The 72089-nt window shown below is 46.8% G+C and overlaps 1 protein-coding gene and 1 long non-coding RNA gene across 8 annotated transcripts; one reads left to right on the top strand and one right to left on the bottom strand.

Annotated features, from left to right (window-relative positions):
• Positions 1-18470: 18470 nt before the first annotated feature.
• LOC139245861 (uncharacterized) lies at positions 18471-52367 on the top strand. 6 transcript variants are annotated; one of them, XR_011590136.1, is made up of 6 exons: positions 18471-18554; positions 19235-19367; positions 19730-19816; positions 39907-40070; positions 43378-43501; positions 51957-52367. It is a non-coding gene; the product is annotated as an uncharacterized lncRNA (long non-coding RNA). The 6 variants fall into 6 exon arrangements; XR_011590137.1 differs by lacking the exon at positions 19235-19367; XR_011590139.1 differs by lacking the exon at positions 19730-19816.
• On the bottom strand, positions 51033-68837 carry LOC139245860 (zinc finger protein ZFP2-like). 2 transcript variants are annotated; one of them, XM_070871344.1, is made up of 4 exons: positions 68767-68837; positions 65330-65416; positions 57022-58116; positions 51033-51817 (listed from the first exon to the last, which is right to left on the bottom strand). In XM_070871344.1, exon 3 carries the CDS (start codon positions 58007-58009, stop codon positions 57056-57058), a length of 954 nt encoding a protein of 317 aa, XP_070727445.1. In that variant the 5' UTR covers positions 58010-58116; positions 65330-65416; positions 68767-68837; the 3' UTR covers positions 51033-51817; positions 57022-57055. The 2 variants fall into 2 exon arrangements, with proteins under 2 accessions (XP_070727445.1, XP_070727444.1); XM_070871343.1 differs by lacking the exons at positions 51033-51817; positions 68767-68837 and adding an exon at positions 68607-68719 and having other exon boundaries at positions 53480-58116.
• Positions 68838-72089: the final 3252 nt, after the last annotated feature.

The following is a 72089-nucleotide window of genomic DNA, read 5'->3' as shown; positions in this document are numbered from 1 at the left end:
TTTAAATTCTGCACCACCAACTCTCCAGTTTGCAGCAACGTTAGGCATTCAATTTACTGCTTTTTGCATCCAAACAGAAATATTCTGCAAGAATGTCCACTTCACCACTTGTCCTGACAATGCAACCAGATGTACAATGTTGAAAATGTGCCATCAGCTTTCCATTACTTCAGGTGAGTGGCTGTACACACGTGGAATTAAGTGCACCAGATACAGCAGAAGGAGGAGCTGCGAAAATAGCAGAGTTAGGATATTCATAAAAAGAAGGAATTGGAAGAGGGCTGTAGAAACAGGGAAATTAGAAGCTCCGGAAATAGAGCAATAAGGAGCTCCTGAAACAGAATGAGAAGGAGCTCCAAAAACAGTGGGATAAGGAGCTCCTGAATCAGACTGATAAGGAGCTCCTGAAACAGAGGAATAAGGAGCTCCTGAAACAGAGCGATAAGGAGCTCCTGAAACAGAGCGATAAGGAGCTCCAGAAACAGGGGGTAAGGAGCTGCTGAAACAGAGGGATAAGGAGTTCCTTAAACAGAAGAATTAGGAGCTCCTGAAACAGAGGAATTTGGAGCTCCTGAAACAGAGGGATAAGGAGCTCCAGAAACAGGGGGATAAGGAGCTGCTGAAACAGAGGGATAAGGAGCTCCATAAACAGAGGGATAAGGAGCTCCTGAAACAGAGGGATAATGAGCTCCTGAAACAGAGGGATAAGGAGCTCCAGAAACAGGGGGATAAGGAGCTCCTGAAACAGAGGGATAAGGAGCTCCTGAAACAGATGGATAAATAGCTCATGAATCAGAGGGATAAGGAGCTCTTGAAACAGAGGGATAAGGATCTCCTGAAGAGAAGAATTAGGAGCTCCTGCAAAAAAGGGATAAGGAGCTCCTGAAACAGAGGAATAAGGAGCTCCTGAAACAGAGGAATTAGGAGCTCCTGAAACAGAGGAATAAGGAGCTCCTGAAACAGGGGGTAAGGAGCTCCTGAAACAGAGGAATTAGGAGCTCCTGTAACAGAGGGGTAAGGAGATTCTGAAACAGAGGTGTAAGGAGCTCCTGAAACAGGGGGATAAGGTGCTCCTGAAACAGGGGGATAAGGAGCTCCTGAAACAGAGGGATATGGAGCTCCTGAAACAGAGGAATTACGAGCTCCTGCAAAACAGGGATAAGGAGCTCCTGAAACAGAGGTAGAAGGAGCTCCAGAAACAGGGGGATAAGGAGCTCCTGAAACAGAGGGATATGGAGCTCCTGAAACAGAGGGATAAGGAGCTCATGAAACAGAGGGATAAGGAGCTCCTGAAACATAGGGATATGGAGCTCCTGAAACAGAGGGATATGGAGCTCCTGAAACAGAGGGATAAGGAGCTCCTGAAACAGTGGGATAGGGATCTCCTGCAACAGAGGAATTAGGAGCTCCTGAAACAGATGGATAAGGAGTTCCTGCAACAGAGTCATTAGGAGCTCCTGCAACACAGGGATAAGGAGCTCCTGAAACAGAGGGATAAGGAGGTCCAGAAACAGGAGGATAAGGAGCTCCAGAAACAGGTGAATTTGAAGCTCCTGAAAAAGAGGGATATGGAGCTCCTGAAACAGAGGGATAAGGAGCTCCTGAAACAGAGGGATAGGAAGCTCCTGAAACAGAGGGATAAGGAGCTCCTGAAACAGAGGGAGAAGGAACTCCAGAAACAGAGGGATAAGGAGCTCCAGAAACAGAGGGAAAAGGAGATCCTGAAACATGGGGAATTCAGAGCCCCGGCTACAGGGATTTCCGGAATTTCACAAACAGGGACATTTGGTTTTGAAAAGACATGTGAATTATGACCACCAAAAACAGGGCGATTAGGAGAGATGTCAGTACTTGCACCCCTAAATATCATTGTCAGGTATAGTTTCTAAATACAATTTACTCTGATCCATCTTTCTTAGGTTCAATGTGGAAGAATTTACACTTCGCCAAAGGGATCTATATCTACACAGTTATTTTCGCAAACACTTAATAAACGTCTCTTTGCAACTTCATGTTCTACGACAATATTTGCAGTGCCAGTTACATTGTTATTCATTAAAATTGGATGAGAGAGCGGGACTGGAAAAGAGTCTCCCCGTTTGTTTTTCTTTCTCTGTCTTCTCACGTCTTTTTTCTTTTTGTCTCCCCATCTGTTTCCAACTCTCTCTCGCCCAACGTTTCACTCCATCGTCTTTTTCGCCACTTGTGTAACCGTTGTCTGTCTTTCTCTGTGCCCCTCTCGCCGGTCTCTCCGACTGAATGCCACTGTCTTTTTCTTTCCTCTGCTGTTATTTCAATTTCTGTCTCCCCGTCTGTTCCCATATGTCACTCCGCCTCCATCCCTCTGCCGTCTGTCTATCGAGTCTGTCCCTTGCATTTCTCACTCCGTTTGGCCCGCAGTCTGTCCACCTATCTCTCTCACTGTCTGTCTATGTCGTTACCTCCCTGTCTCCCTCCTGTTTAACTTTCTCGTTTGCACCCTCTCTCTCTCCCCAGTCTGGATTCTCTGTCCCTAACTTTCCTGCTTTCCTGTGTCTGCCTGATCCCTCCGCTCTATTTCTGTCTTCCCCGTTTCCCTCTGCTGTATCTCTCTCCCCTTCTACATCCTCCGTCTGTCTCGCCCACTCTGTCTCCTTCTTTTACATTTCCAGTCGGACTATTTCCACCACACGGTCTGTCGCTCTCTCTCTATCACCTTCTGTGTGTGTCGCTCTCTCTCTGTCCCCCACCACATCTCCTCTCTATCTCCTTCCGAAATCTCGCCTGTCTTTCTCTCACTCTCGCTGTTGGCCCTCTGGCTCACCAGTTTGAATGTTCCCGTCTGGCACCGTCTCTGCCTTTGTCTTTGTAACATATCATCTATCTACCGCAGCCTTTCGCAATCCACCATTCTTCCAGTTAATCTCTATCCCAACACACCAATATATTGCTCTCTCTCTGTCTCTCGCTCCCCCAGCTCTTTTTCTTTGTCTATCATGTCGGTTTCTCCCTGGGTCTGATTTCTGCCGATTTCTCTCCTACGTCTGTCCCATTGTAACCCGCTCACGTGTACTCACTTCTGCATCAAACCCATCTGCCCTGTCTATCCACAGCTGTCTCCCCATCTCGCACTCTCTCTGTCAACCCCAAATGTTTATCTCTCTTTGCCCCGTCGATCTGTCTGTCTGTCTCTCTCTGTGCCTCCGCCTTCTCGTTCTCTCCCTCTTTCTCCCCACGTCTGTCTCCCTATATTTCTCACTCTGTTTGACCCATCCATTACCCCACCTTCTATATATCTCTCTCTTTCCCTGTCTCCAACGTGTTTTTTTTCATTAATTCAGAAATTTGGGCGTCGCTACTACGGCCTTCCTTCCTTTGTTGCCCTTCTGAAACTGCCCCGGAGAAGGTGGTGGTGAGCTGACTGTTTGAACCGCTGCAGTCCGTGTGGTGAAGGTACTCCCACAATGCTTACATTGTCGCAGCGGTTTGATTCAACTGAGTGTCTCGCTGGGCCATTGTAGAGGGCATTGAAGTATCAACCACATTGCTATGCATTTGGAGTCATGTGTAGCCTAGACCAGGAAATGACGGCATAATTCATCCTTTAAAGGCATTAGTGAACCAGATGGATTGTTACGACGATCCAGTAGTATCATGGTCATTTTTGATACTAGCTTTTTAAATCCAGATTGATGTAATTAACTGAACCTAAATTACTCAGCTGTGGTGGCAGGATTTGAACTTACATCTCGGGATCTTTAGTCCAGGCCACTGGATTAGTTCAGCAATATTACCACTCTGCTACATTAAGTTTTCTCTCGTTCTCTCACTCGGTGTATTCCCGGTCAGTCTCCTCCTTCCTTCTCCCCCACCTGCCTCTCTCTGTCTTGCCATCTATCTTTTTCCACCGCCTGTCTCGGTCACTCTCTCTCTCTCCCCACGCTCCTACCCGTATCTGTCTCCAACTCTGATCCCCCGTATGTCTCTCTCATTCTGCCTCCTCTTATGTCTTTCTGGTCCTGTCTTTCCTGTATGCCTCTGTCTCTGTCTCTGTCTCCTCATCTATCTGCCGTTGCTGTCTGCCCCATCTGTATCTCTCGCCGTCTCGCCCTGTTTGACCCGATTGTTTCAACCAATTCTCTAATTTTCTGTCTCTTACAAGTCTGTCTCACCCCCTCTCTCTCACTCACTACGTTACCCCACCGTCTGTCTCTCTCTATCTCAGCCCACTCTGTTATCTTTCTGGCTAACACACTTCTGCCTCCCCTGTCTGCCAATTATTGTCCCCTTCCACCATTCACCCCCATCTGCCCCTGTCTGTCGATCTATGTCTGCGTTCCATCAGTTTTTGCTGTCTGCCTCCCCTGTCTGTCACGCACTGCCCCCTTCCATTATTCTCCCACATCTGACTACTCCCTTCTGCCTTCCACGTCTATCTCTCTCTTTGTCTCCCACCATATCTCCCACCGCCCAGCCACCCCAGTTTGCCTCCATCCGTTTCTCACCCTGTCGGTCTGTCTTGCCACCCCCTCCCCTCAGTATTGTCACTCTCTATATCCTCCACCATAATTAACTCACTCTTTCTCCCCTCCCCCCAGTCTGTCGCTCTCTCTCTTTCAAAATATGTCTGTCTCGCTTTCTGTCTCTCAGGAATGTCTCCTCTCCATCACAACCACCTGTCTGTCTCTCTCTTTCTGTGACATGCACATAACTGTCTCCCCCTGCCTGTCCATCTCTCTGTCACCTTTACCAGGCGTAAGATTTTGAAGGAGATCTTCCAAGCAAGAGTTTGTAAAATTGCGCAAATCTCCGACCACAAAGACCCTTCTCTCAGGGATCCGTTGGATCTGTCAAAAGCCATTTTGACTTTTCCAGTGCCGGTTTTCAGCGCATGCACATCGCGCTCTGAGAAGTGCACTTGAGGGGACTCGACGCGTGCGGCTGACAAGTTGTCAATGACGATTGCAATAATTATTAATCTTTCACAGAGAGTTATGTAATTAATTTAATAAGCTTCATTTTAATTTAATAAATCCCGGAACGGGCATCGAACCTGTGCCGACGAGGATAGAGTGCTGCATCCTAACCACTAAATGGCGGTCAGAGGGATGAGTAAACGTGAGAGGCCAAGAACTCGTGAGCCAGTCAGACGGCCTCTGTGAGAATCTTCAAAGGGAGAATATTCAAAGTAAGCTAGTCGCAACAGCATTGAACTGCAATTTAAAAAAAAAGCTAAAGCTTGTGGTTTGCCCTGGCACACATGGCGGAAATTAAACGGCGCAAGTTAACCGATTTGAAGATTTAATGTCTTTTGGAACTGCTCGTTTTGTTAACTGTAAAACCATGATTTATCTTAAAGATTGGATATTTTATTGCAGTCCTCTGCTGTTGCGACTTTACAAGAACAGCAACATCAATTTAGCTCCCAGACTGATGTGCGGTATCCGGATTGGTTTCAATACCCGCAAACTGGTGCACTGGGATTACCTCAGACATTATCTGGATTGCATTATTGACGCTTCCCGTCAATGACATTTAATCACAATCTCGTCATTATAAATCTTTCCAGAGTTGCTGGCTGAGTATATCCAACATTTTCTGATGTAATTTCAGATTTACAGGCTTCGCAGTACTTTGCTTTTGAAACTAAAAAGTTATGTAATTTGACGTCATTGAGGATTCGAACGTCACGGCGTTTATTCAACGGCAAACATGAGACGTGCGTGCTGTGTATCCTCTCTGCTGCCAGATAAAGAACATCACTGAGTGATGAGGAACATTTTGAGGGGTGAAGGTGATCAGCATAAGCCGTGATCTATGTGCTAACCAAGACATAAGGAGATAAGGGGATGAATTCCTTCAGTCAGAGTTTCAGGTGTAATTGAGGAAATTAATGAGCAGGACCACAAAGGCATTCCATGGATTATTCCCAGTGCCCCGCGCTATTGAGTTTAGAATAAACGGTGCACGAGGTTGGGCTACAGAAACCTGGGACATTGGGATCAGTTCTGGCGCAGGACGGACCTGTTACTGTAGGTCGGGTTGGACATCAACAGAGCTTGGACCAAAGTACTTGCGGGAAGTTTAACTGGTGGGTTGGGTGAGAGGTTGAACTCATTTGGCAGTAGATTTGTTTATCAGGATGAAACATCTGTAGATGTTGTAATTTTGCACTGTATACCCAAGTCCAGATGATTATTATATATCAAATATAGCAGTGAACGTGGACTCAGACAGGGCATTGCAACCCATCCATGGGAAACGATAAACCACGGCCCGAACAAACCTTCCCTGACACCGAGCACAAGCATAGGCAAAACAGGCACAGCAGAATTTGCTGAGGACCGCAGAGAGTAAAATGTTCTTTGATTAGTGATAGTTCTAAATATATGTTAATGTCTCTGTGTTAATTTGCAATTTGTTCTGTGGGATATAAATATATTTTGTATATCTGTATTAATGTTTATATATTTGAATGCAACAAAATTATTTATAATTGAATTATGGATCATCTGTGTGCGATATAAATGTATATTCTGTGTCTATCTTTGTATCTATGTTACTTGTAAACACCTCGCAAATAAACGTAAAGACAATTGCAGCACAGAGATACTTAGAGAAAAATTCAGAAAGAAAACAGAGATAAAAACAAATATATTTATAATAACGCAGAGATGAACACAAATAATTTGATTATCAAGGTTCCACACAATGTTATTTACATGTCACAGATAGATACACAGATATCGTTTAAATTTCCCGCACGGACATCCAAATTCATTAGAAATAACAAAGCATTACACACAAAAATAAAACAAGTGCAGATGGGGGTCGAACCCATGATCTTCAATTTACAATACCAACACCTTTCCACTGGGCCACTGCACAATAATACGCTGCGTGATTTTCGTCACATTGCTACCGAATCCCAATTCATTTAAATTTCATTGTCTGAGCACAGACGCATATACACAAACATAAAGTGGGATAGTGCAACGGGCAAATGATCAGCGTAATTTATATTAAACTAACATAAAACATTTCATAAAACCATACATTTCCGATTGAGAGTACTTGGTCCATCGTACTCTTGAACGAGCTATCCAATTCGTCCCAGCTCTTTCCACAACGGCCTGCAAAATGTGCCTCTTCAAGCATTTATACAATTCCATTTTGAGGTTTACAATTGAATCTGTAGTGCAACGGGGAAATGACAGGGTGGTGAGACTGGCTGAGAGTCAGCACGGGCTCGACGGGCCGAATTGTCTTCTACTGTGCTGTAACAATTCCATGAATCGATGACTCTATGTTTCACCACCCTTTCAGGCAGTGCATTACAGATCACAACAACTCACAGCTTAAAAACAAACAATTCTCCTCCACTTATATCTGTTTCCTTTGTTGTGCACTGGATGTTCCCAAGACTGGATAGATTCGGTTATGGGGAAAGATTGGAATTGTTTTCGTCGGAACAGATGAGGATAATGGGTGACATAATTGAGGTGTTTAACTTTATGCGGGCCCAGATAGTATGCATAAGAAACATCTATACCCCTGAGCATAGAGGTCAATAACCAAGGGGCATAGCTTTAAAGTAATTTATAAAAGGATTACACGAGAGTCGAGATATATTTTTTCACCCAGAGTGAATTTGGGTCTTGAGCTCATTGACTGAAAAGTTGGTGGAGACACAATCATAAGCAGTACTTGTATAGGGATTGAATTGCCCTAATCTGCAACGCTACAGATCAAGAGCTGGGACGTGGGAATCGGCTGAATAGCTCTTTCGATTGGCGGAGAGAGGATCGGCCGAATGCCCTCCTTCTCTGAGGGAAACTTCTACAATTCTATGAGTCTAAGAGGTGTGGAATGCTCTTTTGTGTCCTGCTCGTATCTGTATCCAACCATCGATGGGATCTTGCTGTGTGGTAATTGGCTGCCGTATTGCGCAACAGTACATCCAGTGACTACACTTCAAGAACGACTTCATCTTCTGTAAAGCAAGTTTTAGTAAAATATTAATTCAGTGGATGTGTGCGTAGCTAGCAAGGCTTATATACATTGCCCAACCCTAATTGGGTTTGAGAAGGTAGTGATGAACAAACTTCGTGAACCACTGCAGTACTTGGATATGGACTTGATGGCTATGGTCCAAGAGCTAGAAATTGGATTTGGCAGGAGAGTACTTTGTTCACCAGCAAGAACGCGATAGGCTAAATGGTTTCCTTCTTTGCTGGAAATATCTACAGTTCTATGATTCAGTGAGGTAATGGTAGTACCAATGTGCTGGTGTAGAAGGAGTTCCAAGATTTTCACCCAGTACAATAATGGAAATGCGATATATATCCTGTTTCATTATTTGCGGAGTTGATACTCTTGTTGGAAAAATCAATCTTCAGCGATCATGCCCACTTCTGACCTTATGATGCTGGGCAGGTCTTTAATGAAGCAGGTGATGAGGAACTCCTGCAGCGATATCCTGGGCTGAGATGATTGGCGTCGAAAAACCACAATCATCTTCTTTTAGGCTAAGTATGTCTCCAGCAGTGGAGATTAACCCAGCAATGACTTCAACTTTAGAAACCTCCTTGATGAAACATTCGGTCAACTACTGCTTTGATGTCAAGGGCAATCACTCTCGCCTCATTTTAGAATTAGTCACTTTTGGCCATATTTGGACCAAGGCTGTAATGATGTCTGGAGGCTGGGGGTCCTGTCGGAACTCAAACTGAGCAAGAGCGGGCAATTGTGTCATTCTATGTTCGTGAAAGATGCTACAGGAATGCAAGCACGTGCTGTTACTGTTTGAAAACAGCGCACAGTTGCATGATATATATTTGTAGGATCACATGTGTCATCGACCTCAAATCTTACTCCTACCTTCCTCTTCCGACAGACCCTACCAGGGCTTCAAAGCATGGCATGTTTTAAAGTGTCAGTGTTAAAAAAATTGTTTCATTCTATATTTCTTAAAGATTAAGAAGGCACAACAGGCAGCCATATATCCTAGTTTGCCGATGATGCAAATATTGGTGATATAGTAATTAGTGCAGAAGTTAGCGTATACTTATAAAGATATATTGATAGATTAAATTAACGGACAATTCAGTGCCAGATAGATTCATTATAGATCACAAAGTTTAGATACGAGTACTAATAAAATGGAGCACAGCTCGGAGGGATGGAGTTCCAAAGTGGTTGACCGTCCAAGTGCACATACCGCTAAAATGTAGTAGCAAGTTACAAATATATTCGAAACAACTAATGGCATGTTAGGCTTTATAACTAGTGGTTGGACTATAAAGCAATGCAAGTTTTTCTTCAACTGTACAGAGATGTAGTTAGACTATATCTGGGGTACTCTAAGTTATTGAATATAATAGATTCATACAAGTTTACAGCATGAAAGGAGGCAATTTCGGTCCTTCATGTCTGTGCCACGGTTATCCAGCCTAATCCAACTTTCCAGCTCTCGGTCGATAACCCTGCACGTTACGGCCCTTCAGGTGCACATCCAAATACGTTTTAAAGGTGCTACAGATTTCTGCCTCCACCACTCTTTCAGGCAGTGCGTTTTAGAGTACCACAACTATCTGCTTTTGGAAATTTACCATCACATCTCCTGTAAACCTTCTCCAATTACTATAAATGTATGCCCGCTTGTTGTTGAGCACTCTGCTAAGGGAAATAAGCCGTTTCTATCCATTATATCTAGTCCCCTTATGGGCACGGCCCCTTAGAAATGATAGGCTGGATTGGAATGTGTACTATTCATACTCACCAGAATGTTACCAGGATGCCACGGGTTAAATTATGAGGAGAGATTACATAAACTAGGCCTGTACTCCCTGGAATATAGAAGGTTACGTGTCGATTTGATTGAGGTTTTTAAGATTTTGAAACGAATTGATAAGATAGATAGAGATAAATATTTTTTCACCATTCGTGGGGGAGTTTTGACAAGGAGACATAATGTTAAAATTCGACATTCGACAGAGTAGTTAGGAAAATCTTGTTCACGCAAAGGGTGATGGATATATCTGCTACAAAAGGCAGGATATACTAGCTTAATTAAAAATGTTAATTTTAGGTTGATAGTTTTTGCGAGACACAGGTTGAAATGATGTGGAGCCAATGTAGGTGGATGGAGTTACGATAGAGCTCAGCCCAGAATTAACAGAATGGCGAATAGGCACAAGGGGCGGAATGGCCTAATACTGTTTCTATGTTCAGTAAATTGGCAGAAAACCTATTATAAATAAAGAAACGTTGTCTTGAAGGGTGAATTAAAATATATTATTTGCAGAGATTATGGACCGCTTCCACGCTTTAGTAACAAACAAGCATTACGTTTAATTGTCAACCCAGTTGTTTGAATATTTACCAGGAGCAGAGACACATCAGTTGGATTTTAATTTTAACGCATTAACATCTCGGCCATCCTGGTCATGGGCACGCTGCAGTGCAGTGCTTGGAAATTCGGCAAATCGCTTGCAGACTCAAAAAGTAGTTTTCAGCACAGAGCAAACTACACGTCTGCATACTCTGGGAGGATATATACCTTGTGTTTAACTGTGGATGGTGAAAAGCTGAAACGCAAAAGCAAAGCACTTCGGCAATAACGCATTGACAGATCAGTTGTGATCTTATTGAATGGCGGAGCATGTTCGTGAAGCCAAATGGCCTAATCCTGCTCCTATTTTTTAAAGGTTGATGGGTTTGTGCAGCTCTTTCAGACTGCTTGTGAGTGACTGTTAAAAGTGCCGTTGTGTTTGGGTTTGACCTCTCAGAACAGCTCGCAGTTTTACTTGGAGCTGGTGAACTTGGTCACCGCCTTTGTCCCTTCCGACACGGCGTGCTTGGCCAGCTCCCCGGGCAGCAGCAGGAGCACTGTGGTCTGGATCTCACGGGAGCTGATGGTGCGGCGCGTGTTGTAATGGGCCAGGCGGGAAGCCTCACCCGCGATGCGCTCCAAAATGTCCTTCACAACCGAGTTCATGATGCCCATGGCCTTGGAGGTGATGCCGGTGTCGGGGTGAACCTGCTTCATCACTTTGTAGATGTAGATCGAGTAACTCTCCTTCCTCGATTTTCTACGCTTCTTGCGGCACTTCGCTGGCACTTTGGTGACGGCTTGCTTCGTGCCTTCCTTGGTGGAACCTGTTTACCCCGCCGGTGGAAGCAGGCTCAGTGGCCGCAATCTTGGTCAGGGCGGGTCTCACTGCGCATGAGCAGACCTTTGTGCAGGGACAAAGTGTGGGCGGGGCTTCAAGGTATATGTCAGTTTGATTGGACAGACGTTTATGCCCGGGTCAGTGACCCCTGAAAAGGAGCCTTGTTGTTCTGATTATTGTCTGGTGACCCTGGGCCCGGGCTCCTCCTATTGGGCCAGCCCAGGCTTACCCTATCGGACCAGCACAGGCTCACACTATTGGGCCAGCCCAGGTTCACCTTATCTGGCCAGTACAGATTCACCCTAAGGGCCAGCCCAGGTTCACCCTATCGGGCTAGTACAGATTCAACCTATTGGGCCAGCCCAGGCTTACCCTATCGGACCAGCACAGGCTCACACTATTGGGCCAGCCCAGGTTCACCTTATCTGGCCAGTACAGATTCACCCTATTGGGCCAGCCCAGGATGACCCGATTGAACCAGCCTAGGTTCACCCTATTGGGTCAGGCCACGTGCACCCGATTGGCCAACCGGTCTCACCCTATTGGGCCAGCCCAGGCTCAACCTATTGGGCCAGCCGGTCTCACCCTATTGGGCCAGCCCGGGCTCACCATTTTGGGCCAGCACGGGCTCACCCTATTGGGCCAGCCCGGGTTCAGCATTTTGGGCCAGCACAAAAGACCCAGTAAGCAGCAGAGAAAATCAGCAGCTCATTGATTTTATTCTCACTCTGCGCACAGCTGGTGCAGAACTGAACCCAACCATGTAAGCTGGGATTAATGCACATCATCAGCCTTTTAATGGAGAAGGAGAAATGTTTGTCTCTTCTGTCTGTGGGAACAAATTTCAAACATCAGTGTGACTCGAGAAGCACCGAGATACACACACATCCGAGTGAGAGTGTCCCAGTGCACTGCCTGTGGAAAAAGTTTCAACCAGTTACACAGCCTGAAAAACGTCGCACCTTTCACATCGGGGAGAAATACACGTGTTCTGTGTGTGGACAAAACATCAACTAATCATCCAACCTGGAGAGATACAAGGACACCCACACCATGGCGAAACCATCGAAATGTGGAGACTGTGGGAAGGGAAACAGTTCCCCTTCTGATCTAGACATTTATTGTCGCAGTCACACCGGGGAGAGGCTGGTCACCTGCTCTGTGTGCGGGCAGGGTTTCACTCAGTCATCGGATCTGCTGAAACTCCAGCGAGTTAATACTCGGGAAGTGTGGGAAGGGATTCACTCAGTCATCTGAATTGCGAGTTCACAAGTGACAGCAGCGGTTGGGTTCGACTGTTATTACTGCTGTTAATCACATCCTGACTGAATCGTATTCATTCTGTCCATTGGGATTTGTTTCTGATGTTAATAACCCCGAAAACTGGGATGGAGTTTAATATTTTTATGTTTCAAATAATACAATGTGTCGATATTTGATCTCTCCGTGATAAGAGGAGACTAATTGATGTCCTGTTACATTTTGAGCCTTTTCTCCTTTCCAACTCTAGATTGTTTCAGTTCTCATTCCTTCAGTTACTCTCAGGGACAAGTCCCAGTTCCCCATACCTTCCAGGATGCCTCTCTTTGCCTTGATGTCCAGGGTAGGAATAGCCAACACGCCTGGGATCACTAAACACAAACCCCAATCTGTTAATCTCTTTCAGCTACAGGACTTTGCGTGTTCCTGGCAGCATCTCTCTCACCTTCGATGTGTGTATAGAGCATCCTGCAAATATGGTTTCAATTTAAATTTGAATCCACTCAGTAAATGTATTTTTTAAAAAGTACAGGTAAACCGATTACATCAAGTAATTGGCAAAGGTTTACAGTCAACAAGATGAATAAGTAAAAACATCATGGCCCAATAACCCAGCTCTATATTCACAGGAGAAAGTCTGTTATCTAAATCCTCGAATGTCAGTTGGTGAGATGAGAGACTGACTCTCTTTCAACACTCAGCTGGTAAACGGCCTCTCCCTGATGTGTTTCCACCCGACGCACATCCGCATCCATTCCCACTGTCCCCACATTTACAGTGTTGAGCCAGCTGGGCACACGAGTCTCAGGCTAGACGATTGGTTGGAGGTGCATCCATACACACAACATGTGTCTTGTTTCTCCCCGCTGTGATTGGTGTTTTTCCAAAGGCTGATGATAAGGTGATGCCGATGAATCCGGTAAATCTCTCAAATCCTGACGTGATGCTTGGTTTCAGTTTCTCAGCTGCAGATCCTCCCCTTCTAATACACTGCAAAGGGAGCTTACAAAAGTTGTTACTTTTAAGTGCAGGGTAGAAATTTCCACTGTGGCAGGCATCAGAGTCGGGTCAAATCCTTCCTCAAATCACATCCACACACCTCCCAGTTGAGGTCTTTTCCCAGTTGAGGTCATTGCTTCGGTATCAAGAGCAGGGCCCCTGTCTAATTTTTGCTCATATTTCGTCCAATGGTACTGAGGACAATTATAACCCTCGAACTACTGCCTTGGCTGAGATCAACTAACAGCCCCGATCAAGGATCGAACATGGGACCGTCTCAGTCAGGATTGCAGTGTTCTAAAAATTTTGGGGGGAGGGGCATGTTGGGGGAGGGTTAGAAACACATTTTACTCCAGCTTTAAACAAAACCTTCATCACACTGCACAATTGTCAAGTCTTTCCAAATTCGTCAAACGGATCATCAAAAAGAGTGAGACATTTTAGAAAGGCGCAAGTGACTGAAATAGACAACTTTACAATCACTGCACAGTACAGAAGGGAGCGACTGTCAATGGGAGCTCGGTTCGTGAAGTCCTCCGACACTCCGAGATAAACTGGACTGTTCCTTTAAGTATAAATAGGCAGAGAAAAGGGAGTCCCTGTCCCTTTAAATATCTGCCCCATTCCCCCAGGCAGTAGGAGGAGGAACAGCGCGCGGTCTCTTTATATCCTCACACAGCAAGCACCGCCGGATGGGCTCTCACAGGGTCCTAAAATCCAAAGAAACCTTATCGCATCAAGTTAACCACAACAACTGAAAAGTGCACACACAAAGTCTTTGCTCTATATATGTGTGTGTGTGTGTGTGCAAACAAAACACATCATTCCTAATGTTTGCTATTGACTTCCACAGAGATAAGCTGTTATCTTCGCCAGTTATTTTCCAGCATTTTATTTCGTATTATTTACAATGTAATTGCAGAGTGTTTAATTCCTTTACCATTAATTGATGACCTGCGTGCTCTTGTTTAGAAAGTGATGTCACAATGACCATTCCGTTAGCAAGGTGACCGTCTGTGCGCAGTATTCAGTGGGAAATGGGATTAAATCTCACCGAGGGTAATGAGCAGCCACCCACCAGTCTCTGCACTTTATTGTCCAGTGATCACCTCACCATCACACAGAAGATCCTAGATTTACCTCCAGTGTGGATGACTTGTGTAAGTGATGTTAAAAATTAAATTGTAGGGGTAAAAGAGGAGTTGGGGTGAGGGATGTTTGGGGAGTAGGGGTGAAAGAGGAGTTGGGTGAGGGGTTTGGAGAGTAGGGGTGATAGAGGAGTTGGGTGAGGGGTTTGGGGAGTAGGGGTGATATAGGGTTTGGAGAGTAGGGCTAAAAGAGGAGTTGGGGTGAGGGATGTTTGGGGAGTAGGGGTGAAAGAGGAGTTGGGTGAGGAGTTTATAAAGTAGGGGTGATAGTGGAGTTGGGGTGAGGGATGTTTGGGGAGTAGGGGTGATAGAGGAGTTGGGGTGAGGGGTTTGGGGAGTAGGGGTGATAGAGGAGTTGGGTGAGGGGTTTGGAGAGTAGGGATGATAGAGGAGTTGGGTGAGGGGTTTGGGGAGTAGGGGTGAAAGAGAAGTTGGGTGAGGGGTTTGTAGAGTAGGGGTGAGAGAGGAGTTGGGTGAGGGATGTTTGGAGAGTAGGGGTTACAGAGGAGTTGGAGTGAGGGATGTTTGGGGAGTAGAGGTGATAGAGTAGTTGGGGAGGGGGAGTTGGAGAGTAGGGGTAAAGAAGGTGTATGAGTGATTGGGATTTACTGCCCATTACTTGCCTCTGTTGCACTATGATGGGGTTAATCTTCCCTTTAAAATGTCTTGTATGGTGTGTTTCACTGAAGTTAGACGTGGGGTTGCAGTTCCTTGCAGGCACTGAACTGTTTCTGGTGAATTAATGTGGGTAGTGTTAATTGGGAATAGATTTGAGTGGGATCATTCTGTGCTGAATGAGATGCTGGGCTGCGGGTTTACCATCAGTCCCAGTGACGAGATGCTGTTGACAACAAATCCAGGGACCACATACATTGTGACTCCAAATCCAGGGACCACATACATTGTGACTCCAAATCCAGGGACTACACACACTGTGACTCCAAATCCAGGGACTACATACACTGTGACACCAAATCCAGGGACCACATACATTGTGACTCCAAATCCAGGGACCACATACACTGTGACACCAAATCCAGGGACCACTTACATTGTGACTCCAAATCCAGGGACCACATACACTGTGACTCCAAATCCAGGGACCACATACATTGTGACTCCAAATCAAGGGACCACATACATTGTGACACCAAATCCAGGGACTACATACACTGTGACTCCAAATCCAGGGACCACATACATTGTGACTCCAAAACAAGGGACCACATACACTGTGACTCCAAATCCAGGGACCACATACACTGTGACTCCAAATCCAGGGACCACATAAATTGTGACTCCAAATCCAGGGACCACATGCACTGTGACTCCAAATCCAGGGACGACTTACACTGTGACTCCAAATCCAGGGACCACATACATTGTGAATCCAAATCCACGGACGACTTACACTGTGACTCCACATCCAGGGACCACATACACTGTGACTCCACATCCAGGGACCACATACATTGTGACTCCAAATCCAGGGACCACATACATTGTGATACCAAATCCAGGGACCACATACACTGTGACTCCACATCCAGGGACCACATACACTGTGACTCCACATCCAGGGACCACATACATTGTGACTCCAAATCCAGGGACCACATACATTGTGATACCAAATCCAGGGACCACATGCACTGTGACTCCAAATCCAGGGACGACATACATTGTGACTCCAAATCCAGGGACTACATACATTGTAACTCCAAATCCAGGGACCACATACATTGTGACACCAAATCCAGGGACGACTTACACTGTGACTCCAAATCCAGGGACTATATACACTCTGACTCCAAATCCAGGGACTACATACATTGTGACTCCAAATCCAGGGACTACATACATTGTGACTCCAAATCCAGGGACCACATACATTGTGACACCAAATCCAGGGACGACTTACACTGTGACTCCAAACCCAGGGACTATATACACTCTGACTCCAAATCCAGGGACTACATACATTGTGACTCCAAATCCAGCGACGACTTACACTGTGACTCCAAATGCAGGGACTACACACATTGTGACTCCAAATCCAGGGACGACTTACACTGATGCATCAAATCCAGGGACTTCTTACACTGAGGGACCAGTTACAATGAGACATCAAATCCAGGATGAATTACATCGTGACACCAAATTGAGGGATTACTAATACCGTGACAACAAATCCAGGGACCAATAACACTGAGACATCAAATCCAGGGAGCACTTACACTGAGACTACAACATTACATAGGATATACGGCACAGAAATGGACCATTCGCATTATCCAGTGCATGCCGGTGTTTATGCTCTGCTCGGTAATTGGAGAGCATCTGTATGGGGAATGGTCATGCAGGTGAAACCAGCTCTAGTTAGGGTGAAAGGTGGGTAATGAATGAAGATATGATGGTGGAATCAGACGGTGACCAGTGGGGTATGGTGACAGATTGTCAGAAGCCCTTTTCAGGCAGATGGATGATTAGATGTAACCAGCACAACAACTATATCCATCTGTTCTTGTCCAACATCCCCAAATCTAATGTCACTAATTAATTTTCCGTGAGAAATGTAGAGATGTGAAAGAACAGAGGAAATGAGGCTTGCACAGGAAAGAAGATTCCTTGAGTGAACACATTGTGAGGCTGTTTAGTGACTTGTCTGTGTGAGGTTAAAAACATGAAATGCAAAAAGGCACGTCCAGTGACACTTATATTGCCAAAAGTGCTTTCTAAGTTAATCACTATATCCTAAGCCGAATATCCTACTGACTATCCCAATCACTAATTCCAGTCCTAAAAATTAACCATAAACCACACCTACTAACCGCTAAACCTACATCTAAACCCATTCCCTAACCAAGGCTAAGAACATAAGAAAATTCAATAAGTTCATGGCTTATATGATCTTGGCTTCAATTCGACTTCCCTGCCCTCTCCCCATAACCCTTGACTCCCCTATCTTACAAAAATTAGTACATCTGCAACTTAAATATCCCTCATATGCGGTCCCTCAAAATGAGATATATTCAATATCCAGCCTCCATTGCACTCTGGGGCAGAGAATTTCAAAGATTCACGACTCTCTGAGAGAAGAAATTCCTCCTCATTTCGGTTTTAAATGGGCGACCTCTTATTCTCAGACTATGCGACCTAGTTCTGGATTCCCCCACAAGAGGTAACAAAGGTCAGTGGGGAAGATAAAGAGCTTATAAAGGAAGTAATTAACAATTATGTTGATGCAAACATTACTGCAAGGTATGTTAGTAACAAGTAATTATAATCAACTAACCCATCAAAATTAGCAAAGACAATTACAAAGATTAGAACATTTCAATGTTGATCACATGCAGTATGTGTGGAGATCTATTAACCGCATCCAACAATCGTTAAACAATACAGAAAATAACAGATTTACAGTCTTAAGCCTTTAGTTCTTTCAAGGGTTGGTTGAAAGGAACGTCAAATGAGTGTAAAGTGAGACACGCCGATTCAGTCCATGACACCCACAAGCCGGATACTCAAATGAAACAAGTTTGGGATTTGATGTGGCAAAAGATGAATTGCGTGAGAAGTGAAATAATCTAGAGTAAGAAAAGGACCAAAATGGAAGGGACGGGAACATTAATGAGTCTATTTTTATGGAGAAATCCAATATTGGACACAGGGTGTTTGAAACAATCCTGAGACAGAACATTACTGTCCAGCTCAGGGACAGGGTTATACAGAGCAGCAGGAACAATGACTGAGGGCCAGAATGAACATGTTCAGTGCCCAATGGGGGCCCAGGAAATCCTGTCCCAGTCATGACGTTGCATTCCTATTTACCCAGCAATCCCCGCGACAGAGGACGTGCCGAGCCCAGACTACAGGGGCCCAGTGCGCAGGTGCGAGACCGAGCTGTGTTTGGAGCATGCGCGGTGCGTGTAATGGCGGAAAGGACATGGTGAACATCTGTTCCGCAAAACCGTCCAATCTCCGCGGGGCGGAGGTGAGTAATGGAGCAGCAGGGAGCCGGGGAGGCATCATAAACAACCGGTGCCCGCCAGAAGCCCGGAATAACAACCGGAATATCGGCGGCTGCAGCCTCGAGGCTTTCTCCCGGTCACAAGCCCCGGGTAACGGCGGCCATCTTTGTACAGGAAGGCAGGGTCAGTCCTCCGCCATCTTGGTTCAGTGATCAGCAAAGCGCATGCGCGGCCATCTTGGTAAAGGAACAGCTGAGTTCCTTTGCTCAGATTCTGATAAAAGTAAATTGGATTTTACAGATTGAATTAATACAGAGAGCTGCGCATGCGCGGTTCAGCCCACCCCCTGTGTCATTCCCAGTGAGCAGAATAGCACATGCACCCTCCCCTGCCCCAGCCCTGCCTGGGATCACCATTCACTCAGTGAGTGGAAGAAGATGGTTTAAAACAGCCGGGATTGGAGACACCACGACCCCAGGGTAAGGCTCAGAGATCAGCATTGAGTCCGGGGGGAGTTCAGGGGGAGTCGGGGGCTGTGTGTAAGGGGCAGAGTGGACAAAGAACCAGTCTCAGTGCGTGGCGTGAGTGGGGGAAGGGAGAGGCCATTCTCGGGCTGTGTGTGGACAGTGTGTGTCCAGGGTAAGGGAGACAGAATGGTCAGAATCCGCTATTTATAACCTGCTGCTTTCTCTCTCCACACCAGGAGTGAACGTTCCTGGTTTAGTTCCCTCGGGGGCTGTGTGTAAGAGGCAGAGTGGAGCAGGAACTCGTTCCGGGACATGACGTGAGCGAGGGAAGGGAGAGGCCATTCTCGGGCTGTGTGTGGACAGTGTAAGGTAACAGAGAAAGTAAACCACCTCGCTCTTTCAAATCATTGCTGCTTTCTTTCCCCAAATCAGTAGTGAATGTTCCTGATTCAGTTCCAATCTCACCGTGTCTGTTCTTGGGCAGTGAGCAGTGGAAACACAGTCTGACAGTGAGGATGTGGGGAATTTCACAAAGTGCATCTATTGCAGGTACCAGGAGAGGAGAGTGGGAGAAGATATTTTAAAGACGCGTTATATTTCGGTGAACTGAGTTCCACAGAACCGTGTTGCTGATGATCGCGAGCTACATTGTCACTCCCTCAGATACATCGTATTGTCCCTCGAATCCATATCTTGGAACTAATAATGTTCTCGTATTATTATTCTCACAGCAAAATTCTTCAACCAGCCAGAACAAATGTGATCTTTCCTCCACCCAGAATACAAGGAACAGTGCAGGCAGCTCCTTCTCACACACAGTAAGTAGATTATCACTCACAGAGCGCAGACACACAGAACTGGCCTCAATCCTATTGTCACAGACAGCAGAAGCTGTCAGTCCCACAGTGATCCGAAGTGACAGAGTTACATTGTGAATCTTACAGCCACATGGAGCAGTAGAATCAGATGCTGTTTCACCATTGAAACAGATCCCACTGACAGGTACATTAAACACACACACTCACTTGCCAGAAACTGGCAGGTAGAGAATAAAACACAATCATCTATCAGAAAAAATGTCAAACAGAAAGTATAAACCACACTCGCATATCAGAAGCTGACGGGTACAGAGCAAAAGCCATATTCATGTTTCAGAATCTGACGGATTCAGTATTTAACCCGCCGAACATACCAGAAGATGACAGGTGCAGAATAAAACCTACATTCCCGTACCACAGACTGACAGATACAGTATACAACACACACCCACATATATGAAAGTGACAGTAACAGAATAAAATCCCCACTTACATACCAGAGAGTGACAGGTAAAGTGTAAATCCCATGTGCACATGTCGGAAAACTGAAAGACAGTAAGTAAAATTGTTACTTACATCGCAGAAACTGATCGGGGCAGAGTAAAACCCACACACACACATCTGAAAAATGACACGTGGAAGGCAAAATCTTCACTAACATATCAGAGAAATACAGGTTTAAAAAGTTAAATTGATTATCACGTTCACATACCAGAGACTGGCAAATACAGATTAAACCCAGACTACCATCGCAGAAACTGAGAGGCACAGATTAAACCTCAACACACACCAAAACCTGACAGTTACAGAAAAATACACACACTTGCATATCAGAGACTGAGAGATACAGTATAAAACCCACACTCACATATCAGAGGCTCACATGTTAAAATCCATATTCCCATAACATAAATGGACATACAGTGACATGCCCATACTCACGAACCAGTAATTGACAGGTACAGGGTAAAGAACTCTCTTTCATTCCAGAAACTGACAGGTACAAAGGAAAGTCCACTCATAATTAAACAGAAACAGGCAGTTATAGAGTAAGGCCCACAATCACATATCAGAGCTTGATGGGTACAGAATAAAACCCAGGCTCCTATAACAGAAATGGAGAGATACAGAGAAAGGCCCACACTCACATACCAGAGGCAGCTCGATACAGAGTAAAACTCAGATTCAATTACCAGGACCGACAGATTCAGCATAAAACTCACCTCCATAACACAAATTGACAGTTGGAAAGTAAAACCAATACTCTATCAGGAATTGGTGGTACACAGTAAAACAATACCAACATACTGGAGAATGCCGGGTATGGAGTAGAGCTCACATTCACATAACAGAGATGGACAGATACAGCACAGAACACACACTCACACACCAGGAATGGAAAGAAATATAGAAACATAGAAAATAGGTGCAGGAGCAGGCCATTCAGCCCTTCGAGCCTGCACTGCCATTCAATATGATCATGGCTGATCATGCAGCTTCAGTACCCCACTCCCGCTTTCTTTCCATACCCCCTGATCCCCTTAGCCGTAAAGACCTCATCTAACTCCCTCTTGAATATATCCAACGAACTGGGCTCCACAACTTTCTGTGGTAGAGAATTGCACAGGTTTACCACTCTCTGGGTGAAAAAGTTTCTCCTCAATTCAGTCCGATATGGCTTACCCCTTATCCTGAGACTGTGACCCCTGATTCTGGACTTCCCCAACATCGAGAACATTCTCCTGCATCTAACCTGTCCAGTCCTGTCATAGTTTTATATGTTTCTATGAGATCCCCTCTCATTCTTCTAAATTCCAGTGAGTGTTAGCCTAGCCGATCCAGTCTTTCGTCATATGTCAGACCTGCCATCCCGGGAATCAGTCTGGTGAACTTTCGCTGCACTCCCTCAACAGCAAGAATGTCCTTGCTCAGATTAAGACATCAAACCTGCACACAGTACTCAAGGTGTGGTCTCACCAAGGCCCTGTACAACTGTAGTAAGACTTCCCTACTCCTATACTCAAATCCTCTTGCTATGAAGGCCAGAATGCCAGTTGTTTTCTTTACTGCATGCCTACCTTCAGTGACTGATGTACCATGACACCCAGATCTCTTTGCACCTCCCATTTTACTAATCTGTCACCATTCAGATAATAATCTGCCTTCCTGTTTTTGCCACCAAAGTGGATAACCTCAATTTATCCACATTATACTGCATCTGCCATGCATTTGCCCATTCACCTAACCTGTCCAAGTCACCTTGCAGCCTCTGAGCATCCTACTCACAGCTCACACTGCCACCCAGCTTAGTATCATCTGCAAACTTGGAGATATTACCTTCTATTCCATCATCTAAATCATTAATATATATTGTAAATATATGGGATCCCAGCACTGAACCTTGCGGCACCGCACTAGTCACTGCCTGCCATTCTGAAAAAGACCTGTTTATTCCTACTCTTTGCTTCCTGTCTGCCAACCGGTTCTCTATCCACGTCAATACATTACTCCCAATACCATGTGCTTTAATTTTGCACGCTAATCTCTTGTGTGGGACCTTGTCAAAAGTTTTTTGAAATTCCAAATACATCACATCCACTGATTCTCCCTTATCCACTCTACTAGTTACATCCTCAAAAAACTCTAGAAGATTTGTCAAGCATGATTTCCCTTTCATAAATCCAAGCTGACATGGACCAATCCTGTCACTGCTTTCCAAATGATCTGCTATTACATCTTTAATAATTGATTTCAGCATTTTCCCCACCACCGATGTCAGGCTAACCGGTCTATAATTCCCTGTTTTCTCTCCCCCTCCTTTTGTTTAAAAAGTGGGGTTACATTTGCTACCCTCCAATCTATAGATACTGATCCATAGTCCATGGAATTCTGGAAAATGACCACTAATGCATCTACTATTTCTAGGGCCACTTCTTTAACTACTCAGTCTATCAGACCCTGGGGATTTATCGGCCTTCAGTCCCATCAGTTTCCTGCAAACATTTCCTGACTAATAAGGATTTCCCTCAGTTCCTCCTTCCCGCTAGATCCTCGGGAGGTTATTCGTGTCTTCCTGAGTGAAGACAGAACCAAAGTATTTGTTCAATTGGTCTGCCATTTCCTTGTTCCCTATTATGAATTCACCTGATTCTGACTGCAAGGGACCACGTTTGTCTTCGTTAATCTTTTTCTCTTCACATACCTCTTGAAGCTTTTGCAGTCAGTTTTTAATGTTCCCTGCAAGCTTACTCTCATAGTCTATTTTCCACCTCCTAATTAGACCCTTAGTCCTCCTCTGCTGAATTCTAAATTTCTCCCAGTCCTCAGGTTTGCTGTGTTTTCTGGCCAATTTATATGCCTCTTCCTTGGATTGAACACTGTCCCTAATTTTCCTTGTTAGCCACGGTTGAGCCACCTTTTCGGTTTTATTTTTATGCCAGACAGGGATGTACAGTAGTTGTAATTCATCCATGTGATCTTTAAATGTCTGCCATTGCCTATCCACCGTCAACCTTTTAAGTATCATTCGTCAGATAATCCTAGCCAAATCATGTCTCATACCATTGAAGTTTCCTTTAAGTTCAGGACCCTAGTCTCTGAGTTAACAGTGTCACTCTCCAGCTTAATGAAGAATTCTACCATATTATGGACACTCTTCCCCAAGGGGCCACGCATGACCAGATTGCTAATTAATCCTCTCTCGTTGCACAAGACCCAGTCTAGGATGGCCAGCTCTCCAGTTGGTTCCTCGACATATTGGTCTAGAAAACCATCCCTTATACACTCCAGAAAATCCTCCTCCACAGTATTGCTACAAGTTTGGTTAGCCCAATCAATATCTAGGTTAAGGTCACCCATGATAACTGCATTATCCTTATTGCACGCATCCCTAATTTCCTGTTTGATGCCATCCCCAACCTCCCTACTACTGTTTGGTGGTCTGTACACAACCCCAACTAACGTTTTCTGCCCTTTGGTGTTTCGCAGCTCGACCCATATAGGTTCCACATCATCCCAGCCAATGTCCTTCCTTACTATTGCATTAACCTCCTCTTTAACCATTAACACTACCCCACTTCCTTTTCCTTTCTGGCTATCCTTTCTGAATATTGAATTCCCCTGGATGTTATGTTCCCAGCCTTGGTTACCCTGGAGCCATGTCTCAGTAATCCCAATTACATCATATCCGTTAACAGCTATCCGTGCAGTTAATTCGTCCACCTTATTACGAATGATCCTCGCTTTGAGACTCAGAGCCTTCAGGCTTGTTTTTTTAACAATCTTTGTCCTTGAAGAATTATGTTGTAATGTGGCCCTTTTTGATACAGAATGAAACCCAAAGGCAATTACCAGAAATTGACAGGTACAGGATAAAATCCACCTCTCGTATCAGAAACTAACATGCAGAGTAAAACCCTCATCCACATACCAGAGATGGACAGATACAGAGTCAAATCCACACTCCCACACCAGGCACCCACTATATAAGAAAATAAGAACATAAGAAATAGGGGCAGGAGTAGCCATACGGCCCCCCGAGCCTGTTCCACCATTTAATATGATCATGGCTGATCCAATCATGGACCCAGGTCCTCTTCCCTGCCCGCTCCCCATAACCCCTTATTCCCTTATCGGTTAAGACAATGTCTATCTCTGTCTTAAATATATTCAATGTCCCAGCTTCCACAGCTCTCTGAGGCAGCGAAATCCACAGCATTACAACCCTCTGAGTAAAAATTCCTCCTCACCTCAGTTTTAAATGGGGGCCCCTTATTCCAAGATTATTACCCTAGTTCTATTCTCCCCGATCAGTGAAAACATCCTCTCTGCTGCCACCTTGTCAAGCTGCCTCATTATCTTATACGTTTTGGTAAATCACCTCTCATTCATTCTTCTGAATTCAATGAGTAGAGGCCCAACCTCCTCAACCTTTTCTCATAAGTCAACCCCTCATCACCGGAATCAACCGAGTGAACCTTCTCTCAACTTCCTCCAAAGCAAGTATATCCTTTCATAAATATAGAAACCAAAACTGCACGCAGTACTCCAGGTGTGGCCTCACCAATAACTTGTGTAACTGTAGCAAGACTTCCCTGCTTTTATACTCCATTCCATTTGCAATAAAGGCCAAGATTCAGTTGACCTTCCTGATCACTTGCTGTACCTGCATACTATCCTTTTGTGTTTCATACACAAGTACCCCCAAGTCCCGCCGTACTGCAGCACTTTGTAATCTTTCCCCATTTAAATAATAACTTGCTCTTTGATTTTTTTTCTGCCATAGTGCATGACCTCACACTTCCCAACATTATACTCCATCTGCCAAATTTTTGCCCACTCACTTAGTCTATCTGTGTCCTTTTACAGATTATTTGTGTCCTCCTCACACATTGCTTTTCCTCCCATCTTTATATCGCCAGAAAACTCGGCTACGTTACAGTCAGTCCCTTCTTCCAAGTCGTTAATATAGATTGTAAATAGTTGGGGTCCCAGCACTGATCCCTGCGGCACCCCACTAGTTACTGATTGCCAACCCAAGAATTAACATTTATCCCGAATCTTTGTTGTCTGTTAGTTAGACAATCCTCTATCCATGCTAATATATTACCCCCAGCCCGTGAACTTTTATCTTGTGCAGTAACCTTTTATGTGGCACCTTGTCAAATGCCTTCCGGAAATCCATATACACCACACTCACTTTATCCACCCTGTTCATTACATGCTCAAAGACTTCCAGCAAATTTGTCAAACTTAACTTCCCCTTCATAAATCCATGCTGACTGCCTGACCGAATTATGCTTTTCCAAATGTCGTGCTAATGCTTCTTTAAGAATGAACTCTTCAACATTTTCCCAACCACAGATGTTAGGCTAACTGGTCTATAGTTTCCTGCTTTTTGTCTGCCTCATTTTTAACTGAGTGCGGCTCTCAGTCCCCGGGCAACACCGAGTGTGGCTCTCAGACCCCGGGCAACACCGAGTGTGGCTCTCAGTCCCCGGGCAGCACCGAGTGTGGCTCTCAGTCCCCGGGCAACACCGAGTGTGGCTCTCAGTCCCCGGGCAACACCGAGTGTGGCTCTCAGACCCCGGGCAACACCGAGTGTGGCTCTAAGTCCCCGGTCAACACCAAGTGTGACTCTCAGTCCCCGGGCAACACCGAGTGTGGCTAATTTTCCCCGGGCAACACCGAGTGTGGCTCTCAGTCCCTGGGCAACACCGAGTGTGGCTAATTTTCCCCGGGCAACACCGAGTGTGACTCTCAGTCCCCGGGCAACACCGAGTGTGGCTAATTTTCCCCGGGCAACACCGAGTGTGGCTCTCAGTCCCCGGGCAACACCGAGTGTGGCTCTCAGTCCCCGGGCAACACCGAGTGTGGCTCTCAGTCCCCGGGCAACACCGAGTGTGGCTCTCAGTCCCCGGGCAACACCGAGTGTGGCTCTCAGTCCCTGGGCAACACCGAGTGTGGCTCTCAGTCCCCGGGCAACACCGAGTGCGGCTCTCAGTCCCCGGGCAACACCGAGTGAGGCTCTCAGTCCCCGGGCAACACCGAGTTTGGCTCTCAGTCCCCGGGCAACACCGAGTGTGGCTCTCAGTCCCTGGGCAACACCGAGTTTGGCTCTCAGTCCCCGGGCAACACCGAGTGTGGCTCTCAGTCCCTGGGCAACACCGAGTGTGGCTCTCAGTCCCCGGGCAACACCGAGTGCGGCTCTCAGTCCCCGGGCAACACCGAGTTTGGCTCTCAGTCCCCGGGCAACACCGAGTGTGGCTCTCAGTCCCTGGGCAACACCGAGTGCGGCTCTCAGTCCCCGGGCAACACCGAGTGCGGCTCTCAGTCCCCGGGCAACACCGAGTGCGGCTCTCAGTCCCCGGGCAACACCGAGTGAGGCTCTCAGTCCCCGGGCAACACCGAGTTTGGCTCTCCGTCCCCGGGCAACACCGAGTGTGGCTCTCAGTCCCCGGGCAACACCGAGTGTGGCTCTCAGTCCCTGGGCAACACCGAGTGTGGCTCTCAGTCCCCGGGCAACACCGAGTGCGGCTCTCAGTCCCCGGGCAACACCGAGTGAGGCTCTCAGTCCCCGGGCAACACCGAGTTTGGCTCTCAGTCCCCGGGCAACACCGAGTGTGGCTCTCAGTCCCTGGGCAACACCGAGTTTGGCTCTCAGTCCCCGGGCAACACCGAGTGTGGCTCTCAGTCCCTGGGCAACACCGAGTGTGGCTCTCAGTCCCCGGGCAACACCGAGTGCGGCTCTCAGTCCCCGGGCAACACCGAGTGCGGCTCTCAGTCCCCGGGCAACACCGAGTGAGGCTCTCGGTCCCCGGGCAACACCGAGTTTGGCTCTCGGTCCCCGGGCAACACCGAGTGCGGCTCTCAGTCCCCGGGCAACACCGAGTGCGGCTCTCAGTCCCCGGGCAACACCGAGTGTGGCTCATTTTCCCCGGGCAACACCGAGTGTGGCTCTCAGTCCCCGGGCAACACCGAGTGTGGCTCTCGGTCCCCGGGCAACACCGAGTGTGGCTCTCAGTCCCCGGGCAACACCGAGTGTGGCTCTCAGTCCCCCGGCAACACCGAGTGCGGCTCTAAGTCCCCGGGCAACACCGAGTGAGGCTCTAAGTCCCCGGGCAACACCGAGTGAGGCTCTCAGTCCCCGGGCAACACCGAGTTTGGCTCTCCGTCCCTGGGCAACACCGAGTGTGACTCTCAATCCCTGGGCAACAACGCGTGTGGCTCTCGGTCCCCGGGCAACACCAAGTGTGGCTCTCAGTCCCCGGGCAACACCGAGTGCGGGTCTCGGTCCCCGGGCAACACCAAGTGTGGCTCTCAGTCCCCGGGCAACACCGAGTGCGGGTCTCGGTCCCCGGGCAACACCAAGTGCGGCTCTCAGTCCCCGGGCAACACCGAGTGCGGGTCTCGGTCCCCGGGCAACACCGAGTGTGACTCTCAGTCCCCGGGCAACACCGAGTGTGGCTCTCAGTCCCCGGGCAACACCGAGTGCGGCTCTCAGTCCCCGGGCAACACCGAGTGTGGCTCTCAGTCCCCGGGCAACACCGAGTGCGGCTCTCAGTCCCCGGGCAACACCGAGTGTGGCTCTCAGTCCCCGGGCAACACCGAGTGTGGCTCTCAGCCCCCGGGCAACACCGAGTGCGGCTCCCATTCCCCGGGCAACACCGAGTGTGGCTCTCGGTCCCCGGGCAACACCGAGTGTGGCTCTCGGTCCCCGGGCAACAGCGAGTGCGGCTCTCAGTCCCCGGGCAACACCGATTGTGGCTCTCGGTCCCCGGGCAACAGCGAGTGCGTCTCTCAGGCCCTCAGTCAGAGCCACTGGCCCCAGCAGCAGCAACCCCGGGGGCAGCACCTCCACCACAACAGGAAAACAACAACTTACATTTAGACAGCAGGCCCAGCAATTCCCAGCCGCTCTGTATCAGGGGGCGCTGGATGTGGAAGTCACTCACTGGCCTCCTGTGTGGGTCTGTTTGTTACATCAGTTTGAGCTAGATGGAGAGCGGGGAGAAGCTGCTAGGTTTCACCCCCAGTACCTCTGGGCCCAGTGGGAACAACAATTTCCCATGTGGGCCTGTCGAGGGAGGTGGGTTCCATTCCCTGAAGGACAGCAGTGACCCAGATGTGTTTTTACGACAATCCGGCAGCTTTCATGGTCACTTTTTTCTGGTGCCGGCCCCACAAATGAACAGACTCATTAAGCTCAATTTCACAACCTGCCTTTGTGTTTTTGTGGGTTCTCTCTCTCACTCACTTTTCCTGTTTGAAATTCACTTTACAGGGTGTTAAAAGGGGAGGATTTGTAGACTGGAAGCTCAAACCAAACATCACCTCAAGATCTGACAGTCACTCGGTACATCGGGACTGGAATATCATCAGCTTTTGACCATAGAAACATAGAAAATAGGTGCAGGAGCAGGCCATTCGGCCCTTCTAGCCTGCACCGCCATTCAATGAGTTCATGGCTGAACATGCAACTTCAGTACCCCATTCCTGCTTTCTCACCATACCCCTTGATTTCCCTAGTAGTAAGGACTTCATCGAACTCCTTTTTGAATATATTTAGTGAATTGGCCTCAACAACTTTCTGTGGTAGAGAATTCCACAGGTTCACCACTCTCTGGGTGAAGAAGTTCCTCCTCATCTCGGTCCTAAATGACTTATCCCTTATCCTTAGACTGTGTCCCCTGGTTCTGGACTTCCCCAACATTGGGAAAATTCTTCCTGCATCTAACCTGTCTAACCCCGTCAGAATTTTAAACGTTTCTATGATGTCCCCTCTCATTCTTCTGAACTCCAGTGAATACAAGCCCAGTTGATCCAGTCTTTCTTGATAGGTCAGTCCCGCCATCCCGGGAATCAGTCTGGTGAACCTTCGCTGCACTCCCTCAATAGCAAGAATGTCCTTCCTCAGGTTAGGAGACCAAAACTGTACACAATACTCCAGGTGTGGCCTCACCAAGGCCCTGTACAATTGTAGCAACACCTCCCTGCCCTTGTACTCAAATCCCCTCGCTATGAAGGCCAACATGCCATTTGCTTACTTAACCGCCTGCTGTACCTGCATGCCAACCTTCAATGACTGATGTACCATGACACCCAGGTCTCTTTGCACCTCCCCTTTTCCTAATCTGTCACCATTCAGATAATAGTCTGTCTCTCTGTTTTTACCACCAAAGTGGATAACCTCACATTCATCCACATTATACTTCATCTGCCATGCATTTGTCCACTCACCTAACCTATCCAGTCACTCTGCAGCGTCACAGCATCCTCCTCGCAGCTCACACTGCCACCCAACTTAGTGTCATCCGCAAATTTGGAGATACTACATTTAATCCCCTCGTCTAAATCATTAATGTACAGTGTAAACAGCTGGGGCCCCAGCACAGAACCTTGCGGTACCCCACTAGTCACTGCCTGCCATTCTGAAAAGTCCCCATTTACTCCTACTCTTTGCTTCCTGTCTGACAACCAGTTCTCAATCCATGTCAGCACACTACCCCCAATCCCATGTGCTTTAACTTTGCACATTAATCTCTTGTGTGGGACCTTGTCGAAAGCCTTCTGAAAGTCCAAATACACCACATCAACTGGTTCTCCCTTGTCCACTCTACTGGAAACATCCTCAAAAAATTCCAGAAGATTTGTCAAGTATGATTTCCCTTTCACAAATCCATGCTGACTTGGACCTATCATATTACCTCTTTCCAAATGCACTGCTATGATATCCTTAATAATTGATTCCATCATTTTACCCACTACCGATGTCAGGCTGACCGGTCTGTAATTCCCTGTTATCTATCTCCCTCCTTTTTTAAAAAGTGGGATTACATTGGCTACCCTCCACTCCATAGGAACTGATCCAGAGTCAATGGAATGTTGGAAAATGACTGTCAATGCATCCGCTATTTCCAAGGCCACCTCCTTAAGTACTCTGGGATGCAGTCCATCAGGCCCTGGGGATTTATCGGCCTTCAATCCCATCAATTTCCCCAACACAATTTCCCGACTAATAAGGATTTCCCTCAGTTCCTCCTCTTTACGAGACCCTCTGACCCCTTTTGTATCCGGAAAGTTGTTTGTGTCCTCCTCAGTGAATACCGAACCAAAGTACTTGTTCAATTGGTCTGCCATTTCTTTGTTCCCCGTTATGACTTCCCCTGATTCTGACTGCAGGGGACCTACGTTTGTCTTTACTAACCTTTTTCTCTTTACATATCTATAGAAACTTTTGCAATCCGTCTTAATGTTCCCTGCAAGCTTCTTCTCGTACTCCATTTTCCCTGCCCTAATCAAACCCTTTGTCCTCCTCTGCTGAGTTCTAAATTTCTCCCAGTCCCCGGGTTCGCTGCTATTTCTGGCCAATTTGTATGCCACTTCCTTGGCTTTAATGCTATGTCTGATTTCTCTTGATAGCCACGGTTGAGCCACCTTCCCTTTTTTAATTTTACGACAGACAGGAATGTGCAATTGTTGTAGTTGATCCATGCGGTCTCTAAATGTCTGCCATTGCCCATCCACAGTCAACCCCTTCAGTATCATTCGCCAATCTATCCTTGTCAAGTCACGCCTCATACCTTCAAAGTTACCCTTCTTTAAGTTCTGGACCATGGTCTCTGAATTAACTGTTTCATTCTCCATCCTAATGCAGAATTCCACCATATTATGGTCACTCTTCCCCAAGGGGCCTCGCACAATTAGATTGCTAATTAATCCTCTCTCATTACACAACACCCAGTCTAAGATGGCCTCCCCCCTAATTGGTTCCTCGACATATTGGTCTAAAAAACCATCCCTTATGCACTCCAGGAAATCCTCCTCTACCATATTGCTTCCAGTTTGGTTAACCCAATCTATGTGCATATTAAAGTCACCCATTATAACTGCTGCACCTTTATTGCACGCACCCCTAATTTCATGTTTGATGCCCTCCCCAACATCACTACTACTGTTTGGAGGTCTGTACACAACTCCCACTAACGTTTATTGCCCTTTGGTATTCTGCCCATGGAAGCAGAAGGCACCGTTCACAGTGGGGAGAAACGGTACACGTGCTCTGTGTGTGGACAAGGCTTCAGCCGATCATCCAAACTGGAGAGACACAAGTGCAGTCACACTGGGGAGAAACCGTGTAAATGTGGGGATTGTGGGAAACTTTTCAACTACCCATCCCAGCTGGAAACACATCGGCGAGTTCACACTGGGGAGAGTCCATTCACCTGCTCCGACTGTGGGAAGGGATTCACTCACTTATCCAACCTGCTGATATACCAGCGAGTTCACACTGGGGAGAGACCATTCACCTGCTCCGACTGTGGGAAGGGATTCAATACATCATCCAACCGGCTGACACACCAGCGAGTTCATAATGAGTAGAGACCTTGTAAATGTTCTGAATGTGAGAAGAGTTTTAAAAACAAAGAGCAACTGATGACACACCAGCGAGTTCACACTGGGGAGAGGCCGTTCACCTGCTCCGATTGTGGGAAGTGATTCCTTCTATCATCCCACTTGCTGACACACCAGCGAGTTCACACTGGGGAGAGGCCGTTCACCTGCTCCGATTGTGGGAAGGGATTCCTTCTATCATCCCACTTGCTGACACACCAGCGAGTTCACACTGGGGAGAGGCCGTTCACCTGCTCCGACTGTGGGAAGGGATTCACTCAGTTATCCCACCTGCTGAAACACCAGCGAGTTCACAGTGGGGGGAGACCGTTCACCTGCTCTGAGTGTGACAAGGGATTCTCTCTGTCAGGCAACCTGCTGAGACATCAGCGAGTTCACAAGTGACCGCAGGGGTTGGATTCTGCTATTATTCACATCCCGGACTGAATCGTGTTCATTCTGACAGTTGGGGTTTATAAATCCTGTAACGCTGATGTTAATAACTCCTGATATTGACTGGAGTTTAATATTTGGGATATAGACACATACATTAGTTTTGCTTTCAACACATTGCTGTGGATTTTTGTCTTTCTCACCTGAGTGTTTAGCATCACCTGACTGGAGCTGAGAAAGGACATTCTGTGGAGAGGATCTTACAGGGGGATCAGAATTTTAGCCTGGACACTGACCTTCAGGGCCACACTTAGATCTCATTCTTCTGAACTCCAATATGTTTAATCCAACCTCCTCAACCTACTCAACCATAAGTCAAACCCCTCAACTCGGGAATCAACTCTGGAATCTGCAGCAGACATGAGCAAGGACCTGAGGCTTATTAAAAGACACATATTTAATTACAGACAAGGTTACGCTGGGAGAAATGTTCAGTTAGAACATAAGAAAAAGGAGCCGGAGTAGGCCATTTGGCCCCTCGGGCCTGCTCCACCATTCAATAAGATCATGTCTGATCTGATCATGGACTCCGTTCCACTTCCCTGCCCACTCCCCATAATCCTTTACTCACTTATCGCTCAAAATCTGTCTATTTCCACCTTACATATATTCAAAGACCCAGCCTCCACAGCTCTCCTTGGCAGAGAATTCCACAGATTAATAACCCTCAGAGAAGAAATTTCTCTTCTCAGTTTTAATTGGGTGGCCCCTTATTCTAAGACGATGTCCCCAAGTTTTAGTTTCCCGTTTAACTGGAAATATCCTCTCTACATCCACCTATCAAGCCCCCTCATTATCTTATATTTTAATAAGATCACATCTCATTCTTCTGAACTCCAATGTGTTTAGGCCCAACCTACTCAAGCTATCTTCATAAGTCAACCCCCTAATCTCCGGAATCAACCGAGTGAACCTTCTCTGAACTACCACCAATGCAGATATATCCTTCCTTAAATACGGAGACGAAAATACAGAGTCCATTACAGGCAAAATGCCAATCAAATCAGCAGCACACTGGCACCTTAACAGTGTCTCATTGGCCTGCAGGCATTTCTTAAATAGATTTGCTGAGTGGATATGAACTTAAACCAGGTTTGCAGATGTGATGCTCTATTCACATATTGAAGGTCGAAGAGATGCTGTGGGGTACATGCTAAGTCCAGTAGCTGAAAGTGATTAACAGACTGGGTTTTGTGTTTAGTGATCCCAGGCGTGTTACCAATACCAGCAAAATCGAAGCCCATGGAATAACGGGGACAGTGGGAGCATGGATTGAATGTGGCTAAGTGATACACACAGAGTAGTGGTGAATGGTTGTTTTTCAGACTGGAGGAAGTGGTGTTCCCCAGGGGTCGGTACTGGTGCCACTGCTTTTTTTGATCTATATTAATGACCTAGACTTGGGTGTACAGGGCACAATTTCCAAATCTACAGCTCACACAAAACTTGGAAGTACAGTGAACAGTGAGGAGGTAGTGATAGACTTCAGAAAGACACAGACATGCTGGTGGAATGGGCAAACGTGGCAGATCAAACTTAACGTGGAAAAGTTCAAAAATGATACATTTTGGTAGGAAGAAAGAGGAGAGGAAATATAAACTAAAGGGTACAATTGTAAAGGGGGGCGTGAACAGAGAGACCCAGGAGTATGTGTACACCAATCACTGAAGGTGGCAGCACAGGTTGAGAAAGTGGTTACAACGACTTACGGGATCCTAGGCTTCATGAATAGAGGTATAGAGTACAGGAGTGTGGATATTATGTTGAACCCACGTAAAACTCTGGTTCGGCCTCAACTGGACTGTTGTGTCCAATTCTGGTTCATCATCATCATAGGCAGTCCCTCAGATTGCGGAAGACTTGCTTCCACTCTAAAAATGAGTCCTTAGGTGGCTGAACAGTCCAATACGAAGCTACAGTCCCGGTCACAGGTGGGATAGATAGTCGTTGAGGGAAGGGATGGGTGGGACAGGTTTGCCGCACGCTCTTTCTGATGCCTACGGTTGATTTCTGCATGCTCTCGGCGATGAGACTCGAGGTGCTCAGCGCCCTCCCAGAAGAACTTCCTCCACTTAGGGCGATCTTTAGCCAGGGACATCCAGGTGTCAGTGGGGATGTTGTACTTTATCAGGGAGGTTTTGAGGGTGTCCCTGTAACATTTCCTCTGCCACACCTTTGGCTCGCTTGCTGTGAAGAAGTTCTGAGTAGAGTGCTTGCTTTGGGTATCTCGTGTCTGGCATGTGAACAATGTGGCCTGTGCAGTGGAGATGATCAAATGTGGTCCGTGCTTCAATGCTGGGGATGTTGGCCTGGCCGACGACACCAACATTGGTGCATCTGTCCTCCCAGGGAATTTGTAGGATCTTGCGGAGACCTCGTTGGTGTTATTTCTCCAGCAATTTGAGGTGTCTACTGTACATAGTCCATGTCTCTGAGGGTGGGTATTACTACAGCCTGTAGACCATGAGCTTAGTGTTAGATTTGAGGGCGTGGTCTTCAAACACTCTTTTCCTCAAACGGCCGAAGGCTGCACTGGAGGCGGTGTTGAATCTTGTCGTCAATGTCTGGTATGTTGATAACAGGTTCCCGAGGTATGGCAAATGGTCCACGTTGTCCAGGGCCGCGCCATGGATTTTGATGACTGCAGGGTGGGGGGTGGGTGGAGTGGGGAGTGCTATTTGGCGAGGAAAGGCTGGTGGAGGACCTCAGACTTACAGATGTTTAGTGTAAGGCCCATGCTTTTGTACGCTTCACTAAATACGTTGACTATGACTTGAAGTTCAGCCTCTATATGTGCGCAGACACAGGTATTGTCCGCGTACGGTAGCTCAACGACAGAGATTGGGGTGGTCTTGGACCTGGCCTGTAGACGATGAAGGTTGAATAGGTTCCCACTGGTTCTGTAGTTTAGTTCCACTCCAGCAGGGAGCTTGTTGACTGAACTGGAGCAATTCTGGCTTCCACATTTTAGTAAGTATACAAAGGCTTTTTGAGAGCGTGCAGAAAAGATTTACGAGTATGATTCCAGGGATGAGGAACTTCAGTTACGTGGATCGTCTGCAGAAGTTGGGGTTGTTCTCAGAACAGAGAAGATTGAGAGGAGATTTGACAGAGGTGCTCAAAATCATGAGGGGTCTGGACAGAGTAGATAGAGTGGGATTCGTAGAAGCTCTTGAAGATAGCCGGCATAGGCTCGATGGGCCAAATGGCCTCCTTCCATGTTGTAACCAGTCTCTGATTCTATGATGATGAAAAGTTTGTTGCCCAGGATGCTCCATCTCCCGGGCACTGGGACCCAGTTGGGAACAGAGACCCTGAAGCCCCGCCCACTCTCAGTTCCTGAACCAAGATGGCCGCACATGCGCCCTGATCCCGCCCTGTGCAAGAAGGCGGCCCGTGACCCTACTCCCCCGGGCCTGTCAGCACGGGGCCTGTGGGCTCTAATTCGGGGCCTGAGATTTATTCTGTATCTAAGCCGTGCTGTACCTGCTCTGGTAGTGTTCGATGGGACAGTGTAGAGGAAGCATTTTAATACATACGAAAAATGACGGACAGGTAAAGACCATCGGTCCATCAAGCCTGTCCCACACAATTGCGATATGTCACAGCGTATACACTCCAATCCACCCGAATCCATGTGATCTCCTGGGAGAGGCAAAAATACAGATTTTAAAAAAAACGAGGACAATTTGGGAAAATAAATCTGGGAAATTCCTCTCCAAGGCATCTAAGTGATGGAAACTAGTCCAGGTGATCACTCTGGCCATTAAACTCCCTGCAGTACCTACCTTCTGTAAGTGTTAATCTCCGCTGCAGCCAGAAACAAATCCAGCTTTTACTTGAAGGAATTCAGTGAGTCTGCATCCACCACATGAGAGGGCAGCTTGTTCCAGAGGTCTACTGTTCTCTGGGAAAAGAACCACCTCCTGATGTCTAACCTAGATCTATCCTTATACAACTGAAATGTGTGTCCCCTGGTGCTGCCTAACCTATTTAATTGACATAAACAAACAGTCAGCTGGAACAATCTCTTTCACCTTCATTATCTTATAAACCTCAATCATATTGCCCTAATTCTGCACTACTCTAAGGTAAAGAGTCCCAACTCTTTTAACCTATCTTGGTTACTAAGATGCTTTAGACTTGGAATTAGTCTCGTGGCCCTTTCCAGAACCTCAATATCACCCACCATGATAGGAGACCAAAACTGGACACAGTATTCCAAGTGTGGCCTGACTAAGGTCTTGTATAAGGACAAAACAGTACTCCTCGTCTTATACTGAATTGTCCTATGGATACACCCCAACACCTTATTTGCTCTAACTGTCACTACACTGCATTGCTCGTGTACCTTTAAGGATGTATTGACTAGAATGTCTAAATCTCGTTCTCTCTCCACCATCTTTAATGCCTTTCCCTGGAGGGTGTATGAATGTTGAGCATTTGCCCTGCCCACATGCATAACACTGAACTTATCTAAGTTATACATCATTTTCCAGTCATGAGGCCAGTGTCCCAACACATTAAGATCTGCCTGAATCAGACGAGCCTCTTCTACAGTTCGAGCACTCGCACAGATCTTGGTATCATTTCAAAATTTGCAAATTGTGCCCCCAACCCCAAAATCCAGATCATAAATACAAATAGTAAAATGAAATGGTCCCAACACTGATCCCTGCTGGACACCACTGGTGACCGGTACCAAACAGATCCAAATCCATCTATAACTGCTCTTTACCTACATCCTGCCGGCCAGTTCTGTATGCAGCTCAATATATTATCACCACCAGAGGCTCCTATCTTATAGAGAAGCCTCTTTTGTGGCACCTTGTCAAAAGGGTTTTGGAAATCGAAGCAGACAATGTCTACTGGGCTTCCCTCATCCACCAACTTTGTAACTTCTTCAAAAAGTACAATTAGAGTATGGAGACATGAACTCTTTATAATGGGTTGTGTAGTTCCTAATATGTCCCTCCCTATCCAAGTATTCATATAGTGCATCCGTTATGATTCTTTCAAGCATCTTACCTATTACTGATGTTAACCTTATGGGCCTCTGGTAACCCGGGTCTGCCTTGTCACATTTTTATTAAAATGGGGACTTCATTAGACTCCTTCCAATCTGTCGGAACTATTTCAGAATGAGCTATTAAACATACATGTCAGGGGCTCGCACAACACAAGTCCCATCTCCCGGAGGGGTTTTCACAGCACGTGTCCCATCTCGCAGATAACCCTCACACAGCACATGTCCCCATCTCCCGGAGGACCATCACACAGCACATGTCCCATCTTCCATCTCCCAGAGGGGTTCACACAGCACATGTCCCATCTCCCGGAGGGGCTCACACAGCACATGTCCCATCTCCCCGTGGACCCTCACACAGCACATGTCCCATCTCCCGGAGGACCCTCACACAGCACATGTCCCATCTCCCGGAGGACCCTCAGATGTATATACTCCGGCCCTGCTGCTCTATCTCTTTTTAAGTTCTGAATGTTTTCTAAAACAACATGTTTATCTAAGTTAATGTTACTGAAAAAACTAGTATCATTATTAAATTCTAATATTTGAGCATGATGTTAAAGGGTGAAGACTGATGCACAGTACTCACTAATATTCCCGCCATACTCAGTGAGTCCTGTGTAACCTGTCCTTGAATACCCTTCAGTGGATCAATATAGACTTTGATAGTTCTCGGACTCTCCACATAACTGAAAAAGCTCTGCCCATGACGGCCAGTTGAATACAATCCTTTTATTCCCAGAGCCTTTTTGCTGATCAAATAGCAGCCTTCGTTTTCTTTAGTTGTTCCTTGTATTCACCCTATTTATTTACGGTAAAATTATTTAATTTATGGAAACTTTTCTGTTTACATCTTTGTACAGAGCCAGTCGGCCACCTCGGCTTTTTCTTACCATATTTCTGTCTTTTAATTTTGACCACGTTTGTTTACCACATTTTTAAACTTGTTTTTAAAACCTTTCCATTGATATCCAACATCGGTCACATCACCACCGAGGAGGGTTGTCCAATTTACCTGTTACAGTCCTCTGCCAGTTTGGAGAAGATTGCACTGAAATGCGGTCCGTGTCGCAGGTTCTCAGTCCCTTTGGTTCTCCCGGCCAATCGGGAAGGTATAATGTGATCAGTATTGCCCAGATGTTCCCCACACGGAGGCCTGATCCGAGGTCAGGCTCACTATTAAACACCAGATCCAATCTCAGGTTTTCCCTAGTTACTGCATTAACATGTTGTGGCTGGAAACACTGCTGTATATTGTCACTCAATCTTTCAGCTGCACTGTCCCCAGCAGCAGGTAAAGCCCCGTGACCCTGAATGTCAGGCCAATGACAATGATCTTCCTTCAGCTCCATTCTCTCTCTCTCCCCCCACACACACTACCTGAGCTCTCAGGCTGACTGTTCCCAGCACCTTCTCTCTTTATTCTCTCACATTGCAGCATTCCCGCTGCTGGGCTCAGGGGCTGTGTGGGTTGGGCCCTTACCTCACACACGGTGGGCGGGGCCCTGACCTCACACACGGTGGGCGGGGCCATGTCCCTCGCATTGTGTGGGCGGGGCCCTGACCTCACACACGGTGGGCTGTCCCTCTCAGACAGGAATTGAGAGCGAATTGGATGTCCATTGTTGTCTCTCCGGACACAGAGAGAGCCCCAGACAGTGGGAGGGAGAAAGCCCATGTTAATCAATGTCATTAAAGCTGGCCAACGCTCCAGGGAAGTTGCTGAGTGTCTGAGCTGAATATATAGTCTCTCAGCTCTCTCTTTGCCTGAGGTGTCACTGAGAGAAAGCAAAACACGAGGGACAGACAGACAGGTGGAGACGGGGCGGGTGTGTCCTGGATGGGCTTCAGCCAGGAATATAAAGGAATGGGCAGTGATTGTAGATAGCGGAGAAAGCATGCTGGCCTTCATAGCGAGAGGATTTGAGTATAGGAGCAGGACAGTCTTACTGCAGTTGTACAGGGCCTTGGTGAAGCCACACCTGGAATATTGTGTGCAATTTTACTCTCCTAATCTGAGGAAGGATATTCTTGCTATTGAGGGAGTGCAGCGAAGGTTCATCAAACTGAGTCCGGGGATGGCAGGATTGAAATATGAATGAAAGACGGGATCGGCTAGGCTTATCCTCACTGGAATTTTGAAGAATGAGAGGCGATCTCATAGAAACATAAACAATTCTGATGCGATTGGACAGGGTAGATTCAGGAAGAATGTTCCCGATGTTGGGGAAGTCCAGAACCAGAGGACATAGTCTAAGGATAAGGGGTAAGCCAGTTAGGACCAAGATGAAGAGAAACATCTTCACTCAGAGAGTGGTGAACCTGTGGAATTCTCTACCACAGAAAGTTGTTGAGGCCAGTTCACTAAATATATTCAAAAGGGAATTAGATGTGGCCTTTAGGGCTCAAGGGATCAAGGGGTATGGAGAGAAGGCAGGGATGGGATACTGAGGTTGAATGATCAGCCATGATCTTATTGAATGGCGGTGCAGGCTAGTACGGCTGAATGGCCTGCTCCTGCACCTATTTTCTATGTTTCCAACTTCAATATGTGACCTACTCCTGGAAAATGCACGTCCAGTATATGAGGAGTCTCTAATCGCGGAATATGGAATTATTTTTACTTGAATGTTTTGTTTCGACCAGTAACTACAAGGTAGGTTAACATCGCACTCTATTTCACCCCGATAATATTGTTCTCATTTTCTGTCCTGATTAGATATCCCGGTGAATGTAGGAGTGCTTGAGAAAATTCCAGCTGTGGACCTAACAGGGATTGTAGACTGAGGAACAACACCAGGTGAACCAGCCCAGGATTTTGATAGCACCAAACAGAGAAAACTATCGATTCAAAGAACTTTCATCCATCGATACGGGCGAAAGGTAAGAGAGAGTCCCATGGATTCAGATACAGACTGGTCCTGGGGATGGACAATGGCGAAAGGTCAGAGAGAGTCCCATTGACTCAGATAAACACTGGTCCTGGGGATAGACTGGGGAGAAAGGTCAGAGAGAGTCCCATTGACTCAGATACACACTGGTCCTGGGGGACTGTGGAGAAAGTTCAGAGAGTACCATTGACTCAGATACACACTGGTCCTGGGGATAGAATGGGGAGAAAGGTCAGAATGAGTCCCATTGACTCAGATAAACACTGGTCCTGGGGATAGACTGGGGAGAAAGGTCAGAATGAGTCTCATTGACTCAGATAAACACTGGTCCTGGGGATAGAATGGGGAGAAAGGTCAGAATGAGTCCCATTGACTCAGATAAACACTGGTCCTGGGGATAGACTGGGGAGAAAGGTCAGAGAGAGTCCCATTGACTCAGATACACACTGGTACTGGGGGACTGGGGAGAAAGGTCAGAGAGAGTCCCATTGACTCAGATACACACTGGTCCTGGGGATAGACTGGGGAGAAAGATCAGAGAGAGTCCCATTGACTCAGATAAACACTGATCCTGGGGATAGACTGGGGAGTAAGTTCAGAATGAGTCCCATTGACTCAGATAAACACTGGTCCTGGGGATAGACTGGGGAGAAAGGTCAGAGAGTCCCATTGACACCGATACACACTGGTCCTGGGGATAGACTGGGAAGAAAGGTCAGAGAGAGTCTCATTGACTCAGATACACTCTGGTCCTGGGGATAGACTGGGGAGAAAGATCAGAGAGAGTCCCATTGACTCAGATACACACTGGTCCTGGGAGTCTGGGGAGAAAGATCAGAGAGAGTCTCATTGACTCTGATACACATTGGTCCGGGGGATAGACTGGGGAGAAAGGTCAGAGAGAGTCCCATTGACTCAGATACACTCTGGTCCTGGGGGTCTGGGGAGAAAGGTCAGAGAGAGTCCCATTGACTCAGATACACACTGGTCCGGGGGATAGACTGGGGAGAAAGGTCAGAGAGAGTCCCATTGACTCAGATACACTCTGGTCCTGGGGGTCTGGGGAGAAAGGTCAGAGAGAGTCCCATTGACTCAGATACACTCTGGTCCTGGTGGTCTGGGGAGAAAGGTCAGAGAGAGTCCCATTGACTCAGATACACTCTGGTCCTGGGGGTCTGGGGAGAAAGGTCAGAGAGAGTCCCATTGACTCAGATAAACACTGGTCCTGGGGATAGACTGGGGAGAAAGGTCAGAGAGAGTCCCATTGACTCAGATACATACTGGTCCTGGGAGTCTGGGGAGAAAGATCAGAGAGAGTCTCATTGACTCTGATACACATTGGTCCGGGGGATAGACTGGGGAGAAAGGTCAGAGAGAGTCCCATTGACTCAGATAAACTCTGGTCCTGGGAATAGACTGGGGAGAAATGTCAGAGAGAGTCCTATTGTCTCAGATCATCACTGGTCCTGGGGATAGACTGGGGAGAAAGGTCAGAGAGAGTCCCATTGACTCAGATACACAGTGGTCCTGGGGATGGACTGGGGAAAAAGGCCAGAGGGAGTCCCAATCCACGTCACTTTATCAATATTTATCTAATTTTCTGTCTCGCATAATTAGATCTCGGGTAAATGATGGAGTGATAAAAAAAGGTCTGCAGCTGGATGTGAACAGGGGTTCCAGACTGAGGAACAACAGCAGGTGAACCATCTATTGCTGAAAACCTTATCTCATCCTTTGCTACCTCGAGACTTGAATATTCCATCATTCTCCTGGCCGGCCTCCCTTCTTACACCCTCCGTAAACTTGCACTCATCCAAAACCCTGTTGCTCATTTCCTAACTCCTCACAAATTAATGCCAGAGAATAACTTCAACACCTGTTTGGAGAAATTCCGTATCCGAGACTGAATCGCTTGCATTTCCACAGTGGGGAAAGGAAAGGATGCTGAGAGTTAACGTGCATGAGCGTGTGTCTGCACACGCACAAGTGGAGAATTGTGATAGTAAAACATCAGCTAACTCTACCAATGATATATTTATGGTGTTTTGAGATTGTAAAACACTTAAAGATAATGAAACAAATCAATGTTATATATCCCCTGACTGAAGGTACACAATTCATTCTACATTATGTTATCAGTGGGACAGAGGGAAATGTCCGCACCCCCTAAAGTGCTCATTCTTCATCATCGCAGGTAGTCCGTCAGAATCGAGGAAAACTTGCTTCACTCTAAAAGTGAGTCCAATACGAGAACCACAATCTCTGTCACAGGTGGGACAGACAGTGGTTGAGGGAAGGGGGTGGGTGGGACGGGTTTGCCACACGCTCCTTCTGCTACCTGAGCTTGATTTCTGCATGCTCTTAGCAACGAGACTCGAGGTGCTCAACGACCTCCCGGATGCACTTCCTCCACTTAGGGTGGTCTTTGGCCAGGGACTCCCAGGTGTCGATGGTAATGTTGCATTTCATCAAGGACGCTTTGAGGGTGTCCTTGAAACGTTTCCTCCGTCCACCTTGGGCTCGTTTGCCGTGAAGGAGTTCCGAGTAGAGCACTTGCTTTGGGAGTCTTGTGTCAGGCATGTGAACAATGTGGCTTGCCCAGTGGAGTTCATTAGTCAGGTGCTGACACCATGAGATATGGTCAATATAAAATAGAAGCAGCAACCAGTTCACATCTCCCTGAACACACGGACAATATCACTGCCCATCGAGACCAGAGGAATTACACCCAGCTATATGTTGTGTACGTGGATAGATATAATAGTCATAAAATGGCATAATTTAATATCCCAACTCAAAAATATTAAACACACATCTGTGAATAAAAATAATACAATACCACCATTAAATGGCGGAGCAGGCTTGAGGGTCCAGATGGCCTACTCCTCCTATTTTTTATGCTCTTATGCCAGACCAAGTAAAACTGAATGTAGGAGCATTTAATTCATCAATTATCACCCGCTCCACATTTCCCTGCTGAATATTCCCTACCTTGGGTATAATGGTTTGTGCCTGCATTGTGAGTAAATCTCACCAATGGGTGCTCCCAGTGCGGACTCTCGGCCGACGGGAGCCCGTCTGGAACTGGGTTGTGGAGATCAGTGGGACTCACTGGTTTTACTGGGCAGCGTTCTGTGTCACACCTGATGTGAAGAGTTGATTGTAACACTGGGAAATGCTCGATCCCAGAGCTAACCGCTGTTGTACCGGTGGGGGAGGAGGGACTGGGTATCATGGCAATGTCCTCCTTCCCATTTTAATATTTCCCTCTAACCCTCCTATTAATATATTTATTATAGAGCATCAGAACCTGGGAATGCCTGTCACCGCCATGGCTGAAGGTCCAAACAGGGGAAAGATCCAACATCTTCAACAAGAATGAGAATGGACACAGCTCGGTTCACTTCACCACTCCCAGAGAAGGTACAGCACGGGTTATATATGGAGTAAAACTCCCTCTACACTGTCTCATCAAACACTCCCAGAGCAGCTACTGCACGGGTTATATATGGAGTAAAACTCCCTCTACACTGTCCCATGAAACACTCCCAGAGCAAGTACAGCACGGGTTAGATACAGAGTAAAGCTCCCTCTTACTGTCCCATCAAACACTCCCAAAGCAGGTACAGCAAGGGTTAGATACAGAGTAAAGCTCCCTCTACAATGTCCCATCAAACACTCCCAGGCAGGTACAGAACGGGTTAGATATAGGGTAAAGCTCACTCAATGCTGTCAAACCAATCAACTCCAGGGGAGTTGCAGCCTGGGTTAGATACAGAGTAAAGCTCCCTCTATACTGCCCCATCAAACACTCAGGCATGTAAGTCACGCGTTGGACTAAGAGGAAAGCTCCTTCTGCACTCTCCCACTAAACACTCACAGGGGCAACACAGCATGGGTTGGATACAGAGTAAAGCTCCCTCTGCACTGTCCAATTCCCAGGACAGGTACAGCAAGGGTTAGATACAGAGTAAAGCTCCCTCTACACTGTCCCATCAAACATTCCCAAACACATACAGCAGAGGTTACATGCTGAGTGAAGCTCCCTCTACAATGTCCCATTAAACAATCTCAGGACACTTACCACATGGTTTACAAACATAGTAAGGCTCCCTCTACACTAACCCATCAAATACTCCCAGTACAGATACAACATGGGTTAGATACAGAATAAAGCTCCCTCTACACTGTCCCATCAAACATTCCCAGGGCAGATACAGCACGTGTTAGATACAGAATAATGCTCCCTCTACACTGTCCCATCAAACACTCCCAGGCAGGTACAGCACGGGTTAGATACAGAATAAAGCTCCCTCTACACTGTCCCATCAAACACTCCCAGGGCAGGTACAACATGGATTAAATACAGAATAATGCTCCCTCAAAAGTAGTAATCTCAGGCTTGCTACCAGTGCCATGTGCTAGTCAGAGTAGGATTCTCTAGATAGCTCAGATGAATACGTGGCTTGAGGAGTGGTACAAAAGGGAGGGATTCAAATTCCTGGTTCATTGGAACCGGTTCTGGAGGAGGTGGGACCAGTGCAAACTGGACGGTTTTTACCTGGGCAGGGATGAAACCAATGTCATAGGGGAAGTGTTTGCTCGTGCTGTTGGGGTGGAGGTAAACTACTATGGCAGGGGGATGGGAACCTATGCAGGGAGACAGAGAGAAGTAGAATGGGGGCAGATGCAAAAAATAGATAGAAAGAAGAAAAGTAAAAGTGGAGGGCAGAGAAACCTAAGGAAAAAAGGGCCACAATACAGCAAAATTCTAAGGGGCAAAGTGTGTAAGAAAGACAAGCCTGAAGGCTCTGTGCCTCAATGCGAGGAGTATTCGGAATAAGGGGGACGAATTAACTATGCAGATAGCAACTAACTGGTATGATGTAATTGGCATCGCGGAGACATGGCTCCAGGGTGACCAAGGCTTGGAACTCAACATCCAGGGGCATTCAACATTTAGGAAGGGTAGACAGAAAGGAAAAGGAGGCAGGGTGGCATTGTTAGGTAAAGAGGAAATTAATGCAATCGTAAGAAAGGACATTTGCTTCAATGATGTGGAATCGGTATGGGTGGGGCTACGGAATACCAAAAGGCAGAAAATGGTACAGGGAGTTGTGTACAGACCACCAAACCATAGTAGTGAGGTTGGGGACAGCATCAAACAAGAAATTAGGGATGCATGCAATAAAGGTACAGCAGTTATCATGGGCGACATTAATCTACATATAGATTGGGCTAACCAAACTGGTAGTAATGCGGTGGAGGAGGATTTCCTGGAGTGTATTCGGGATAGTTTTCTAGACCAATATGTCGAGGAACCAACTCGGGAGCTGACCATCCTCGACTGGGTGATTTGTAATGAGAAGGGACTAATTAGCAATCTTGTTGGGCGAGGCCCCTTGGGGAAGAGTGACCATAACATGGTAGAATTCTTTATTATGATGGAGAGTGACACACTTAATTCAGAAACTAAGGTCCTGAACTTAAGGAAAGGTAACTTCGATGGTTTGATGCGTGAATTGGCTCAAATACACTGGCAAATGTTACTTAAAGGTTTGACGGTGGATCGGCAATGGCAAACATTTGAAGATCACTGGATGAACTTCAGCAATTGTACATCCCTGTCTGGAGTAAAAATAAAACTGGGAAGGTGGCTCAACCGTGGCTAACAAAGGAAATTAAGGATAGTGTTAAATCTAAGAAAGCGGCTTATAAATTGGCCAGAAAAAGCAGCAAACCTAAGGACTGGGAGAAATTTTGAATTCAGCAGAGGAGGACAAAGGGTATTATTAAGAGGGGGGAAATTGAGTATGAGAATAATCTTGCCGGGAACATAAAAACTGACTGCAAAAGCTTATATAGATATGTGAAGAGAAAAAGATTAGTGAAGACACACGTAGGTCCCTTGCAGTCGGACTCAGGTGAATTTATAATGAGGAACAAAGAAATGGCAAACCAATTGAACAAATACTTCGGTTCTGTCTTCACGAAGGAAGACACAAATAACCTTCTGGAAGTACTAGGGGACAGAGTGCCGAGTGAGAAGGAGGAACTGAAGGATATCCATATTAGGTTGGACATTGTGTTAGGGAAATTGATGGGATTGAAGTCCGATAAATCCCCGGGGCCTGATAGTCTGCAACCCAGAGTGTAAGGAAGTGGCCCTAGAAATAGTAGATTCATTGGTGATCATTTTCCAACAGTCTATCAACTCTGGATCAGTTCCTATAGACTGGAGGGTAGCTAACGTAACATCACTTTTTAAAAAGGGAGGGAGAGGGAAAGTGGGTAATTCTAGACTGGTTAGCCTGACATCAGTAGTGGGGAAATTGCTGGAATCAATTATTAAAGATGAAATAGAAGCGCATGTGGAACGCAGTGACAGGATCAGTCCAAGTCACCATGGATTTATGAAGGGGAAATCATGCTTGACAAATCTTCTGCAATTTGTTGAGGATGTAACTAGTAGAGTGGACAAGGGAGAATCAGTGGAAGTCATGTATTTGGACTTTCAAAAGGCTTTTGACAAGGTCCCACACAAGAGATTGCTGTGCAAAATCAAAGCACATAGTATTGGGGGTAATATACTGACGTGGATAGAGAACTGGTTGGCAGACAGGAAGCAGAGAGTTGGGATAAATGGGTCCTTTTCTAAATGGAAGGCAGTGACCTGTGGAGTGCCGCAGGGCTCCGTGCTGGGACCCCAGCTCTTTACAACATACATCAATGATTTGGATGAAGGAATTGAGTGTAATATCTCCAAGTTTGCAGATGACACTAAAGTGGGTGGCAGTGTGAGCGGTGAAGGGGACGCTAAAAGACTGCAGGTTGACTTGAACAGGTTAGGTGAGTGGGCAAATGCATGGCAGATGCATTATAATGTGGATAAATGTGAGGTTATCCACTTTGGGGGCAAAAACGCGAAGACAGAATATTATTTGAATGGTGGCAGATTAGCAAAAGGGGAGGTGCAACGAGACCTGGGTGTCATGTTTCATCAGTCATTGAAAGTTGGCATGCACGTTCAGCAGGCGGTGAAGGAGGCAAATGGTATGTTGGCCTTCATAGCTAGGGGATTTGAGTATAGGAGCAGGGAGGTCTTACTGCAGTTATACAGGCTCTTGGTGAGGTCTCACCTGGAATATTGTGTTCAGCTTTGGTCTCCTAATCTGAGGAAGGGTGTGCTTGCTATTGTGGGAGTGCAACGAAGATTCACCAGACTGATTGCCGGGATGGCAGGACTGACATATGAGGAGAGACTGGATAACCTGGGCCTTTATAAATTGGAATTTAGAAGGATGAGAGGGGATCTCATAGAAACATAAAAGATTCTGACAGGACAGGATAGAATGTTCACTATGTTGGGGAAGTCCAGAACCAGGGGACAAAGTCTTAGGATAAGGGGTAGGCCATTTAGGACTGAGATGAGGAGAAACTTCTTCACTCAGTGAGTTGTTAACCTGTGGAATTCCCTGCCACAGACAGTTATTGATGCCAGTTCATTGGATATATTCAAGAGGGAGTTAGATATGGCCCTTACGGCTAAAGGGATCAAGGGGTATGGAGAGAAAGCAGGAAAGGGGTACTGAGGGAGTGATCAGCCATGATCTGATTGAAGGGTGGTGCAGGCTCGAAGGGCCGAATGGCCTACTCCTGCACCGATTTTCTATGGTTCTATGAATGAGATTTGATCTTCTGGAAACATATAAGATTATGACAGGACTGGACAAGGTGGATGCAGAGAAGATGTTTCCACTGATGGGGGAGACTATAACTAGATGGCTTGATGTTAGAATAAGGGGCCGCCCATTTAGAACTGAGATGACGAGAAATTTCTGCTCTCAAACGGTTGTGAATCTGTGGAATTCGTTGCCTCAGAGAGCTGTGGAAGTTAGGACATTAAGAAACTGTCTATTTCTGTCTTAAATTTATTTAAACGATAAGGGGTTAAGGGGTTATGGGGAGCGGGCAGGGAAGTGGAGCTGAGTCCATGATCGGATCAGCCATGATCTTATTGAACGGAGGAGCAGGTTCAAGAGGCCTTATGGCCTACTCCTGCTCCTATTTCTTCTGTTCTTATTTATTGAAAATATACAGGAATGTTTCCTGACTCAACATGTTAATGAAGTAACTTGGGAAAATTATATATTGGATGTGGTGTTTAGTAGTGAGCCTGACCTCCTATCAGGTCTCCGTGTGGGGGAACATCTGGGCAACAGTAATCACATTGTAGGGTCCCAATTGGCCAGGAGAACCAAAGTGACTGAGAACCTGCAACTCGCACCGCATTTCAGAAGGGCAAACTTCTCCAAAATGGCAGAGGACTTGCAACAGGTAAATTGGCCAACCCGACTCGGTGGTGATGTGACCGATGTTGAATACAAATGGAACGTATTTCAGAATTAAAATGTGGAAAACTAACGTAGCCAAAATCTAAAGATGGAAATGTGGTAAGAAAAAGCCAAGGTGGCTGACTGGCTCTGTGCAAAGACAAATAACATGTAAACAGAAATGTCTCTATAAATTAAAGAAATTTAACACACAAATAAATAGCGTTGAATACAAAGAAAACGGAAGCGGCTATTCGATCAGCAAAAAGGTTATTTGGAAAAAAGAATTGTAGCCAACTGTGGCAGTCATGGGAAGAGCCTTTTTTATTTGTGTAAAGAGTCAGAGAACTATCAAAGACTGTGTTGGGCCACTGAAGGGTGTTCAAGGACCGGTTACAAAGGACTCACTGAGTATGGCGGAAATATTAACCAGCACTTTGATGAGTCTTCACCCTTGAAGATCATGCAAAAATATTAGAATTTAATAACACTAGTTTTCCTCAGTAACATTAACATAGATAAGAATATTGCTTTAGAAAAAAAGTAAGAACTTAAAAATACATAGAGTAGCCAGCCGAAGGTCCTCCGGGACATGGGACATGTGCTGTGTGAGGGTTCTCCGGGAGATGGGACATGTGCTGTGTGAGCCCCTCCGAGAGATGGGAAATGTGTTGTGCGAGGGTCCTCCGGGAGATGGGACATGTGCTGTGTGAGGGTCCTCCGGGAGATGGGACATGTGCTGTGTGAGCTCCTCCGGGAGATGGGACTTGTGTTGTGTGAGGGTCCTCCGGGAGATGGGACATGTGCTGTGTGAGGATCCTCCGGGAGATGGGACATGTGCTGTGTGAGGGTCCTCCAGGAGATGGGACATGTGCTGTATGAGGATCATCCGGGAGATGGGACATGTGCTGTGTGAGGGTCCTCCGGGAGATAGGACATGTGCTGTGTGAGGATCCTCCAGGAGATAGGACATGTGCTGTGTGAGCCCCTCCGGGAGATGGGACATGTGCTGTGTGAGGGTCCTCCGGGAGATGGGACATGTGCTGTGTGAGGATCCTCCGGGAGATGGGACATGTGCTGTGTGAGGGTCCTCCAGGAGATGGGACATGTGCTGTATGAGGATCATCCGGGAGATGGGACATGTGCTGTGTGAGGGTCCTCCGGGAGATAGGACATGTGCTGTGTGAGGATCCTCCGGGAGATAGGACATGTGCTGTGTGAGCCCCTCCGGGAGATGGGACATGTGCTGTGTGAGGGTCCTCCGGGAGATAGGACATGTGCTGTGTGAGGATCCTCCGGGAGATGGGACATGTGCTGTGTGAGGGTCCTCCGGGAGATGGGACTTGTGTTGTGTGAGGGTCCTCCGGGAGATGGGACATGTGCTGTGTGAGGATCCTCCGGGAAATGGGACATGTGCTGTGTGAGCCCCTCCGGGAGATGGGACATGTGCTGTGTGAGGGTCCACCGGGAGATGGGACATGTGCTGTGTGAGGGTCCTCCGGGAGATGTGACGTGTGCTGTGTGAGGGTCCTCCGGGAGATGGGACATGTGCTGTGTGAGGATCCTCCGGGAGATGGGACGTGTGCTGTGTGAGGGTTCTCCGGGAGATGAGACATGTGCTGTGTGAGCCCCTCCGGGAGATGGGTCATGTGCTGTGTGAGGGTCCTCCGGGAGATGAGACATGTGCTGTGTGAGCCCCTCCGGGAGATGGGTCATGTGCTGTGTGAGGGTCCTCCGGGAGATGGGACATGTGCTGTGTGAGGATCCTCCGGGAGATGGGACATGTGCTGTGTGAGGGTCCTCCGGAAGATGGGATATGTGCTGTGTGAGCCCCTCCGGGAGATGGGACATGTGCTGTGTAAGCCCCTCCGGGAGATGGGACATGTGCTGTGTGAGGGTCCTCCGGGAGATGGGACATGTGCTGTCTGAGGGTCCTTAGGGAGATGGGACATGTGCTGTGTGAGGGTTCTCCGGGAGATGGACATGTGCTGTGTGAGCCCCTCCAGGAGATGGGACATGTGCTTTGTGAGCCCCTCCGGGAGATGGGACATGTGCTGTGTGAGCCCCTCCAGGAGATTTGACATGTGCTGTGTGAGCCCCTCCGGGAGATGGACATGTGTTGTGTGAGGGTCCTCCGGGAGATGGGACATGTGTTGTGTGAGGGTCTTCCGGGAGATGGAACATGTGCTGTGTGAGGGTCCTCCGGGAGATGGACATGTGCTGTGTGAGGGTCCTCCGGGAAATGGGACATGTGCTGTGTGAGGGTCCTCCGGGAGATGGGACATGTGCTGTGTGAGCCCCTCCGGGAGATGGGACATGTGCTGTGTGAGGGTCCTCCGGGAGGTGGGACATGTGCTGTGTGAGGGTCCTCCGGGAGATGGGACATGTGCTGTGTGAGCCCCTCCGGGAGATGGGACATGTGCTGTGTGAGCCCCTCCGGGAGATGGGACATGTGATGTGTGAGGGTCCTCTGGGAGATGGGACATGTGCTGTGTGAGCCCCTCCGGGAGATGGAACATGTGCTGTGTGAGGATCCTCCGGGAGATGGGACATGTGCTGTGTGAGCCCCTCCGGGAGATGGGACATGTGCTGTGTGAGGGTCCTCCGGGAGATGGGACATGTGCTGTGTGAGGGTCCTCCGGGAGATGGGATATGTGCTGTGTGAGCCCCTCCGGGAGATGGGACATGTGCTGTGTGAGCCCCTGGCCTGTATGTTTAGTAGCTCACTGCACTCTGGAATGGGCCTTACAGATAGGAAGGAGGCTAAAGTAGTCCCCATTTTTAAAACAATGTGACAAGGCAGACCTGGGTAACTATAGGCCCATCAGTTTAATATCAGTAATAGGTAAGATGCTTGAAAGAATCATAAAGGATGCAATATATGAATACTTGGATAGGGAGGGACATATTAGGGAAAGCCAACATGGCTTCATAAAGAGTTCATGTCTCACAACTCTAATTGTATTTTTTGAAGAAGTTACAATGTTGGTGGATGAGGGAAGCCCAGTAGACATTGTCTGCTTAGATTTCCAAAAACCTTTTGATAAGGTATCGCACAAGAGGCTTCTCTAAGATCGGAGTCTCTGGTATTTGTGAAATATATTGAAGTGGATACAGAACTGGCCGGCAGGATGTAGGTAAAGAGCAGTTTTTGATGGATTTGGATCTGTTTGGAGACCAGTCACCAGTGGTGTCCTGCAGGGATCAGTGTTGGGACCATTGCTTTTCCCTATTTTTATTAATGATCTGGATTTTGGGGTTGGGGCACAATTTTGAAATGATACCAAGATCTGTGCGAGTGCTCGAACTGTAGAAGTGGCTCGTCTGATTCAGGCAGATGTTGAAGTGTTGGGACACTGGCCTCATGACTGTGTTGTAGGTATTAGGCACCCTCGGGCAACAGCACCTGTAGGATAAGGTTAGAATTAAATATGTAACATGTAACTTGTACCATAAAATGGTAACCAGTGAAGCCTCAAGGGATTTCTGTTAGCTGAAATAGACTGCATTCCTGGAGACTGATACTTGTTGTTTCCCACACACAGGACCAGCATGCAAGCTCTGCAGGTGTCTCTAATCAGCATACCTCAGGACCAAATGTTCTAGTAACAATACGGCTCTGTAGCTGGATGGGGATAAGGAGGCTACCCAATTCCAGCATCCAAGGACAGTAAGATAAGAGAAGCCCAGGCCATGTTACAAGACACATGAGTCATCCCTAGCAACACACCCCTTCGCAACACATCTCTTGGCAACACATGAGCCACTTTACGTATAGAGACTAACGCTATTGGTCTAATGTAACTGTAGTAAACTGTTGTATGTAACTGTAGTAAACTGTTGTAAAACCTATAAAGATCCATGAAACCCTTTGTTCAGCGGAGAGAAGCCTGGACTCAGTCTTGTGATTTCCTCCCCGCTGGCGTAATTAAAGGCCGCACTGGCGTTGGAACCGACTCTGAGTGTTGAGTGATTCTTCTGATAAAAACTAACACTAACAACTGGAAAATGATGTATAACTTAGATAAGTTCAGTGTTATGCATGTGGGCAGGGCAAATGCTCAACATTCATACACCCTCCAGGGAAAGGCATTAAAGATGGTGGAGATAGAAAGAGATTTAGACATTCTAGTGAATACACCCTTAAAGGTACACGAGCAATGCAGTGCAGCGACAGTTAGAGCAAATAGGGTGCTGGGGTGTATCCATAGGACAATTCAGTATAAGACGAGGAGTACTGTTTTGTCCGAGTACAAGACCTTAGTCAGGCCACACTTGGAATACTGTGTCCAGTTTTGGTCTCCTCACATGGTGGGTGATATTGAGGTTCTGGAAAGGGTCACTCGACTAATTCCAAGTCTAAAGGATCTTAGTTATCAAGATGGGTTAAAAGAGTTGGGACTCTTTACCTTAGAGCAGCGTAGACTTAGGGCGATATGATTGCGGTTTATAAGATAATGAAAGTGAAAGAGAATGTTCCAGCTGACTGTTTATTTCACTTAAATAGGTTAGGCAGGACCAGGGGACACAAATTTCAGTTGTACAAGGCTAGATCTAGGTTAGACATCAGGAGGTGGTTCTTTTCCCAGAGAACAGTAGACCTCTGGAACAAGCTGCCCTCTCATGTGGTGGATACAGACTCATTGAATTCCTTCAAGTAAAAGCTGGATTTGTTTCTGGCTGCGGCGGAGATTAACACTTACAGAAGGTAGGTACTGCAGGGAGTTTCATGGCCAGAGTGATCTCCTGGACTAGTTTCCATCACTTGGGTTGGAGAGGAATTTCCCAGATTTTATTTTCCCAAATTGTCCTAGGTTTATTTTAAATCTGTATTTTTGCCTCTCCCAGGAGATCACATGGATTCGGGTGGAGTGGAGTGTATACGCTGTGATATATCGCAATTGTGTGGGACAGGCTTGATGGACCAGATGGTCTTTACCTGTCCGTCATTTTACGTATGTATAAAATGCTTCATCTACACTGTCCTATTTAACACTACCAGAGCAGGTACAGCACGGCTTAGATACAGAATAAATCTCAGGCCCCGAATTTGAGCCCACAGGCCCCGTGGTGACAGGCCCCGGGTGAGCGGTGTCACTGGCCGCCATCTTGCACAGGGCGGGATCAGGGCGCATGCGTGGCCATCTTCGTTCAGGATCAGAGAGTGGGCGGGGCTTCAGAGTCTCTGTTCCCAACTGGGTCCCAGTGCCCGGGAGATGGAGCATCCTGGGCAACACATTTTTCTTCTTCATAGAATCAGAGACTGGTTACAAAATGGAAGGAGGCCATTTGCCCGTCGAGCCTATGTTGGCTATCTGCAAGAGCTTCTGCTAATCCCACTCCATCTACTCTGACCAGACCTCTAATGATTTTGAACACCTCTGTCAAATCTCCTCTCAATCTTCTCTGTTCTGAGAACAACCTCAACTTCTCCAGACTATCCACGTAATTGAAGTCCCTCATCCCTGGATTCATTCTCGTAAATCTTTTCTGCACGCTCTTAAAAGGCCTTCGCATGCTTACTAAAATGTGGTAGCCAGAATTGCTCCAGTTCAGTCAACAAGCTCCCCGCTGGAGTGGAACTATACTGCAGAACCAGTGGGAACCTGTTCAACCTTCGTCGTCTCCAGGCCAGGTCCAAGACCACCTCAATCTCTGTCGTTGAGCTACCGTACGCGGATAATACCTGTGTCTGCGCACATATAGAGGCTGAACTTCAAATCATAGTCGACGTATTTACTGACGTTACGAAAGCATAGGCTTTACACTAAACATCCATAAGAGAAAGGTCCTCCACCAGCCTGTCCTCGCCACATAGCACTCCCCACTTCACCCACCCCCCGTAGTCATCAAAATCCATGGCACGGCCCTGGACAGTGTGAACCATTTCCCATACCTCAGGAACCATTTGTCAGCAAGAGCAGACATTGACGACAAGATTCAACACCGCCTCCAGTGCAGCCTTCGGCCGCTTGAGGAAAAGTGTCTTTGAAGACCACGTCCTCAAATCTACAACCAAGCACATGGTCTACAGGGCTGTTGTAATACCCACCCTCCTGTATGGCTGAGAGACATGGACTATGTACAGTAGACACCTCAAGTTGCTGGAGAAATACCAATAACGATGTCTCCGCAAGATCATACAAATTACCTGGGAGGACAGACACACAAACGTTAGCGTCATCGACCAGCCAACATCTGCAGCATTGAAGCACTGACCACATTTGATCAGCTCCGCTGGGCAGGCCACACTGTTCGCATGCCAGACACGAGACTCCCAAAGCAAGCACTCTACTCAGAACTCCTTCACAGCAAACGAGCCAAAGGTGTGGCTGATGAAATGTTACAAGGACACCATCAAAGCCTCCCTGATACACCTGGGAGTCCCTGGCTAAAGACCGCCCTAAGTGGAGGAAGAGCATCCGGGAGGGCGCTGAGCACCTCGAGTCTCATCGCCGAGAGCATGCAGAAATCAACCGTGGCATCAAAAAGAGCGTGCGGCAAACCTGTCCCACCCAGCCCTTCCCTCAACGACTATCTATCCCACCTGTGACAGGGACTGTGGCTCTCGTATTGGACTGTTCAGCCACCAAAGGACTCATTTTTAGAGTGGAAGCATGTCTTCCTCGATTCGAGGGACTGCCTATGACGATGATGACGACCCAGAACTGCACACAATACTCCAGTTGAGGCCGAACCAGTGTTTTATGCAGGTTCAACATAATATCCACACTTCTGTACTCTATACCTCTATTCATGAAAAATAGGATCCCGTAAGTCTTTGTAACCACTTTCTCAACCAGCACTGCCACCCTCAGTGATTGGTGCACACATACTCCTGGGTCTCTCTGTTCACGCACCCCTTTACAATTGTACCCTTTAGCTTATATTTCCTCTCCTCTTTCTTCCGACAAAGATGTATCACTTTTGAACATTTCTACGTTAAATTTCATCTGCCACATAGACACGCTGGTGTAATGGGTGGGCTGTTCAGCCACCAAAGGACTCATTTTTAGAGTGGAAGCTAGTGGGCCTAAACACATTGGAGTGCAGAAGAATGAGAGGTGATTTTATCGAAACATAAGATAATAAGGGGGTTCGAAGTCTATCACTACCTCCTCACGGTTCACTGTACTTCCAAGTTTTGTGTGAGCTGTAGATTTGGAAATTGTGCCCTGTACATAGGTCATTAATATAGATCAAAAAAAGCAGTGGACCCAATACCGACCCCTGGGGAACACCACTTCCTCCAGTCTGAAAAACAACCATTCACCACGACTCTGTTTGTGTCACTTAGCCACTTTCATATCCATGCTGCCACTGTCCCCGTTATTCCATGGGCTTCGATTTTGCTGGTATTGGTAACACGCCTGGAATCACTAAACACAAAACCCAGTCTGTTAATCACTTTCAGCTACTGGACTTAGCATGTACCCTACAGCATCTCTTCTACATTCAATATGTGAATAGAGCATCACGCCTGCAAACCTGGTTTAAGTTCATATCCACTCAGCAAATCTATTAAAGAAAAGCCTATAGGCCAATGACACACTGTTAAGGTGCCAGTGTGTTGCTGGTTTGATTAGCATTTTGCCTGTAATAGACTCTGTATTTTGGTCTCCATATTTACAAAAGGATATATCTGCATTGGAGGCTGTTCGGAGATGGTTCACTCGGTTGATTCTGGAGATGAGGGGATTGACTTATGAAAATAGGTTGAGTAGATTGGGCCTAAACACATTGGAGTGCAGAAGAATGAGAGATGATTTTATCGAAACATAAGATAATAAGGGGGTTCGACAAGGTGGATGCTGAGAGGATATTTCCACTCATAGGGGAAACTAAAAGAAGGAGACATAGTCTTAGAATAAGGGACCACCCAATTAAAACTGAGATGAGGAATTTCTTCTCTGAGGGTTGTAAATCTGTGGAATACTCTGCCCAGGAGAGCTGTGGAGGCTGGGTCTTTGAATATATTTCAGGCGGAAACATAGACAGATGTTTGAGCGATTAAGGGAGTACAGGATTATGGGGAGCGGGCAGGGAAGTGGAACTGAGTCCATGATCAGATCAGCCATGATCTTATTGAATGGCGGAGCAGGCCCGAGGGGTCAAATGGCCTATTTATTATGTTCTCATGTTCTAATTGAACATTTCTCCCAGTCTAACCTTGTCTGTAATGAAATATGTGTCATTTAATAAGCCTCAAGTCCTTGCTCATGTCTGCTGCAGATTCCAGAGTTGATTCCAGAGATGAGGGGGTTGACTTATGACGATAGGTTGATTAGGTTGGACCTAGACACATTGGAGTTCAAAAGAATGAGGTGATCTCTGTGTGGCCCTGAAGGACTGTGTCCAGGCTGAAGTTCTGTTCCCCCTGTAAAATCCTCCCCACAGAATGTCCTTTCTCAGCTCCAATCAGGTGATGCGAAACACTCAGGTGGTAAAGACAAAAATCCACAGCAATGTGTTGAAAGCAACACTAATTTGTGTGTCTATATCCCAAATATTAAACTCCAATCCAGTTACAGGAGTTATTAACATCAGCGTTACAGGATTTATAAACCCCAACTATCAGAATTAACACAATTTAGTCCAGGATGTGATTACCAGCAGCAATAACAACAGAATCCAACCCCTGCAGTCACTTGTGAACTCGCTGGTGTCTCAGCAGGTTGCCTGACAGAGAGAATCCCTTCCCACACTCAGAGCAGGTGAACGGCCTCTCCCCAGTGTGAACTCGCTGGTGTGTCAGCAGGTGGGATGACCGAGTAAATCCCTTCCCACACTCAGAACATTTAAAAGGTCTCTCCCCAGTGTGAACTCGCTGGTGTTTCAGCAGGTGGGATGATGCAGTGAATTCCTTCCCACAGTCAGAGCAGGTGAACGGCCTCTCCCCAGTGTGAACTCGCTGGTGTATCAGCAGGCTGGATGATGCAGTGAATCTCTTCCCACACTCGGAGCAGGTGAATGGCCTCTCCCCAGTGTGAACTCCCTGGTGTATCAGCAGGCTGGATGATACAGCGAATCCCTTCCCACACTCGGAGCAGGTGAACGGTCTCTCCCCAGTGTGAACTCGCTGGTGTATCAGCAGGCTGGATGATGCAGTGAATCCCTTCCCACAGTCGGAGCAGGTGAACGGCCTCTCCCCAGTGTGAACTCGCTGGTGTATCAGTAGGTGGGATAACTGAATGAATCCCTTCCCACACTCGGAGCAGGTGAATGGCCTCTCCCCAGTGTGAACTCGCTGGTGTTTCAGCAGGTGGGATGATGTAGCGAATCTCTTCCCACACTCGGAGCAGGTGAACGGCCTCTCCCCAGTGTGAACTCGCTGGTGTATCAGCAGGTCGGATGACTGAATGAATCCCTTCCCACAGTCGGAGCAGGTGAACGGCCTCTCCCCAGTGTGAACTCGTCGATGTGTTTCCAGCTGGGACGGGCAGTTGAAACGTTTCCCACAGTCCCCACATTTAATTGGTTTCTCCCCAGTGTGACTGCACTTGTGTCTCTCCAGGTTGGACGATCGACTGAAGCCTTGTCCACACACAGAGCACGTGTACCGTTTCTCCCCACTGTGAACGGTGCTTTCTGCTTCCATGGTCAAAAGCTGATGATATTCCAGTCCCGATGTATTGAGTGACCGTCAGATCTTGAGGTGATGTTTGGTTTGAGCTTCCAGTCTACAAATCCTTCCCTTTTAACACCCTGTAAAGTGAATTTTAAACAGGAAAAAGTGAGTGTGAGAGAGAACCCACAAAAACACAAAGGCAGGTTGTGAAATTGAGCTTAATGAATCTGTTCATTTGTGGGGCCGGCACTAGAAAAAAGTGACCATGAAAGCTGCCGGATTGTCGTAAAAACACATCTGGGTCACTGTTGTCATTCAGGGAAGGGAACACACTCCCTCGACAGGCCCACATGGGAAATTGTTGTTCCCACTGGGCCCAGAATTACTGGGGGTGATACCCAGCAGCTTCTCCCCGCTCTCCATCCAGCTCAAACTGATGTAACAAATAGACCCACACAGGAGGCCAGTGAATGACTTCCACATCCAGCGCCCACCCTGATACAGAGCGGCTGGGAATTGCTGGGCCTGCTGTATGTTGTTGTTTGCCTGGTGTGGGGGAGGTGCTGCCCCCGGGGGTTGCTGGGGCCGGGCCCGGTGGCTCTGACTCGGGGACCGGGAGCCGCGCTTGGCATTGCCCGGGGACCGAGAGCCGCACTCGGTGTTGTCCAGGGACCGAGAGCCTCACTCGGTGTTGCCCGGGGACTGAGAGCCACACTCGGTGTTGTCCGGGGACTGAGAGCCACACTCGGTGTTGCCCGGGGACTGAGAGCCACACTCGGTGTTGTCCGGGGACTGAGAGCCACACTCGGTGTTGCCCGAGGAATGAGAGCCTCACTCGGTGTTGCCCGGGGACTGAGAGCCACACTCGGTGTTGTCCGGGGACTGAGAGCCACACTCGGTGTTGCCCGGGGACTGAGAGCCACACTCGGTGTTGTCCGGGGACTGAGAGCCACACTCGGTGTTGCCCGAGGAATGAGAGCCACACTCGGTGTTGCCCGGGGCCCGGGAGCCGCACTCGGTGTTGCCCGGTGACTGAGAGCCGAACTCGGTGCTGCCCGGGGCCCGAGAGCCGCACTCAGTGTTGCCCGGGGCCCGGGAGCCGCACTCGGTGTTGCCCGGGGACTGAGAGCCACACTCGGTGTTGTCCGGGGACTGAGAGCCGCACTCGGTGTTGCCCGGGGACTGAGAGCCACACTCGGTGTTGCCCGGGGACTGAGAGCCGCATTCGGTGTTGCCCGGGGCCCGGGAGCCGCACTTGGTGTTGCCCGGTGACTGAGAGCCGCACTCGGTGCTGCCCGGGGCCCGAGAGCCGCACTCAGTGATGCCCGGGGCCCGGGAGCCGCACTCGGTGTTGCCTGGGGACTGAGAGCCGCACTCGGTTAAAAAGGAGGCAGACAAAAAGCAGGAAACTATAGACCAGTTAGCCTAACATCTGTGGTTGGGAAAATGTTGAAGAGTTCATTTTTAAAGAATCAATAGCACGACATTTGGAAAAGCATAATTCGGTCAGGCAGAGTCAGCATGGATTTATGAAGGGGAAGTTAAGTTTGACAAATTTGCTGGAATTCTTTGAGCATGTAATGAACAGGGTGGATAAAGTGGGTCTTTTGTATTTGGATTCCCAGAAGACATTTGACAATATGCCACATAAAAGGTTACTGCACAAGATAAAAGTTCACGGGGCTGGGGGTAATATATTAGCATGGATAGAGGATTGGCTAACTAACAGACAACAGAGAGTTGGGGTAAATGGTTCATTCTTGGGTTGGCAATCAGTGACTAGTGGGGTGCCGCAGGGATCAGTGCTGGGACCCCAGCTATTAACAATCTATATTAACGACTTGGAAGAAGGGACCGACTTTAACGTAGCCAAGTTTGCTGACGATATGAAGATGGGAGGAAAAGCAACGTGTGAGGAGGACACAAATAATCTGTAAAAGGACATAGACAGGCTAAGTGAGTGGGCAAAAATTTGGCAGATGGAGTATAATGTTGGAAAGTGTGAGGTCATGCATTATGGCAGAAAAAAATCAAAGAGCAAGTTATTATTTAAATGGAGAGAGATTGCAAAGTGCCGCAGTACAGCGGGACCTGGGGGTACTTGTGCATGAAACACAAAAGGTTAGTATGCAGGTGCAGCAAGTGATCAGGAAGGCCAATGCAATCTTGGCCTTTATTGCAAAGGGGCTGGAGTATAAAAGCAGGGAAGTCTTGCTACAGTTACACAGGGTATTGGTGAGGCCACACCTGGAATACTGCATGCAGTTTTGGTTTCCATATTTATGAAAGGATACACTTGTTTGCAGGAAGTTGAGAGAAAGTCCACTGAGTTGTTTCCGGAGATGAGGGGGTTGACTTATGAGAAAAGGTTGAGGAGGTTGGGCCTCTACTCATTGAATTCAGAAGAACGAATGAGAGGTGATTTATCGAAACGTATAAGATAATTAGGGGGTTTGACAAGGTGGTAGCAGAGAGGATGTTTTCACTGATCGGGGAGACGAGAAATAGGGGCCATAATCTTAGAATAAGGGGCCCTCCATTTAAAACTGAGATGAGGAGGAATTTCTTCTCTGAGAGTTGTAAATCTGTGGAATTCGCTGCCTCAAGAGAGCTGTGGAATCTGGGACATTGAATATATTTAAGACAGAGATAGACAGTGTCTTAACCGATAAGGGAATAAGGGGTTATGGGGAGTGGGCAGGAAAGTGGACCCGAGTCCATGATCGGATCAGCCATGATCGTATTAAATGGTGGAGCAGTCTCGAGGGGCCGTATGGCCTGCTCTTGCTCCTATTTTTTATGTTCTTATTTTTTAATGTAGTCTCGTATGGGAGTGTGGATTTTACTCATATCTGTCCATCTCTGGTATGTGGATGAGGATTTTACTCTGTATGTTAGTTTCTGATACGAGAGCGTGGATTTTATCCTGTTCCTGTCAATTTCTGGTAATTGCCTGTGGGTTTCATTCTGTATCAAAAAGGGCCACATTACTACATAATTCTAAAAGGATAAAGAGTGTTAAAAAAGGCTCTGAGTCTCAAAGTGAGGATCATTGGTAATAAGGTGGACAAATTAACTGCACATATAGCTGTTAATGGATATGATGTAATTGGGATTACAGAGACATGGCTCCAGGGTAACCAAGGCTGGGAACATAATATGCAGGGGTATTCAATATTGAAGAAAGAAAAGGAGGTGGGGTAGAGTTAATGGTTAAAGAGGAGGTTAATGCAATAGTAAGGAAGGACATTGGCTGGGATAATGTGGAATCTGTATGGGTCGAGCTGCGAAACAACAAAGGGCAGAAAACGTTTGGTGGTCTGTAAACAAACCCAACTAACAGTAGTAGGAAGGTTGGGGATGGCATCAAAAAGGAAATTAGGGAGGCGTGCAATAAGAGTACAGCAGTTACCATAGGTGACTTTTACCTACATATTGATTGGGCGAACCAAACCGGTAGCAATATTGTAGAGGAGGATTTCCTGGAGTGTATAAGGGATGGTTTTCTAGACCAATATGTCGAGGAACCAACTAGAGAGCCGGCCATCCTAGACTGGGTCTTGTATAACGAGAGAGGATTAATTAGCAATTAGTCGTGCGTGGCCCCATAGGGAAGAGTGACCATAATATGGTAGAATTCTTCATTAAGATGGAGAGCGACACAGTTAACTCAGAGACTAGGGTCCTGAACTTGAAGGAAACTTCGATGGTATGAGACGTGATTTGGCTGGGATAAACAGGCGAATAATACTTAAAGGGTTGATGGTGGATAGGCAATGGCAGACATTTAAAGATCACATGGATGAATTAAAACTATTATACATCCCTGTCTGGCGTAAAAATAAAACATGAAAGGTGGCTCAACCGTGGCTAACCAAGGAAATTAGGGGCAGTGGCACATAAATTGGCCTGAAAAAGCAGCAAACCTGAGGACTGGGAGCAATTTAGAATTCAGCAGAGGAGGACTAAGGGTGTAATAAGGAGGGGGAAAATAGAATATGAGAATAAGCTTGCAGGGAACATAAAAAACTGACTGCAAAAGCTTCTATAGATATGTGAAGAGAAAAAGATTAGTGAAGTCTAATGTCAGCCCCTTGCAGTCAGAATCAGGTGAATTTATAATGGGGAACAAGTAAATGGCAGACCAATTGAACAAATGCTTTGGTTCTGTCTTCACTAAGGAAGACACGAATAACCTGCCGAAAATACTAGGGGACCGAGGGTCTAACGGGAAAGATGAACTGAGGGAAATCCTTATTAGTCAGGAAATGGTTGTAGGGAATCTGATGGGACTGAAGGCCGATAAATCCCCAGGGTCTGATAGTCTGCGTCCCAGAGTAGTTAAAGAAGTGGCCCTAGAAATAGTAGATGCATTGGTGGTCATTTTCCAACATTCGATAGATTCTGGATCAGTACCTATGGATTGGAGGGTAGCTAATGTAAACCCACTTTTTAAAAAATGAGGGAGAGAGAAAACAGGGAATTATAGACCGGTTAGCCTGACATCGGTGGTGGGGAAAATGCTGGAATCAATTATTAAAGATGTAATAGCATAGCATTTGGAAAGCAGTGACAGGATCGGTCCAAGTCAGCATGGATTTATGAAAGGGAAATCATGCTTGACAAATCTTCTTGAGTTTTTTGTGGATGTAACTAGTAGAGTGGATAAGGGAGAACCAGTGGATGTGGTGCATTTGGAATTAAAAAAGGCTTTTGACAACGTCCCACACAAGAGATTAGTGTGCAAAATTAAGGTACATAGTATTGGGGGTAATGTATTGATGTGGAGGGAGAACTGCTTGGCAGACAGGAAGCAAAGAGTGGGAATAAACGTGTCCTTTTCAGAATGGCAGGCATTGACTAGTGGGGTGCCGGAAGGTTCAGTGCTGGGATCTCAGTAATTTACAACATCCATTAATTATTTAGATGAGGGAATTTAACGTAATATCTACAAATTTGCAGATGATACTAAGCTGGGTGGCAGTGTGAGCTGTGAGTCGGATGCTAAAAGGCTGCAGGGTAACTTGGACAGGTTAGGTGAATGGGCAATTGCATGGCAGATGCAGTATAATGTGGATAAATGTGAGATTATTCACTTTGGGTGCAAAAACAGGAAGGCAGATTATCTGAATGGTGACAGATTAGTAAAATGGGAGGTGCAAAGAGACCTGGGTGTCATGGTACATCAGTCACTGAAGGTAGACATGCAGGTCCAGCAGGCAGTAAAGAAAGCAACTGGCATGCTGGCCTTCATAGCAAGGCGATTTGAGTATACGAGCAGGGAAGTCTTACTGCAATTGTACAGGGCCTTGCTGAGACCACACCTTGAGTATTGTGTGTAGTTTTGGTCTCTTAATCTGAGGAAGAACGTGCTTGCTATTGAGGGACTGCAGCGAAGGTTCACCAGACTAATTCCCGGGATGGCAGTACTGACATATGAAGAAAGACTGGATCGGCTAGGCTTACACTCACTGGAATTTAGAAGAATGAGAGGGGATCTCATAGCAACATATAAAATTATGACGGAACTGGACAGGTTAGAGGCAGGAAGAATGTTCCTGATGTTGGGGAAGTCCAGAATCAGGGGTCACAGTCTAAGGATAAGGGGTAAGCCTTATCGGACTGAAATGAGGAGAAACTTTTTCACCCAGAGTGGTAAACCTGTGAAGTTCTCTACCACAGAAAGTTGTGGAGTACTGTTTGTTGGATTTATTCAAGAGGGAGTTAGATGTGGCCCTTACGGCTAAGGGGCTCAGGGGGTATGGAGAGAAAGCGGGAGTGGGGTACTGAAGTTGCATGATGAGCCATGATCATATAGAATGGTGGTGCAGGCTAGAAGGGCCGAATGGCCTGCTCCTGCACCTATTTTCAATGTTTCAATGTATCTTTCCATTTTTGGTGAGTGAGTGTGTATTTTGTGCTGTATCTGTCCATCTCTGTGATGTGAATGTGAGCTCTACTGCATACCCGTCATTCTCCAGTATGTTAGTATTGTTTTACTGTGTACCCCCAATCTCTTATAGTATTGGTTTTACTTTCTAACTGTCAATTTGTGTTATGGAGGTGAGTGTTTATGCTGAATCTGTCGGTCTCTGGTAAATGAGTCTGAGTTTCACTCTGTTTCTATCTGTGTCTGCGATGTGAGTGTGGGCCTTTCTCTGTATCTCCATTTCTGTTATGGGAGTCTAGGTTTTATTCTGTACCCGTCAAGTTCTGATATGTGATTGTGGGCCTTACTCTATAACTGCCAGTTTCTGTTTAATTGCGAGTGGGCTTTCCTTTGTACCTGTCAGTTTCTGGAATGAAAGAGAGCTCTTTACCTTGTACCTGTCAATTACTGGTTTGTGAGTCTGGGCATGTCACTGTATGTCAATTTATGATATGGGAATATGGATTGTAATAAGTCAGCCTCTGATGTGTGAGTGTGGGTTTTATACTGTATTTCTCAGTCTCTCATATGCAAATGTGTGTATTTTTCTGTAACTGTCGGGTTTTGTTGTGTGTTCAGGTTTAATCTGTGCTTCTCAGTTTCTGCTATGTTAGACTGTACCTATTTGTTCCTGCTTCTTGATTGTATGTTTTAGACTGTACCTGTCAGTTGCTGCTATGTGAGTGTGGAATTTACTCTGTATCTGCTTGTCTCTGGTATGTGAACATGAGAATCAATTGAACTTTTAACCTGTATTTCTCTGATATGTGTGTGAAGATTTTGCCTTCTACCTGTCATTGTTCAGATATGTGTGTGTGGGTTTTATTCTGCCCCTATCAGTTTCTGCGATGCAAGTAAAAACTTTACTGACTGCCTTTCAGTTTTTCGATATGTGCTCATGGGATTTACACTTTACCTGTCACTCTCTGGTATGCAAGTGGGGATTTTATTCTGTAACTGCCACTTTCATATATGTGGGTGTGTGTTGTATACTGTATCTGTCAGTCTGTGGTACGGGAATGTGGGGTTTATTCTGCACCTGTCATCTTCTGGTATGTTCGGGGGGTTTAAATACTGAATCTGTCAGATTCTGAAACATGAATATGGCTTTTGCTCTGTACCCATCAGCTTCTGATATGCTAATGTGGTTTATACTATCTGTTTGACATTTTTTCTGATAGATGATTGTCTTTTATTCTCTACCTGCCAGTTTCTGGCAAGTGAGTGTGGGTGTTTAATGTCAGGGTGATCTGTTTCAATGGTGAAACAGCATCTGATTCTACTGCTCCATGTGGCTGTAAGATTCACAATGTAACTCTGTCACTTCGGATCACTGTGGGACTGACAGCTTCTGCTGTCTGTGACAATAGACTTGAGGCCAGTTCTGTGTGTCTGTGCTCTGTGAGTGATAATCTACTTACTGTGTGTGAGAAGGAGCTGCCTGCACTGTTCCTTGTGTTCTGGGTGGAGGAAAGATCACATTTGTTCTGGCTGGTTGAATAATTTTGCTGTGAGAATAATAATACGAGAACATTATTAGTTCTAAGATATGGATGCAGGAGAGAATATGATGTACCTGAGGGAGCAACAATGTAGCTCTCAATCACCAGCAACACGGTTTTGGTGAACTCAGCTCACCGAAACAATATAACCCGTCTTTAAAATATCTTCTCCCACACTCCTCTCCTGTTGCCTGCAATAGATGACCTTGTGAAACTCCCCACATCCTCACTGTCAGGCTGTTTCCCCCGGACTCAATGCCGATCTCTGAGCCCATCTGCGGACACGCTCCCAATGCGCTGTGCTGCTGTAAGGAGGCTGCTGCTCGCTGCCTTACCCCGGGGCTACTGTGTCACCATTCCTGGCTGTTTTAAACCATCTTCTTCCGCTCACTGAGTGAATGGTGATTGCAGGCAGTGCTGGGGGAGGGGAGGGTGCATGTGCTCTTCTGCTCACTGGGAATTGACACAGGGGGTGGGGCTGAACCGCGCATGCGCAGCTCTCTGCAATAATTCAGCCTGTTAAAATCAAAGTGCACTTTTCCCAATTTACTTTTATCAGAATCTGAGCAAAGGAACTGGGCTTGGGGGGAAAGGACAGAGAATGATTAAAGCTGGGAGCTTTGTCCCTTGGAGATGCTCAATTTGAGATCATTCCGTGCAGGGTGTTTCTCTCCATGAGCCCATCTTCACAAAGCTATCCTGCAGCAACATCGGAGGGATGAGGGAGTGGGAGTGTTTGCTGGGACCGTGCAGGAGTTAATATCTAACAGAAACAAACTGAGATCAGTTTAATTAGAGTAAAACACTCGGTCACTGAGAGTAATACCGAAGTGGATAATCAAGGGGCTTTCATGAGGCAGGAACTTAATACAATCACTATTCATTATGAAGTAGAACTCGGTAAAATAATGGGACTAAAGGCAGACAAGTCACCTTGCCCTGATGGCTTACATCGTAAGGTCTTAAGAGAAGTGGCTGCAAAGATGGTGGACACATTAGTTGTAATCTACCAAAATTCCCTGGATTCTGGGTTGGTCCCAACAGATTGGAAACCAAAAATGTAATGCCTCTATTTAAAAAAGGAGGCAGACAAAAAGCAGGAAACTATAGACCAGTTGGCCTAACATCTGTCATTGAAAAAATGCTGGAGACCATTATTAAGGAAGCAGTCGCGAAACATTTGGAAAAGCATGATTCAATCCAGCAGAGTCAGTATCGCTTTATGAAAGGGAAATCATGTTTCACAAATTTGCTGGAGTCCTTTGATGATGTAAGAAGCAGAATAGATAAGGCGGAACCAGTGGATGTGGTGTATTTGGATTTCCAGAAGGCATTTGATAAGGTGCCATATAAGAGATTACTGCACAAGATAAACCTCATAGTGTTGGGGGCAGTATATTAGCATGGATAGAGGATAGGTTAACTAACAGAAAACAGAGAGTCAGGATAAATGGGTCTTTTTCCGGTTGGCAAATGGTGACTAGTGGGGTGCCTCAGGTATCGGTGCTCGTTCCTCAACTATTTACAATCTATATTAATGACTTGGAAGAAGGCACCGAGTGTAATAGAGCCAAGTTTGCCGATGATACAAAGATGGGGGGGAAAGCAAATCGAGAACACGAAAAATCTGCAAAGGGATATAGACAGGCGAAATGAGTGGGCAAAGATTTGTCAGATGGAGTATAATATGGGAAAATGTGAGGTTATCCACTTTGGCAGAAATAATAGAAAAGCAAATTATAATTTAAATGGAGAAAAATTGCAAAGTGCTACAGGACAGAGAGACCTGAGGATGTTTGTGCATAAAACACAAAAAGTTAATGTGCAGGTACGGCAAGTAATCAGGAAGGCGAATGGAACATTGGCCTTTATTGCAAGGGGGATAAAGCAGAGAAGTCCTGCTACAATTGTACAGGGTTTTGGTGAGACCACACCCAGAATACTGCATGCAGTTTGGTCTCTGTATTTAAGGAAGGATATACTTGAATTGGAGGCTGTTCAGAGGTTAATTCTGGCGATGAGGGGATTGTCTTATGAGGATAGGTTGATTAGGGTGGGCCGATACACATTGGAGTTCAAAAGAATGAGAGGTGATCTTATTGAAACATATAACGAGGGGACTGGACAAGGTGGATCCAGAGAGGATATTTCCACTCAGGGTAAACTAAAACTAGGGTGCATAGTCTCAGAATAAGGGGCCACCCATTTAAAACTGAGATGAGGAGAAATTTATTCGCTCAGATAGTTGTAAATCTGTGGAATTCTCTGCCCGAGAGCTGTGGACGCTTGGTCATTGAATGTATTTAAGGCAGAGATAGACAGGTTTTTGAGCGATAAGGGATTAAAGGGTGATGGGGAGCGGGCAAGGAAGTGGAGTTGAGTCCATGATCAGATCAGCCATCATCTTATTGAATGGCAGAGCAGGATCCAGGGGCCAAATGATCCACTCCTGCTCCTATTTCTTAGGTTATTATGTTCTTATGAGATAATAACCCTGTGACTGTATATGGGGACTCTAACCCTGGGACTGTACATGGGGACTCTAACCCTGGGACTGTACATGGGGACTCTAACCCTGGGACTGTACATGGGGACTCTAACCCTGGGACTGTACATGGGGACTCTAACCCTGGGACTGTACATGGGGACTCTAACCCTGGGACTGTACATGGGGACTCTAACCCTGGGACTGTACATGGGGACTCTAACCCTGGGACTGTACATGGGGACTCTAAACCTGGGACTGTACATGGGATTCTAACACTGGGACTGAACATGGGGACTCTAACACTGGGACTGTACATGGGGACTCTAACCCTGGGACTGTACATGGGGACTCTAACACTGGGACTGAACATGGGGACTCTAACCCAGGGACTGTACCCGGGGACTCTAACCCTGGGACTGAACATGGGGACTCTAACCCTGGGACTGTACCTGGGGACTCTAACCCTGGGACTGAACATGGGGACTCTAACCCTGGGACTGTACATGGGGACTCTAACCCTGGGAGTGAACAGCTCTGGGGCTTTCCTGTTACAATTGTCTGGGATGTAACCAGAAGCTGAGCACTGAGCAGCGCCTTTAGGAGATGGTGAGAAATCCGAGGTGTCAGAATATAACTCAGCTGTTACTTTACCAAGATGGCCGCGCATGCGCTTTGCTGCTCACTGAACAAAGATGGCGGAGAACAGACTCTGCCTTCCTGTACAAAGATGGCCGCCGTTACCCGGGGCCTGTGACCGGGAGAAAGCCTCGAGGCTGCAGCCGCCGATATTCCGGTTATTATTCCGGGCTTCCGGCAGGCACCAGGTGTTTATTAAGCCTCCCCGACTCCCCGCTGGTCCATTACTCACCTCCGCCCCGCTAAAAGTGAGCTGTTTTACGGAGCACATTTCACCACAGCCGCTCCGCCATTACACGCACCGCGCATGCTCCAAATACAGCCAGTTCTCGCGCGTGCGCACTGGTCCCCTGAAGTCTGGGGTCGGCACATTCTCCATCGCGGGGAATGCTGGGTAAATACCCAAGACTACTTAAGTGACTGGGACAGGATTTACTGGCCTCCCATTGGGCACTGAACCATGTTCATTCTGGCACTGAGACTTTGTTTCTGCTGCTCCAATAACCCTGTCCCTGAGCTGGAGATTAATGTTCTGTCTCAGTATTGTTTCAAACACCGGGTGTCCAATATTTCATTTCTCCACAACCATCATCATCATCACAGGCAGTCCCTGGAAGCGAGGATGATTTGCTTCCACGCCAAAAAGGAATGAGTTCACAGGTGTTTTAATGAAGGACCTAGTATTCCAGATCCCGAGCTACATCTTGAAGGGTGGAACCTGCCTGTGTTTGGATTTTGCACACCAGCCACCACACTGGCTTGTCAGAGCTCGGTCTTGGTCCAGTGGCAAGGATTATCCCAGACGATTGGAGACCAGCTGTGCTGCACGGACTGAGCGCACACATATACCAGTTTGGGCTGGCCCATGCTGCCGCTAGGCCCTTGCCCCTTCTGGGCCCCAGACTCATGCCTCTCCTGGGCCCCGGTCACGCCATTCTATAATCTATTGCCGCTCCTTCGCCCCTCCTGCTGTGCCTGCCCGTACTGCAATTAGCGACGTGACTTTGCAGCCGTTACCATCCTAAATGGAATGCCACCGCCGCACCCTGCTCCCTCTGATGGCCCCGACCTGCTGATGGTCATCCAGGCCGGGTCCCTGCCGCTGCACGGGAGACTAATTCATGTTCCCTTCCCTTCCATTTTGGGCCTTTTCTTACTCTAGATTATTTCACTTCTCACGCAATTCATCTTTTGCGACATCAAATCCCAAGCTTGTTTCGTTTGAGCATACGGCTTGTGGATGTCATACACTGAACCGGCGTGTCTCACTTTACACTCATTTGACGTTCCTTGAAAGAACTATCTTGCTTAAGACTGGAACTCTCTTATTTTCTATATTGTTTAACGATTTTTGAATGCGGTTAATAGATCTCCACACATACTGCATATTGCCTTTGAAATGTTCTGGTCTTTGTAATTGTCTTTGCTAATTTTGATGGGTTATTTGATTATAATTACTTGTTACTAAATGCGTTGCAGAAATTTTTGCATCAAAATAATTGTTTAAACACTTCCTTTATCGGGTCTTTAGCTTCCCCACTGATCTCTGTTTCCTCTTGTGGGGGGAATCTAGAACTAGGTGGCAAAGTCTGAGCATAAGGGGTCACCCATTTTAACCGGAAATGAGGATGAATTTCTTCTCTCAGAGAGTAGTGAATCTTTGAAATTCTCTACCCCAGAGAGCAACGGAGGCTGGGTCATTGAATATATTTAAGTTGCAGACAGACTGATATTTGAAAGATAGGGAAGTCAAGCGTTCTGTGGAGAGGGCAGGGAAGTGGAATTGAGGCCAAGATCAGATCAGCCATGATATTATTGAATGGCAGAGCGGATTCAAGGGGCTAGATGACCTACTTCTGCTCCTATTTCTTATGTTCTTAGCATTGATTATGGGCTGGGTTTAGATGTAGGTTTAGTGGTTAGTGGGTGTGGTTTGTGGCTATGTGTTAGGATTGGGATTAGTGATTGGGATAGTCAATATGATATTCGGCTTAGGATATAGTGATTAATGTAGAAAGCACTATTGCCAATATAAGTGTCACTGAAATTGCCCTTTTCCATTTCATGTTTTTAACCTCTCACAGACGAGTCACAAAACAGCCTCACAATGTGTTAATTCAAGGAACCTTCGTTTCTGCGCAAGCCTCATTTCCTCCCTTCTTTTACATCTCTACATTTCGCACAGAAAAATCAATTAGTGACATTAGATTTGTGGATTTTGGGACAATAACAGACGGATACAGTTGTTGTGCTGGTTACATTTAATCCTCAGCCTGCTTGGAAAGGGCTTCTGACAATAATCTGTCACCAGGCCTCACCAGTCACCGTCTGATTCCACCATCATATCTTCATTCATTACCCACCTTTCCCCCGAACGAGAGCTGCTTTCAGCAGTGTGGCCATTCCCCATACTGAGGCTCTCTAATTACCAAGCAGAGCATGAACACCGGCACAGACTGGTTAGTCTGAATGGCCCATTTCTATCCCATATATCTGAAGTAATTCTATAGTCTCAGTGTAAGTGGTCCAAGGATTTGGTGCCTCAGTGTTATTGGTCCCTGGATTTGTTGTCACGTTATTAGTAATCCCTCAATTTGCTGTCACGATGTAATTCATCATGGATTTGATGTGTCATTGTAACTGGTCCCTGTATTTGTTGCCTCAGTGTAAGGGGTCCCTGGATTTGATACCTCAATGTAATTTGTCCCTGGATTTGGAGTCACAATGTATGTGGTCCCTGGATTTGGTGTCAACAACTCCTCGTCGCTGGGATTGAGGGCAAACACGCCGTACCAGCCACGCATTCAGCACAGAATGATCCCACTCAAATCTATTCCCAATTAACACTGCCCACGTCTAACTTCAGTGAAACGCACAATACAAAACATTTTAAAGGAAAAATAAACCCCATCATAGTTCAACAAAGACAATTTAAGGGCTGTAAATCCCATTCACTCATACACCTTCTTCACCCCTACTCTCCACCTCCCCCTCCCCAACTACTCTTTCAACCCAACTCCCCAACCCCTCACCCCAACTCCTCTATCACCGCATTTCTCTCAAACCCTCAACCCAACTCCTCTTTTACGCCTACTCTCCAAACCCTCCTCACCCAACTCCTCTTTTAACCTACAATTTAATTTTTAACATCACTTACACAAGTCATCCACACTGGAGGTAAATCTCAGGACCTTCTGTGTAATGGGGAGGTGATCACTGGGCAATAAAATGCAGAGACTGGTGGGAGGCTGCTTATTACCCTCGGTGAGATTTAATCCCCTCTCCCACAGTATACTGCGGACAAGTGGTCACCTTGGTAACATAGAACATAGAAACGTAGAAACATAGAAAATAGGTGCAGGAGCAGGCCATTCATCCCTTCTAGCCTGCACCGCCATTCAATGAGTTCATGGCTGAACATGAAACTTCAGTACCCCCTTCCTGCTTTCTCGCCATAAACCTTGATCCCCCGAGTAGTAAGGACTTCATCTAACTCCCTTTTGAATATATTTAGTGAATTGGCCTCAACTACTTTCTGTGGTAGAGAATTCCACA

Source organism: Pristiophorus japonicus, unplaced genomic scaffold (genome assembly GCF_044704955.1).
Source record: "Pristiophorus japonicus isolate sPriJap1 unplaced genomic scaffold, sPriJap1.hap1 HAP1_SCAFFOLD_244, whole genome shotgun sequence".
NCBI classification, from domain to species: Eukaryota; Metazoa; Chordata; class Chondrichthyes; family Pristiophoridae; genus Pristiophorus; species Pristiophorus japonicus.
Note: the sequence above shows the minus strand (reverse complement) of the source record. Positions and strands in the feature narration are given on the sequence as shown.

Coding starts and splice junctions, on each gene's coding strand:
- LOC139245860 (XM_070871344.1), bottom strand. CDS start 58,009: ATGGAAGCAGAAAGCACCGTTCACAGTGGGGAGAAACGGTACACGTGC.